At 40.5% G+C, this 72,089-nt stretch overlaps 2 protein-coding genes across 2 annotated transcripts in view; both read right to left on the reverse strand.

The window, feature by feature from the left end:
• Nucleotides 1–16,192: 16,192 nt before the first annotated feature.
• Nucleotides 16,193–41,116, reverse strand: LOC114655375 (plasma membrane ascorbate-dependent reductase CYBRD1). The gene is made up of 4 exons (XM_028806310.2): nt 40,823–41,116; nt 31,486–31,694; nt 25,728–25,882; nt 16,193–19,979 (listed from the first exon to the last, which is right to left on the reverse strand). The coding sequence occupies exons 1-4, from the start codon at nt 41,007–41,009 to the stop codon at nt 19,697–19,699; spliced, it is 834 nt and encodes a 277-aa protein (XP_028662143.1). The 5' UTR covers nt 41,010–41,116; the 3' UTR covers nt 16,193–19,696.
• A 17,421-nt stretch (nt 41,117–58,537) lies between these two features.
• dcaf17 (ddb1 and cul4 associated factor 17) overlaps nt 58,538–72,089 on the reverse strand; it is a 113,020-nt gene continuing 99,468 nt past the window's right edge. Inside the window, exons 13-15 of the mRNA XM_028806305.2 lie at nt 69,225–69,308; nt 65,835–65,990; nt 58,538–58,894 (exon numbers count right to left, since the gene is read on the reverse strand). Of these exons, the coding sequence (XP_028662138.1) occupies nt 58,775–58,894; nt 65,835–65,990; nt 69,225–69,308 (360 nt within the window). The 3' untranslated portion in view covers nt 58,538–58,774. The remainder of the gene's footprint in view (nt 58,895–65,834; nt 65,991–69,224; nt 69,309–72,089) is intronic.

The raw sequence follows: 72,089 nt of genomic DNA on the forward strand, positions 1-72,089 counted from the left end.
AAGAGTTTTTTGACCAAAACCGGCTCAGTTGTTTTGATCCAGAAATTACAATTGACATTTGAAGGGAAGAAAACTTCAAAAAGAAAAATGCAGGAGGCTCTAAAAATCGCACCAAGAGAGCGGTACAGGAAATCATAGCAGCAAATGGGAGAAGCAAATGGACGAGTGGATGAAAATTGTGACAGACGGTGACTAAAAGGGAATTGTTCTAAGTTTTTTATTAAAAAAATGTCTTTTTTAAACAATTCCGAGAATTGTTGGGTCCCTCCTCGCATAGGCCTACTTGCTCTTTCTTTAGACTATTGTGGACACTTTTTGTGACTGAAGACAGAGAAGAAAATTAAAATTAGTCAAAACCTTTTATTAATACATACCAGGCAAGGGTAAAATGTCAGAGAAACACAGTCCTAGGACACCGCACTTCATCTGCCTCGAGCGCAGATGTCCTTGTTCTTTTATACCTTTCTAATCTCCTGATCGTTGACCATGTAAGCAAAAAATAGCATCCTGACTCATTGTACTTTTCCAGTTTTTGTAAAGTCATTACCCTAAAGGTATATTTTCTTGTCACACACATCATCAAAAGAAACTTCCAGAAAGTATACATGCTTTTTGTCACGTACGCAAAACACAAACAAGTTTCATCACTCTGTCCTATTTTCTATACACACATACATTTTGTTCAATTACATCTTTTTATGTTTTCACACTCCTCCCTTTTTGAACAAAAATGATGTGGGCCTATATAATTCTATCTTGAAATGGTTGATGAAGGGGAAGGGGGAGAGAAAATGGAAGAAGCTACACGAGACATGCGCTCCTCATGTAGCATATATGCCCTTTCCATAGAGGCGGTAAAGTACTTAGATATTATATAGCGAACCAAAGGAATAATACAACAACCAACCAGGAGGAGGAGACAAAATGTCACAACCAAAGAAATGAAAACAGATCTTATCCATTGTCCCCAGGATCCGAAGGAGGATGCAAACCACTGATCCCAGGGATTTGTAATGTCAGAATTAGTGGAAAGTTCTTTAGAGAGAGCAGTGAGGCCTGCCAATGCACGAGTTATTGATCCATCTGGCGCGGTATTATTTGGAATATATGTACAACAAGCATCACCAAACATAGCACAGACACCTCCCTTTTCGGCAAGTAATATGTCCAAGGCTAGACGATTTTGCCAAGTCATCAGAGAAGTACGATCAAGCTGTTCATGTATACCTTCAATAGCGTCTTTGGTGAAGTTAAGGAAACGTTGTTGGTTATAATTAATCCAGTCTACATTCTTATTAATAGTAATTTGGGGTATGATAGATTCAAAACCGGCTGCGACTTGATTCCTAGCTTTAAATCTGTCTGGGACACCCCTAGGGACTCCAATAGCATCTATGTATACTCCAGGGCCATGTAAGGAGAGGGAGGTAAGGATAGAAGTCTAAAAGGCATAGAAGTCTAAAAGGCATAACTAATTGGATTGGAGCACAGGTACCAGACCAATTAGGGGGAAAGGTGGCAAATAATTTGGACCTACGACACATCCACCAAATATCTGATCTAGGAGTGGTTTGGGAGAGAAGAAAGGAAGACAGAACGGTGTTCAGAGAAAAGGTAACCTGAAAAGTTTAAGAACAGAAAGAAAATGGTAAATCTCCTACCCATGTCGCTCCATTAGATTTGAAACCTGTATAATTTCCTTCGTGAGTTAGAAACATAGGGGTATCCATGTGACGGGTGGGGGAAAAAAGAATAGATAGATTAGAACACTTTGAACTAGAGAGGGGTTTCTTGGAAGTAGTGAATAAATACAGAAGGCAGGGCAACCCCACGGGGTCAGAAATGTTAGATAATGGGAAAGGGACTGTAGCTAAATGGGGACGGGCTGCAGCGCACGCATAACAATGAGAACGATTAACTTGCTTAGCTGAATAGAGAACCCACTGCAACCATCTATTCTGATCCCCATAACCAGTTTCTACTGAAAAAAATGGATGAAAAGGTGGAAATATTCATAATCTTAACAGGAGAAAAATCTGAACCAAAAGTTGGGGAGATGGGTGTGTGTGCCAGAGAATGAGGGGTGTTAGTAACAGGATTGTCAATCTTAATTAGAAATCTCCCTAAAGGGTCTGTTCCAGATACATATACCCCTAATACATAAATACCTGAGTTACAATGGTTGTCAGCACATACAATGAGAGGCATGTCCTTTTATGATAGAAAACCGATTTTTCAAACCGTATTTTTGGGCCTCAAAAGGTTGATAACCCCAGTCCTCAGTTCCAGTGTTGGCAAAAACCCATTGCCAGTTGTCGCAGTCACTTCCCCTCATACACACGTATTTGTCAGATCCGGTCCACTGGGCTTGTCGACCAGTCCCACAGTTAATAATAGAGCAGAAATCAAACTGCACTGATGTGGTGATTCCTAACGGGAAAGTCAAGGTGACCAGGGCAGTAGACAAGGGAAAAGAAAAACATAGTAGCACAGCAATCAAGGGTGCCATCTCTTGCAATGTGAGGCGTGAATCCAGGCAGGCAGTTCTTCAACTTTCACGGCGTGTGGTGTGGATAGAAGAATTTGGAATGACCCTCTCCACCTAGGCTGATGCCAGTGTTTCCTCCGAGTATCTCGAACCAGGATCCAGGTGCCCAAAGGAATTGGTAAATCCTTGGAAAGGGGGCTGGTCCTCCAGGCTTGATCAACCTGCTGGTGGATTTCCTTCAACGAGGTTCGCAAACCTGCAAGACTAGAGAGAAAATCATTGGGAGAAAAGGTTTGTTAGTGTGTTTATGAGTCCAGACTCCATCAGAGAGGGACCCTTCTTTGGACCATTTTCTCCTTTCGATATCCGTGGCTGCATTCTGTAAAGAAATAATTTGATTATCAGGGTCCTGGTCATTTCTCTGTTGGAATAAAGAAATTGGTGTGTTATTATATGCAGCCTCTTTAGCAAAGTGGTCAGTTAAATCATTCCTTTTGCTAGCAGGATCCTGTTTTCCTGTGTGAGCTTGACATTTAACAATCGCTAGCTCCGATGGTTTGGTTATAACTTCTAAAAGGGATTCGATCAATTTCTGATGTTGGATGGGTTTGCCAGTACTGATCTTAAGTTGTGCTTAAAAGTTATCTATACAACATACTTAAACGCGTCTTTTCCTTCATGCTTATTATTAACAAGGAAAACATACGTGCTTGAACCTTTATTCGTATCAAGTGTGCTGACCACTGCGTCACCATGCTCTTCCTTTATAGTACCTAAAATACACAACTTCCATTCATATTACAATTAGACATACATTCATATCACAATTAGACACACATTCATATCACAATTAGACACACATTCCACTTATCGCCAAAAAACTTGTCTCCCTTCTCATGTAATATTATTAAAAGAGTATTTTTCCTTCAAACTTGATCAGGGTTTAAAAGGAAAAATATTTTTGTATATTTACAAACCTTAAACAAAAGTGGAGACATTCATTTGCGCTAAACCAATTACACAAATCGATAATTATCTTTTTCAGTTTTTAGTTAGAGCTCTCCAGTACTGGTCTTAAATTCCCTTAGTTTCCATAGTGTTCCATGATCATGGCAGACTCCAAAAGCATACCTGGAATCTGTATAAATTGTTACGATCTTCCCTTCGGACAGCTGACATGCTTGAGTGAGTGCTACGAGTTCAGCTGTTTTGTGCACTTAGCTTTATGAAATTTGATTTGCTTCCAGCAGGCGGTCCCCTTGGACCACTGCGTAACTGGTTGAGGGCGCTCCATTTTTCAATTGTAGCATTTGACAAAGTACAGAGTACATTCTGATACTCATAGGGATCCCTTTAATACACTCTATAACACACAAAATCACCCAAACCATTTTCAACACACTTCTATATTTACACTATATTTGGAAACAATGCAGCAAAGGAAACAGAAACAAATGGACTATTAACTCAATACACACGTCACAAGAAAAAAGAAAAAGACAGAAGAAATTTCATGAGAACTACATCCGTGCTTGCTAATACAGCTTCTGTTGTTGCAGCCACAGCACGAAGACACGGAGGAAGTGCTGCGGCCACTGGATCCAGTTTTTTTAGAAAAAATAAGTCACCGGTCTTTGTTTATCTCCATGTTGTTGCGTCAGTACTGCATTCATAAATCCCTGCTTTTCGTCCACGAACAAAGTGAATGGACGAGAATGATCAGGCAAACCTAGCGCGGGCGCAGATAGAAGAGTAGTTTTGAGGTTACAGAGCCTTCTCAGCCAGTTGTTGCAACGGCTGTGCTCTTTCAGTAAAATTTAGAACCCACTGTCTGTAGTAGCCCAGAATACCTAAAACAGACATAACCTGTTGTTTTGTTTAGCTGCAGCTTAACCTTAGAAACTTTATGGCCATTTTCCCCACAGAAACAGCAACAATTTCTGGGTGTCTATTGTACAATTTTCTTCCGTCGCGATTTCCATCTACATACTGTTTTTCCGGCCAAACGCCGTTTAAATTTACTACTTCCGGCCAGACGCCGTCCAAATTTTTGGGCAAGAGCTTAACCAGAAACACAAAGGGCTTCTCTGTATCCCTGAGGCATGACGGTCCATGTCCATCGGCGGTACCGCGTTTGACGAGATCGGGATGTACGGCGGAGATGCCAGCCTCTGCTTCGGGAGACAAAGGATATTGGGCACGGTGCGGGCGGAAGGAGGATTTCGGGTGGATCACCAGAGGCTCACAATGGGCTATCCTTTGAAACACTACTTTAGTTATTAAATGGTCAGGAGTATCAAAAATACCCGGAGTAACTTGTAACCAGTCTGTTCTTTCAAGGCATTTTTCCACCCATGGTCCTATTTTCTCCCATTTAACAGTGTGAGATTTAGCTAAGGAAAAAATATGAGGCACTATTTTGCCAAGATAATATATGTGCTGTGAGCATGTAAAATGAACAGAAGCAGCTGCCTTTGTGGATGAAATAAAAACACAGTAGATGTGAAGGGTTTCGGGGCAAATACCAGAAGTAAGGAAAGATTCTAGTCAGGTGGTGTCTACTTCTATAGGGAAGTATTGGGCAGTACAGTGTAAAATGTCAGGGGCCTGTAAATTGGGAAAAAGACAAGGGGAAAAAGAATGTAGGGCTTTGAGGAGAATGGTGTGTGGGGAAATATCTAAAGTCCATGCTGCAAAAGAGGGTTTGGGATAAGGGGTAATTTGACACAACAACTTTGGGGTTGAACAGAAAAAACAAAGCTGATTCAAACTTGAAAAAGGTGAGGTTGTCCAGAAGCAGTAAGCACAGTAACAGTTTTCGTTTGAAGCAGGGACCTTTGCCAGCAAGCGAGTGGCACCAGTGTCGATTAAGAAAACAGTCTCAGTGCCATCAACGAACAATGTCAGTAAAGGATCAGTCTCTGAATTATGAGTGAGCAAAGGTAGTTGAAAAGAGTGGCTGGAGGTCCCAGCGTTTTCCTATGGCCAGTATTGTTAGTCAGGGGTGTCAGAGGAAACTGGTGGAATAAGGGGAGGTGGGGGCTGTTGCTGTCTGTGAGGGCACTCCCGACGAAAATGTCCAGTTTCACCACAGGCGTAGCAAGAGAAGGAATTAGCATTGGAATTAAAGGGAGAGGGAATAAAAGGATTCTTAGTGTGGTCAACAGGAGGAGCTCTAAAACCACCTCGTCCTCTTCCTCGTCCTCGTCCCCTTCCTCTAAAGCCATATCCTCGACCTTGGTCAGGAGCATTCCTGGTATAATAGTTCATCTGTGCTGCCAATAATTTGGCATGAGAGTTCGATTCGGCCTGTTCAGCATGTTGTTTGACTTCAACAAACGTGGCACTTTCCCACTCAATACAGGAAGTGCGGACCTTGTTTTGTATATCAAGGCGCAAGCCGGAAACAAAAGGTGGAACTGCAGCTCGGGTGCGGTCATCAGCATTTCCCAAGCCCGAGTGTTTAGCCATCAGGTCTTGAATCCTATGTGCCCATTCATCAACTGTTTCGTCTCTCTTTTGTTTTTGCAGCAGAAATAAATTCGCCTTCTCCACCTATCCCCTGTCCTCGAGTTAAAGCTGGGTTCCATACCCATGGAATGTCATTGCGGACACCCCTGCTAACAGTGGCCCATGTGGTCCCAAACTTTCGACGAAGTACCTGGGTCCATTCAGCAGCATTAGGCTTATACATGCTATCTAACTGATCAAGTTGTTCAACAAATTTTAGTCCTCCTACTTCCTTTGGATCTGGAAGTGCATTCACGACATCTTTTAGTTCTTGGATGTCCCAATTCCGATGTATCATAACTGTTGTGGGATTTTGGGGTCCAGCTGGATGGGCAGGGTTATAATGGGGATTGGGAACTTCTATTAAAGGGCAAGTAAGTGAATGTGAAAGATCAGAAGAGAAAAAAGTTGGAGCTGGTTTGTGAGTGGAGGTTTGACTTCGAGTGCATTTGGAGACGGGGGTTTGTCTAGTACAGGGTGAGTCATAGTGATCTGTGCCTGGGGATTCATCAGGGGAAACTTCTGCTAGTTGTAGGGCAGGGGGGGGGCAATCGGAATGGGGAATAGAGGAGGGGAAAAAAATAATAGGATAAATCTAAACCTGTCTTCTTTTCTATAAATTTTCTAGGAGACCCATTTTTACGGGGCGTCTGTTGATCCTCCGAAAATAATCCCTCCAGCACTAATGATTTTGATCCCCCTGTGCGGCGATTAACAGGCTTACTTATTAGTGATCCCATTATGTTCCCTTGCCCTCCCGGGTTCTGTATTTAATTTTCCAACTATATACTGATTCGCCTAATCCCTTGTACGTATGAATCAGCAAGGCATTAAGTGTGCCACTCACTAAACCTAAACTGTTCCCTTCTTAGTTCCAAGGGGAGACACCTAACTATCAACTGATCCAGTTCCCAGGAGAACACGGTTTTGTTGCTTCTTCCGTATGTAGATTTATTTATTTTTCCATAGCGCTACGTATCTTCCATAGCTACATATCTTCCATAGCGCTACGTGTCATTCCGTTCCTAACAGCAATCCTGCAATCTGTGCTCTTTTCGGTTTATATTTCCATACCACCCCGTTACTCGTCCCGTTAGCCTGTCCGCTCACATCCCCGGGTTCCAGCTCAGGTGACTTCGTGTCCGATTCGGTTCAGCAGAATACTACATCAATACGTCCAGCCGAGTCTAGGATATGGGTGAGGCCAGTATCCTTTCGTCAGACCTTTCGTATGCGTCAAACTGCTTGGGTCAAGTCTCCATCACCTTAAGCAACCCGTTGAGATATGAGTATGACTAGACGGTCAACAGGAAACTCGCCCTCCCGTTATTTAGAAAATAAAAAATATTCGGAAATCCCCCGGTGCTTACCCCAGCCTGGAAGTGTGCAAGCTCTGTCTGGAAATCCGTTCAGTCACCGTGGATGTAGCAAAGAGGAGACCAGGGGCTCCTCACGCAAGAACTGTTTCAGGACAGGGCAGTCCTAACTTTTGCCGGAGCTGCATGCTCTGCTGCCGGATATCTCAAGTTAACGGCAGTCCGCTGTTAAGACGGATCACTGAAATGGTCTCGCCGGAGGAGTCGACCGGCCGTCTCTTGCCCCACGTCCGGGCGCCAAAAACTGTGGACACTTTTTGTGACTGAAGACAGAGAAGAAAATTAAAATTAGTCAAAACCTTTTATTAATACATACCAGGCAAGGGTAAAATGTCAGAGAAACACAGTCCTAGGACACCGCACTTCATCTGCCTCGAGCGCAGATGTCCTTGTTCTTTTATACCTTTCTAATCTCCTGATCGTTGACCATGTAAGCAAAAAATAGCATCCTGACTCATTGTACTTTTCCAGTTTTTGTAAAGTCATTACCCTAAAGGTATATTTTCTTGTCACACACATCATCAAAAGAAACTTCCAGAAAGTATACATGCTTTTTGTCACGTACGCAAAACACAAACAAGTTTCATCACTCTGTCCTATTTTCTATACACACATACATTTTGTTCAATTACATCTTTTTATGTTTTCACACTATCCAGTTCATTCGTACATGGCAATTCACACACAAGGATCAAAAATGTTAAATATGAACCTCCATTCCACAACCTTACAGAGGATTCTGCCTTACCTGAAAACTGACTGACCTGTCAGGGGGCCCGAAGTCCTCACCGGCGCACCTCCTGGGTTCACCTGACACGGACCAGGCGTCTTTGATTTTCTTTTTTTTTTTTTTTTTAGATCTTTGTATGGAATCTTATGTTTTTAATAATTCAATAAATCAAGTCAAACTCGACAAAACTGAAATCAAATCAACGCTCACCCAAGAGAAAGATGGGAAGACCAACAGCCTGAGCAAAACTATTGAGAGTAGCAAAGAGAGAAAAGGAAAGAGTCTTTTCCCCCAATTTAAATGCGTATTCTAAAATGTTAATGATTAGGTCCTGCCAGGTTTTTAAAAAGTTTTGCGCAGACCCTCTAAGAGAGAATTTTATTTTTTTTCCAATTTTAGACAACATATAACATCAGTTACCTACTGACTTAACAGAGGTGGGTTAGGATTCTTCCAAAACAAGCCGACGTGCCAATAGTGTAGTAAAGGCCATTACAGTTTGTTTGTCCTTCTCCACTTTAAGCCCCTCTGTGAGCCCACCAAACACAACTGTTAATAAGTTAGGAGGGATTGTGGCACCAAGGCCGTCTGAGAGGTATTTAAAGATTTTGGTCCAGAATGATGTTAATTTGGTGCAGGCCCAGAACATGTGACCCAGTGAGGCTGGAGCTCAATTGTAACGTTCGCAGGATTGGATTTCGCCCTGGAAACATTTTTGGATAATTTTAAATAAGATAAATATGCTCAATAAAAATTTTAAGTTGAACAATTTAATGTTTTGCACATGAACCAGTCGTCTTTGACCCAACAGGTCTGTTTGCTGATCCTTGTATGAATGAAGATGCCATTCCAAGTCGATTTCCCATGAACACAGCACTGTTACCGTACCTTTTTTTTTTTGCCTGTTTTAGGGCTGATTCGCACTTCCAGAATTTGTGTATCGTTTATCAAGAAATTTTCTAATGCATTTTAGGCTTTTTAGAGGTGTTTTTCAGGTGTTTTTCTAGCGTTTTCAGGGGAAATATGGTTGGCATGATCATTTTCATTTTGTAGGTTGTGAGGTGACTGTTGTGTCTTCTATGACTTTAGTCCTTTGTCTTAATCCCGGTGACCACAGCACTGAAGAGCAGGGGTCATTAACGTTGTGATCGTATGTATCGGCCTCACCCTGTTCTATGGCAAAGGGAGTCGAGAGGACAATTCTGAACTCTTTATGGAGCAGGCAGCAGCCTGAAAAATTCCTGGATTACATACAACTATCGATAATTACGTAAGAAGTGATATGTGAAAAAACAAAAAACAAATGGGTGGGTGCCAGCGCATGATCCGGTCATTTAGTAACAACCGGCGAATTAAGGGGTCATCAATCAACTCACGTGTTGTCTTCACATTTAATCCTGCATGGGCTGAGAGGATCAATATAATGGGCCCCGTTTAGAGTCACTGGGAGTCTGTGATTATTGCAGCAGCGGTGAAGCAAACGTGGTAGGATGGCGTGAGGCTCTTTTTCAGGGTTCAATCGCATGTCCAATCCAAAAAAAATAATGTGCTGTGTGCAATCCGGTAACAGAAATCTAGTCACGAAATATCTGTTTAGTTTTAACTCAGTTATTTACTGAAAGTTATTTTGAAACAATACGACCTGGTGGAGCAGCGGCTAACGCAGTGGTTCTCAATCTGTGGGGCAGGCCCCACTAGAGGGGCGCAAAGTAACTAAAAGGAGGGCACGAAGATGTGAAAAAAGAAAACAAGGATCAAAAATATGAAAAATACATCTATTGAAACCAAAACAAATTAACTTAAACTACATTCTGATACTAGAAAAATAAATATAGAGTTAGATAAATGTCGATAAAAGTTAAGTAGGTATAATAAAATATGCATCTATGATATATCATTAATTAAAAAAGAACAAATTGGTATTAGTGGGCTCCTTTCAAAAAACGTTAGGGGGGGCGCGATTAAAACTGTTATGAAAACTCGGGTCGCAAATACTTAAAGGTTGAGAAACGCTGGGCTAACGTTCAGCCGGGGGCTTGGATTGTGGAGGGATGTTCTGTTCTGTGCATTGTATTGTATGTCCCCCTTCTTTTTGACACCCACTGCACGCCCCACCTGCCTGGAAAGGGGTCTCTCTTTTTGAACTGCCTTTCCCTGAGGTTTCTTCCATTTTTTCCCTACTAGGTTTTTTTGGGAGTTTTTCCCTGTCTTCTTAGAGAGTCAAGGCTGCGGGGCTGTCAAGAGGCAGGGCCTGTTAAAGCCCATTGCGGCACTTCTTATGTGATTTTGGGCTACACAAAAATAAATTGTATTGTATTGTATCGTATTGTATGTTATCAACTTCACAAAGGACTAAACGTATTTGTTAACGGAGAATATCACTGACACATTTTTGAAGTGTTCAATGTTAAAGCAGGCACTGTAATAATACTCGGTTCAACAGGCTCAGTAATTACAGACAATCTTGAAACGCGCGGGCCCATGCACATCCAACATGGCACTGTGAGGGTGAGCTTGGCACCGCCACTCTGCTTATTTGTTAACACATCTCTAGTAAACTTCAACTTTATGAATATAAAATTTATAATCTGAAGTGGAAACCATCAACTGATTTTGCAATAATTCAGATTTCTCATCCCTGGCTGTCCCAATCCCTCCTAATCTGCTAACAGCTGTGTTTGGTGGGCTCACAGAGGGGCTTAAAGTGCAGATGAACAAACAAACTGCGATTGCCTTTACTTCACTATTGTCACGTAGACTTATTTTGCTCAACTGGAAGAATCCCAACTCTCCTATTCTAAGTCAGTGGGTAACTGATGTTATATACTATTTGAAACTGGACAAAATCAAATTCGCACTTAGAGGATCTGTGAAGAACATTTTAAAAACCTGGCAGGATCTAATTAATAGATAGATAGATAGATAGATAGAATAACATTTTAGAATAAGCATTGTAACAAAAGGCGCTATATTGGCGCCTGACCCAACACAGACTCACACCGAAGGCACATATAAAAGCAAATGAAATTTTTATTTTTCTTCACCTGTGGGGCACGTGTTTCCCGTGTCTCACAGGCACAACATAGTCCCAATTGATTGATTTGTTTCAAACCTTTTTCTTTTTTTTTCTTTTTGTAAAACTCGATTTATATGTATGGATTGTTATTTGATTTTTAAAAATTCAATAAAATTAAAATATATTGACTTCTCATCCCTCTTTTTAACATTTAAGATTTAAAGTTGACACCATCAGTTGATACTTTGATAATGCAAACTTCACATCCTTGTTTTTAACATTTAAAATCTGAAGTGGACACCGTCGATTGTTATTTCAAGAATTAGAATTTCTCATTCTTGTTATTAACATTTAAGATTTGAAGTGGACACCATCAATTGTTATTTTGATAATGCAAACTGCCGTCCCTGTTTTTAGTGTTAGAATTTGAAATGAATGCAATAAATCGATATCTCTGTTTCGTGTATCTAGAATTTGAAGTGGATTCCATTAATCAGTCTTTTGAAAATTCAAACTTCTCATCTCTGTTTTTACAATTTAAAATCTGAAGTGGACACCGTCAGTCAGTATTTCGAGAATTACAATTTCTTATCACTGCTATTAACATTTAAGATTTGAAGTGGACACCATCAATTGATACAGGGGGTCCTCGGGTTATGACACAGTTCCGTTCCTACAACAGTGATGTAACCCGAATTTTGGTGCAAGTCGAAACACACGCTAGCCTAAGTCACTTACCTATCCTAACACATTTGCAAAATCATAATCTAGAACATAAAAACACAACTAAGCCACAGAAAAAGGTAAATGACATAAATATACTGTACTGTAGTAACAGAAAAAATGAGTGTAAAAACAAATCCTTACCTTTATTCCTTCTCACGTCTCACATTTTTAGAAGTTTTTATGGGAGGGAGTGTCGTAAAATCGAAATGTCGTATGTCGAGACGTTGTAACCCAAGGACCCCCTGTACTTTGACAATGCAAACTGCCCATCCCTGTTTTTAGTGTTTGGAATTTGAAATGAACACAATTAATCCAAATTTTGATAATTCAAATTCTTCATGCCTGTCTTTAAAATTTATAATCTGAAGTGGAAACCATCAACTGATATTGCAATAATTCAGATTTCACATCCCTGTTTTTAACATTTAAAATCTGAAGTGGACACTGTCGGTCGTTATTTCGAGAATTAGAATTTCTCATTCTTGTCATTTAACATTTAAGATCTGAAGTGGACACCATCAAATGATATTTTGATAATGCAAAGTTCGCATTGGGCTCGGGCCCATGCACATCCAATGGGGCAGTGTGAGGGAGACACCACCACTCTGCTTATTTGTTAACGCATCTGTAGTAAACTTCAACCCGATTAAAACTAAATGGTATACCTTTAACTTTTGTCAAATTCTAGTCACTCGATTGCAAGCTACGTACCTGAATCTGTCCCTCAGTAGCTGCCACTAGATGACCGATGCACACACACACATGCAACGATGATGTCGGCCTTTTTTTTGTTTGTCTTTTAGTTTCAATAAGTTACTTCATACAGGAAGATGTGTTGACGTCCTGTTAAAACGCATCTAAAATGTCCTTCTGTTTTCTTTTACCAGCGTTTTGTGAGCGTTACCGTCGATTTCAACAGAACAAGCGTTTGGCTGAAAACGCTCAAACACCGCAGCATGTAGGAGTTTTTCTAAACCGCTCGCTGCTGAAACGTTTAGGTGTGAACGGCGTCATAGAAAAGAATGGCAAATGAGTTTCCAAGCGGTGCAGAAGCGCTTTGGCCTAGTGCTAAAAACCCCTCTAAACAGGCCCTTATTCATAACTTTTCATTTTGTGTCTTTTTTCTTCTTCAGATGCAACACCTTCAAAGCCGGCGACTCCCCACCCAGAAGACCCTTTCCGGAGGTGAAGACTCCACGACGGATTTGGTTTTCTTAAGTGTGCTGTAAATCCCAGCCCATACAGCAGTGTGACACCGTCTTATCCTTCATTGACTTCCTCCTGTCTGCCTGGAGCAGAGGTCGTCCTCATCTTCGGAATTCCATGACGATTTCCGTTTTCGTACAGGGGTCCCTCAGCCTTTTTTTTTGTTCTTTCAATTCAATGTCAAACCAACCCACAATTATGTTTTAAAATGATGTGAATGAGTGCAAAAAAATACATAAATAAAAATGTGTGACACACACGGTAAAATAAGTTTTATTCATGAATTACAAAACACTACAGCAGGATTAGGACAACCGCAGAGGCTGCGATCAGAGGAGCTCAGAAGTGCACCTTGGTGGTCTGTTATATAAGAGCAGAACTAAAGAAGCCCACCACGGAACAGCTGGACACGTGGAGTGACTTCGCTTTGGTTGAGTATGTGAATGCTTTAAATATCTTTATAATTCTTAAATTCTGCATAATTTCATCATAAGTGGTTCGACAAAGCACATCAGTGACTGGTATTTTAATTGCAGTGGCTGTGTGAGGGTTTAGGACTAAAAAGAGCCTTACGTCTCGAAACCTCAAATGTCCTGTTTGAAATTAAAAAAAATCATAAGATGTTTCAACCTCTGAAACCTTTTTTTTTGTTAAAAAACCAACATACTGTATTCTCATGTTTTTGGGGCATCCCTGCTGTGCCAGAGCTCTTAGCTTGTGTCTTGTTTGTGTTGGGACCCCGTTTTTTGAAGGCAGAAGCAACACTAATTAAGGAGCTAATGGTGCCGTGTTCATGGAGCCGGAGACTCGTTTTTACTTTACTGATTTGTTGACGCCGTTCACTGACAGTAAATTGATAAATCAAATGTTAGTTAAAGACTTGGAACTGGGAATGTGCCCCTGTCGAGAAATGCGGTGGTGAAAAGCATTCACCATGCGGTTTTAAAAGACATAGCATTTTAGGGGAGTTTGTTCAGACAAGGGAGCGCTGGGCGAGGTCGACATCGATTACCTGAAAGGCAATGCCTTCAGGGAATATCTCGATAGATCAAACTCTTCATCCTTGCTTTGAGTACATTGAATTAGAAGTGGACACAAGTCAATCGATATTTCAATAATTCAAATTTCTCACCCCTGTTTTTAACGCATCTAATCGAAATTTGATATCATCAGCTGAAATTTTAATAATGAAAACTTCTCATCCCTATCCTTAGTGTTTAGAATTTGGAAAAAAAAGACAATCGATATTTAAAAAAAACCAAACTCCTCATAACAATTTTGAGTATTTGTCATGGAAGCCATCAGTCTATCTATCTATCTATCTATCTATCTATCTATCTATCTATCTATCTATCTATCTATCTATCTATCTATCTATCTATCTATCGAAATTTTGATAATTCAGATTTCTCATCCCTGTTTTTAACATATCTAATCAGAACTTGATATCATCAATTGAAATTGTAATCATTCAAACTTCTCATCCCTGTCCTTAGTGTTTAGAATTTAAAAAAAAAAATCGGACTCCTCATACCAATTCTGAGTATTTAGAATTTGAAGTGGAAAATTTTGATAATTCAGATTATTCTTCTTGTTTTCAATATTTAAAATCTGAAGTGGACATCGTCAATCAGTATTTCGAGAATCTGAAGTTCTCATCCTTGTTTTTAACATTTAAGGTATGACGTGGATATTATCAATTGATATTTTAATAAAACAAACTTCACATCCCTGTTTTAGTGTTTAGAATTTGAAATGAACGCAATCAATCCAAATTTGGATAATTTAAACTCCTCATGCCTGTTTTTAAAATTTATAATCTGAAGTGGATGCCATGGACAGATATTTTGATCATTTAAACTTCTCATCCTTGTTTTCAGTATTTAGAATTTGAAGTGGAAACCATCAACTGATATTTCAGTAATTCAGATTTCTCATCCCTGATTTTAACATTTAATATCTGAAGTGGTGGGCGACACAGTGGCGCAGTGGGTAGCGCTGCTGCCTCGCAGTTAGGAGACCTGGGTTCGCTTCCTGGGTCCTCCCTGCGTGGAGCTTACATGTTCTCCCCGTGTCTGCGTGGGTTTCCTCCGGGCGCTCCGCTTTCCTCCCACAGTCCAAAGACATGCAGGTTAGGTGGATTGGCGATTCTAAATTGGCCCTAGTGTATGCTTGGTGTGTGGATGTGTTTGTGTGTGTCCCACGGTGGGTTGGCACCCTGCCCAGGATTGGTTCCCTGCCTTGTGCCCTGTGTTTGGATTCAGCGGGTTGGAAAATGGATGGATGGATATCTGAAGTGGACACTGTGGATCATTATTTCGAGAATTTGAATTTCTCATTCTTGTTATTAACATTTAAGACCTGAAGTAGACACCATCAAATGATATTTTGATAATGCAAAGTTTGTTTCCCTGTTTTTAGTGTTTACAATTTGAAATGAACACAATAAATTGATATTTCGATAATTCAAACTCCTTATCTCTGTTTTGTGTATCTAGAATTTGAAGTGGATGCCATTAATCAGTCTTTTGATAATTCAAACTTCTCTCTTTTTATAATTTAAAATCTGAAGTTGAAAACATCATTTGATATTTCAAGAATTCGAGCTTCTCATTCCCATTTTTAGTATTTATAATTTGAAGTGGATGCCATCAATCGATATTTCGATAATTCAAACTCCTTGTCCCAGTTTGGGATATTTAGAATTTGAAGTGGATACCATCTGATTTTCAAACTCTTCACCCCTGACTCTAGAATTTAGAATCTGAAGGAGACACCATCAATCAAACTCCTGATTTCTAGTGGACACTATCAAGCGGTTTTCCGATAAGTCCAATTCCCCATCCTCATTATTGGTGTTTAGAATTCAAAGCGGGTGAGATCCATCGATTTTTCAGTAACTTCAGCTCCCTGTACCCGTTTTTCTTATGGTCCTCACAGAGGAGGTGCCACTGTGGCTCTGTTGGCGCACTTGTTTTAAACTCGGGTGATCAGAGACATTCAGCTGCTGGTGAAACTCTCCTCACAGATGAACTACAGGTGAAGCTCGACTCTGACATCTTCCCTCCAGTTCTAAACTTAGTCCACAGTCTGGATTGTCCTTTTTAAAGCTTCTACAAAACACCTCAAGGAGTAAGGGATTAACTAAATACAAAACTGCTTATTGTCTGAAACCATCTTAACCTAATTTCTGCTTCTGTCACTATTGATATTACAAAAAGTGAATAGTGTGACGGGTCTTTGTGCAGCGGAGTTCAATAAAACAATGAACCTGATCTGCCTCATATTCTGATGTAACACCGTCCAGGTCTCTAACAAATCCTTGAAAGATATAAAGTTAATTAAAAAAAAACAAATATACAAAAGTCAGTCGAAAATAAAAGCAAACGATCCACGTCTGCCATATCCTCTAATATTTACAGGCACTACGAGAAGGTAGGAGCGTCGGCTGACCCGTGTCTAGAGTAGCTTATCTACATGAGATCAGGAAGAAAACTACAAATATTTTTACAATTTTTTTGGAAAAGATCTAATTTTCTACAAATATATAAAAAAAACAATAAAGGTTATAAATTTCATTCTTTCAACTCTCCACGCTTCATTACCACTTTAATAAATGAAACGCATCTTATATTATTCTGCATTCTTCTTTCCCGATTATGGTGCTCATTGTGAAAAGGCTACAAAAATATTTAAAAAACGAACAATTTAAGATTAAAAAGTAATAGAGAAGTCATTTAATAATAAGAATTGTAGGGCAAAATTATTAGAGGATAAGTTTGTTATACTTCAAGTCAAAGTTATTTCCTCATAATCATGGGATATGTTAATTTGCTATATATAATTGTGCTCTAAAGTGAAGCATTTTTGTTAGAAATTTTAAAATCTCTTGTCTCTTCATGCAGCTTATGATGGGGCTGAAGGGTACACGGGTTCATACATGAAAAAAGGCCTAAACTTACCACACGCAACCATTTTTTATGGCAAGAATATTATTGGATATCATTCCGCATCTTGAGATTGCACAAATATTGCAAATCAACGTATCCGCGTCGCTTTAGAACGGAATACAAAAAACAAACAAACACTTTGTGAGATTCAGCCATTTTAAAAGAAAACCGATTGTCTCTCCCTTGTCGGTAACTTTTCACCCCTCTGGGTCATGGTTTCCTCCAGTTCAGTGGTTCTGAAACTTTATTTCCTCACAAGCCAGTTGTGACTTTGGCCCACAGAAGGCCCATAACTTATTCCATAACCCCTTGGAGAATTGTCGATGCAGGTCAAAGCGGAGCAATTGCGTTCACGATGACCCATCACAACACCCTCCGCAAACCGAATGCGACCCTTTCACATCGAGTACTACTGTGAATCTCGACTATGCATAACACAAATTCAGACGACATTTTGAGTTGTGACCAATGGCTTGAGAACCTGTACTCTAGCTCGTTTGATGAATGCCATTTTCATTTTGAGAATCAACTCCTCACGGGTATGTTTTCTTTCAGGATTTAGACAAATAAGCTACTGTTTTAAATCTGCAATATGTCCGACTATGAAGAAAAGGACACATTTTGCATAATCGCCGAACCGTATTTGAACGAGTCAGAATATACCGAGGAGGATCTCCAGCAGCTCGAAGAAGGAAGAACAGAACAGAAAGCAGAACCGGAGAAGCCAAACGAGCAAAACTTACAAGCGGAAGGTACGGTGAGGTAACAAATAAGCAGCGATGGGTGGTGCATTTGTGGAAAATGAGAAGTGATGGCTACTGAGGACTAGTGCCTCTGCTGTAAGGAGTGGGATGTGCTGCTTCCACCTTTGGAAAATGTAGATGTGCTGAAGGATGAGCCCACTTTGTTATAGTAGTCGATGAGGATGAATCTTCAACTATCACCAATCATGGAGTTCTGGAGAAGCAATCGAAACCAGAAGGACCAAACGGTCAATTTTCAGCAGAGTCGGTCTGCATAGTGATCTTTTTTCCTGTTTGTGGTGTTCATTTCTTATTTAGCGTTGACACGTGAGAGATCCCAACAACTGCATGGAGGGTACATGTTTCTCCATTGTTGGTGTACCGCACGGTGCAGAATGTTATAGAAGGCAATTCACGGTCACAGGTGGTTGGTGCCTTAGACTTCTGTGAAAGGCAAGAATTGGGCCCCAGCCCATCACAGGTATACCTGATACAATTGCACCCACGCACAATCCCAGTCACGCTAACCTGGAATAGTCATTTCAGATTATCTTTATGACTTTGCATACAATTTAGAGAAAACACTACACAAAGTTCAAGAGACTCCACAACCACAACAACCAGGGCAAACAATCCAAACGCGTGATGTTAGACCCGTGAAGCAGCACCAGAAATTCATTATTCTACCTTGCCGCTACTCATCAACACAGGGTTCAGATTGCTAGTTAACGTCATTTCCATTGTTAATATTCAACGGCCCTACATTTTGGCCCACTTCACAGTGGCTTCAATAACGGGTGATCAGGAAGACGTCTTCATTTCTTCTTCAGCCTTCAGCGGTTATCCATGGAGTGTTCATATCTAACCTAAGCGCTAAAAGCCATAACCTTAGGGAATCGTGGGAAACTGTAAACGCTTTGTGTTTTAAATTTATGTTTACATCCTGGAAGTGCACATCTTCAAACCATTTTCTCAAAAGACACAATTCCTCTAAACAGCTTCACACATGCGTTTGTTTTTGTACTTTCTCATTTACATCTGAACTCCACCACAGTGGAGGATATGAGCTGAAAAGCGAAAAGGAAACGTATTCTTACCTCAAGTAAAAGAGTTCCAGGTATCGGCGATAAAATCGGTATTTCTAGTTTCCTTCCGTTATCGCCAGGCCGTGTCATAAGCACGGAAGGCACATTTTCTGCAGTCGAAACCTCTGCTGCCTCAAAGTGGACGATTAGCTTTAAGGCTTTTTCATTCAACTATGGACCCGTCAGCCCCATTGTAAGCTGCAGGAATAAAATATTTTTAAATCTATAAAAAACGCTTTGCTTTAGACTGCAGTTTTATGTGGCAAATTAATATCCTGTATATCATGATTGTGAGGAAATAACTTCTAATAACTTTAATTATATTGAAGATAATGAATGGCAGCAAATTGGGGGATCTGCCCAAGTGGACAGATTGTGCGATCGTCCGGCTTGGTGTGGGTAGAGGAGTGATGGGAGACCTGACTGTGGGCCAGATGCCTCAAATTATTTGAAAACACAAACCATCGATCCAACCTCACTCCATCTGGCACAATGGCCGCACGTAGGAGGCGTACCCAGGGCGAAGTGAAGGACACGCGCACACACACACACTCCGACTCACACATGCTGCCCTATATATTAATTTCAACTATGCATACAGAATATTAATATGAGTATAGGTGCGTGTGTCTGTCCTGTATGATAGTTCAGTAAAGGTATGCCAGCTGCACCAACTGTATAACATTCTATATATTAGCACATAAATACAAGATGACCCTAAATGTGGAATCAGCCATAAGCAAACCTATCACGTGACTAAAACGTCCAAGCAGTACTCGCCACCATTTATGAAACAAATCCAGTATGGAGATCTCCTCAGACTCAATAATGGAAGCCTCTTCTCATGTGCTGTCGTCTTCCCAATCTCACATAGTTGACCTTTGCCCCATCTCATCCACTTTAAGATTCCTTTTCCGTGTGTCCCCACCGTGCTCCACATTGGCGTTCCCGAAGGCACCGTTCTCAGCCATGGTGGAGTCCTCCTCATTAGCAGCAGATTCCCTGGTGGCAGACGTCTGCTCTCCTGGACGCTTCCACTGGGGTCGGGTGACCATCCACAGGATGAGGGCGCCATATACCACGATGAAGAGGCCCAACATGTTGACAAACACAGCTTCTGGTGGAGAGTTTTTGTACGGAGGGTCTTTTCTAGGCAGAAAGAATCAGAATGAAGACATTAAAAATAGAAGCAGAACGGAAAAGTCAAAGGAGGCAGTTAGCATTAGGATGCTGTTTCACGCGGGCTTTTATTGATACCCCACTAACCTGATATTTTTGCCATAACCATGAGGTAACAGCGCTCCTCAGTAGAGCAATACCTGGACGCTGCATTTCCAGACTGATGACTAGGGCTCAAATCACAAAGTGGGAAGAAAATGCTTTTGGAAATTAAGGGGAAGTAAATTTAGGACTGAAGTCAGGAAGCAGTTCATTATGCAGGGAATTGTGGGGTGATATACTGAGACATGGAGCTGAAGGAGTAACCTTGTAGAAGAATCAGGGTGAGATATTGGGACAGCTATGAGCTAAAGCATGTCATTTAAAGCGCACATTACAAAGTTGTCCAAATCATGTTTCTTCCATCTTAAAAATGTTGGTAAATTAAGGCATTTTCTAAATAAGCAAGATTCTGAGAAATTAATTCACGCATTTACAGTGGTGTGAAAAACTATTTGCCCCCTTCCTGATTTCTTATTCTTTTGCATGTTTGTCACACAAAATGTTTCTGATCATCAAACACATTTAACCATTAGTCAAATATAACACAAGTAAACACAAAATGCAGTTTTTAAATGATGGTTTTTATTATTTAGGGAGAAAAAAAATCCAAACCTACATGGCCCTGTGTGAAAAAGTAATTGCCCCCTTGTTAAAAAATAACCTAACTGTGGTGTATCACACCTGAGTTCAATTTCCGTAGCCACCCCCAGGCCTGATTACTGCCACACCTGTTTCAATCAAGAAATCACTTAAATAGGAGCTGCCTGACACAGAGAAGTAGACCAAAAGCACCTCAAAAGCTAGACATCATGCCAAGATCCAAAGAAATTCAGGAACAAATGAGAACAGAAATAATTGAGATCTATCAGTCTGGTAAAGGTTATAAAGCCATTTCTAAAGCTTTGGGACTCCAGCGAACCACAGTGAGAGCCATTATCCACAAATGGCAAAAACATGGAACAGTGGTGAACCTTCCCAGGAGTGGCCGGCCGACCAAAATTACCCCAAGAGCGCAGAGACGACTCATCCGAGAGGTCACAAAAGACCCCAGGACAACGTCTAAAGAACTGCAGGCCTCACTTGCCTCAATTAAGGTCGGTGTTCACGACTCCACCATAAGAAAGAGACTGGGCAAAAACGGCCTGCATGGCAGATTTCCAAGACGCAAACCACTGTTAAGCAAAAAGAACATTAGGGCTCGTCTCAATTTTGCTAAGAAACATCTCAATGATTGCCAAGACTTTTGGGAAAATACCTTGTGGACTGATGAGTCAAAAGTTGAACTTTTTGGAAGGCAAATGTCCCGTTACATCTGGCGTAAAAGGAACACAGCATTTCAGAAAAAGAACATCATACCAACAGTAAAATATGGTGGTGGTAGTGTGATGGTCTGGGGTTGTTTTGCTGATTCAGGACCTGGAAGGCTTGCTGTGATAGATGGAACCATGAATTCTACTGTCTACCAAAAAATCCTGAAGGAGAATGTCCGGCCATCTGTTCGTCAACTCAAGCTGAAGCGATCTTGGGTGCTGCAACAGGACAATGACCCAAAACACACCAGCAAATCCACCTCTGAATGGCTGAAGAAAAACAAAATGAAGACTTTGGAGTGGCCTAGTCAAAGTCCTGACCTGAATCCAATTGAGATGCTATGGCATGACCTTAAAAAGGCGGTTCATGTTAGAAAACCCTCAAATAAAGCTGAATTACAACAATTTTGCAAAGATGAGTGGGCCAAAATTCCTCCAGAGCGCTGTAAAAGACTCATTGCAAGTTATCGCAAACGCTTGATTGCAGTTATTGCTGCTAAGGGTGGCCCAACCAGTTATTAGGTTCAGGGGGCAATTACTTTTTCACACAGGGCCATGTAGGTTTGGATTTTTTTTTCTCCCTAAATAATAAAAATCACCATTTACGAACTGCATTTTGTGTTTACTTGTGTTATATTTGACTAATGGTTAAATGTGTTTGATGATCAGAAACATTTTGTGTGACAAACATGCAAAAGAATAAGAAATCAGGAAGGGGGCAAATAGTTTTTCACACCACTGTATCTCTAGTAGGATTGACTACTGCAATGCGGTGTTCACTGGATGTTCAAACTGTTCTTTATACAGCCTCCAGTTAATCCAAAACACTACTGCAAGAATTATTACAAGAACAAGAAAATACGAACACATAACTCCAGTTCTTAAATCTTTACATTGGCTCCCGGTTAAGTTTAGGGCAGATTTCAAAATCCTCCTTTTAACATATAAAGCCTTAAATGGCCGATGTCCGGCTTACTTATCTGAACTTATCATGACTTACAAGCCAGAGGGCACATTAAGATCTCAAGATGCCGGTCTGCTTGTGATTCCAAAGATTAATAACATAACAGTGGGAGGTCGAGCTTTTAGTTACAGGGCCCCTAAACTGTGGAGTGGTCTGCCTGCTACTATAAGAGATGCCCCTTTGGTCTCAGCTTTCAAATCCTGGCTGAAGACTCACTACTTCAGTTTAGCACACCCTGACTAGAGCTGCTGATTAACTGTACAGACTGCATCTCTGTTGTTAGTCATTAGCACTAAAACATAAGTAACATGATAGTTAGAATTTGTTACTAACCCTCACCTATTCTGTTTCTCTTCTCGGTACTCAAATGTGGCACTTGTTGCCACTCCTCACCTGCCAAGTTGTTCTGCCTGCCTAAGGTAAAGTCATCCCTGATGGAGGATCACAGTAATCATCAGAGGTCCTTTCATCGGATTGGCTGGCCCAGCTGTGGAATGGCCAATAGGGGGAGGCAGCTTGATGGTTGAGGTCTCCAGGACTCTGAACAAATCCAAATCCTATTATGTGACATCATCTACTGTTAAACTCTGCTCCATACTTGTAATTTTTTAATTTTTATACTGTATTGAAGATTACTTGTGTTCTGTTCTGTGTATTATATTATATTGTATTGACCACCTTTTTTTCGGCACCCACTGCACGCCCAACCTACCTGGACAGGGGTCTCTCTTTGAACTGCCTTTCCTGAGGTTTCTTCCATTTTTCCCTACAAGGTTTTCTTTGGGTGTTTTTCCTTGTCTTCTTAAGAGAGTCAAGGCTGGAGGGCTGTCAAAAGGCAGGGCCTGTAAAAGCCCATTGAGGCACTTCTTGTGTGATTTTGGGCTATACAAAAATAAATTGCATTGTATTGTATTGTAAAGAAATGAACGACAAATGGATGGAATGGTCTCCACACGTCTGTCAAACGTCTTCTGTTCTCATCATTATCTTGTAAGCCTACCACCTTTGTGTGGGCAACATTAGTGCTTGATGGCCTCAGACAAACATGAGCAGTGAATCCAAGCATGACAAGAAGGAAATAAAAACAGAGCAAATGAAAACATAATAATTTAATGTAATCTAAAACGATATACTTAGAAAAGTCTGAATTAGCGTTAATCATCCTAATTCGGGGTGCTCATTAAGAACGTAATAATTGATCTCATGAGGTAGAAGTACACAAAAGATAAGAAACGTGTGCTTCAATTTAAATGATCTAAATATTCTCAATTGTTACAGAAATTTCTTATTATTCACCCTTTGTAAAGGATCAAAACTGAAAAATAACCTCATATTCGGAATCAGTGACCTTGAAATAGTCTAAAACGATACCCCACATGCTTGGGTCTGAAATCGATCATTTATAACCTTCTAGAATTGAATATCGAAAAATGATAATTTTCGTGACCGGCAGCTTCGACATACCATAATAAAGTGAAACTCCACATGCTTGTAATACCGTTGTTTATTTTTTAGAACTTTTGTGAAATGGAGTAACTTTGACTCCTCGTAGATGAACATTAAGGACTTGCACTTAACGCCTGCACCGATGTAATTGTTGTGAAAAGAGGAGTGGCATGCGCCCGTATTGGCTGCTTGAACACCAATCATGCTGCTGCATTTTGAATCATCAGTAATGTCTTGGTGGTATGCCTGCAAGTAAAGAGTCACACCCAGATTTGTTTATGTGTATTAAAAACAGCAACAGCCCCTACACTGACCCCTGAAGTACACAACACCCAACATCACCTCATTCTGATGAGGGTCCTCATAACATCACCCTTCGCAGCTCTAAACAACATCATTAAGATTTTGACGACACAATGGTGGAGGGTCTCATCAGTAATGGAGATGATTCAGCTTACAGAATGGATGTACGACAATTGGTGGACACGTGCAAGTGCAATGCTCTGTCACTTAATTGTGAACAAGACGAAAGAGATGACTGTTGACTTCAGGAAGGCCCATTCTGTCCACACCCCGCTGTACAATGAGGTCTGTTCAGTTTGGTGAAGAGCACTTGACAGCTGAACTTACTTGGACAATTAACACCACCTCCATAGCCAAGAAAACGTGGTAGTGTCTTCACTTTCTTTGGCAGCTGAAGAAGACAAGCCTACCTCCACCCATTCTCCCCACATTCTACACGGGCACCATCGAGAGTGTTCTGACCTGCTGCACCACTGTCTGGTTTCTGGCTCTGATCGTGAGGTCCTACAATGCATAGTTAATACTGCAAAAAAAGATCAGTGGGACATCTCTTCCCTCCATTAAATACCATTATATCCTCAAAAACTCTGGCATTGTGAAGGACCACTCCCACCTCACTAACGGCCTCTTCAGATGCTTTCCCACTACAGGAACTTTGTTTCCAGGATCCAATTAGTTCCTGTACAATGTGGTTGTTTTAAGCCACTTGGGGTCCCCGGCCCCTTAATTTTGTGTGTTACAACAGGAAGTGTGTAACATTCGGGAGTTCATTGGGGAGGGCAGCCCATTGTTTCAAAACAGTGGATAACACGGCGCACCAGGTAGGTAGCTAAGAAGAGTTATGCGGCGCGAAGTGTGAAGACACTCCATCCTCACCGATTAGCCTCCAAAGTCCAAACTACAAGCAGATTTGTAAAATGGCGCCAGGGCTTGTGGTCAACCAATCAGCACAATTCATCACTCGAGCTCCACCCACAATAGTTTCTAGTTGAACGAAAAGTGTGGAGTAGGAAAAAAAAAAAAATAACTACCAGGATGTAAAAATGTCCCGAGTTCCTGTGATGGGAATGTTACAAAAGTTCCAGAGTTTCTAACAAGTCCCCACTTCCTAAAAAAAAGGTCCCTGCGGTGGGAAAATACCTCTTGTCCCACTTCCATCTGACAGAAGGTTCTGTGGCATCCAAACCATTTCTATAACAGCTTCTACCCTTTGGCGGTCCTGAGTCTGAACTCAGAGCTGCCCCCCTGCCCTCAGATCCCCCACTGGTCGTTTATTTATATGCAGTACATTTGTTACGTTTGTTATTATTTATTTATTTCTATCCAATTCAATGTATTGCTATCTATTCATTAGCTATTTATTATTTATTCATCTATCTTTTATGTATCATAGTGTAGTTTCTTACCTGTCTTACACGTGTCCTGTGTTTATGTGAATGTTGTACCGCAGTCCGAGGCTTTGATATTTCATGCCACTGTATGCTGGAATATGGTGTTATGGATGGTATGACTATAAAACCACTTGACTTAATCACACGCACTCGTCCACATTCACAAGGAGACAATTAAACATCACGTCCACGTCTCAGGGGAGCTCCGGAGGAAAACACACAGGGAGAACATGCAAACCTGCCTCAGCGAGAATTTACTTACAGAGAAAAAATCAGCTTTTCAGTAATTCCCATCAAAGCGGTGGCAACGGCGGCTCCAAAAATGAAAATGCCGCTGTACACGTGAAGAGGCATGGCAGCTGTCCGGATGAAGGCAGGGGCGCTGGGGAGAAGATAAATGCAGACCCCAAGAAGCAGCTGAGGAACGAAAGGAGAAAAGAAGCCATTGAATGAGATGAAATGTAGAAAATGTCACAGTCACGGGTCAGGGGGTCACCACCCGGGTCCCTCCCAGGCATGTAGTCCCACTGTGGGCTGAGAGTCATTTACGTAGCAGCAGGGTGCACAATGGGAAGAAGGAAAGCTGGTAAGGCAGTGTGATGCTCTGGACAATCTCCTGCTGGGAAAACCTTTCATGGGGATGTCACTTTGACACGTACCACCTATCTGAACATGCAGACCACATACACCCCTTCATGCCATTCCCTGATGGCAGTGGCTGTTGAAGCAGGCTGGCGCGGGCACCCTCAGTTCAAAAGAAGGCACTTAGAGTCTCAGGACAGGCAGCAAAGTTGAGATTTACTGTATGGCACACATAAAGACTTGATTAAGATGGAAAGAGAGGGTAGCCATGGGCAGCTTTTACATTTATTACAGTTCTTATCACATGTTGATGGACAGGTTGACAGACGAGATTAGACAGGAGTCCCTATGGACTGTGATGTTTGCTGATGACATTGTGATCTGTAGCAATTGTAGGGAGCAGGTTAAGGAGACTTTGGAGTGGTGGAGATCTGCTCTAGAGAGGAGAGGAATGATGGTCAGTAGGAACAAGACAGAATACATGTGTGTGAATGAGAGGGAGGTCAGTGGAATGGTGAGGATGCAGGGAGTGGAGTTGGCGAAGGTGGATGAGTTTAAATACTTGGGATCAACAGTACAGAGTAATGGGGATTGTGGAAGAGAAGTGAAGAAGAGAGTGCAGGCCGGGTGGAATGGGTGGAGAAGAGTGTCAGGAGTGACTGGTGACAGACGGGTATCAGCAAGAGTGAAAGGAAAGGTCTACAGGACAGTAGTGAGACCAGCTATGTTATATGGGCTGGAGATGGTGGCACTGACCACAAAGCAGGAGACAGAGCTGGAGGTGGCAGAGTTAAAGATGATAAGATTTGCATTGAGTGTGATGAGGATGGACAGGATTAGAAATGAGGACATTAGAGGGTCAGCTCAGGTTGGATGGTTGGGAGAAAAAGTCAGAGAGGCGAGACTGTGTTGGTTTGGACATGTGCAGTGGAGAGATGCTGGGTATATTGGGAAAAGGATGTGAAGGATAGAGCTGCCAGGTAAGAGGAGAAGGGGAAGGCCTAAGAGAAGGTTTATGGATGTGGTGAGACAGGACATGACGGTGATGGGTGTGATAGAACAAGATGATGAGGACAGAAAGAGATGGAAACTGACAATACGCTGTGGCAACCCCTAATGGGAGCAACCGAAAGAAGAAGATCACACAAGTCATTATTCATCCTCATCTGACTCCTAACATTCCCCTGGCTCTTGTTCTGCCCCTCATTAAGTCCACCATTATTTCTCAGCTGAGGGGGTGTCAAACCCCTCTCCATCCATCATGTCTGTCTGACAAGGCCTACCTTACTCCCTACTAGCTCAGCGCTTGCTACCTTTATTTACAGCCAAAGAGTTCACATTCTCTCTCAAAGCAAGGGGCACGTCTTTCTCCAACTCTCCTGCATGTCTAACCTTTGGCTTATGAACTATTAGTGGCTTCTAGCAGAATAATAAAAAAATATGTAGGCATAAGTCCTTTTAATCCTAACTCTTACATCTTAATACAGTGATCCCTCGCTATATCGCGCTTCGTCTTTCGCGGCTTCACTCCATCGCGGATTTTAAATGTAAGCATATATGAATATATATCGCGGATTTTTCACCGCTTCGCGGATGTCTGCGGTCTACAGTACGTGTGCTTCCTCAGTTGATTTGCCCATTTGAATTCAAACAAGGGACGCATTTGAATTGAAACAAGGGACTCTATTGGTGGATGGCTGAGAAGCTACTCAATCAGAGCATGCGGTTAAGTTCCTGTGTGCTGCTGATTGGCTTAGCGACGGAGTGCTGCATTAACCAGGAAGTACTAATCTCACTCATTCATCATTAACGCACATTACTGCTACTGCTTCAGGGGCCGTGTCCAAGTGTCAACAGAAGATGCAAATGATTGCAGAAAAGGTAAAAGTTTTGGATATGTTGAAGGAAGGAAACAGCTACACCGCTGCAGGACACCATTACAGCATTAATGAGTCCACGATTCTTTTTATTTAAAAAGGAGGAAAAGCATATAAGATCTACGGTCGCAGTGTCTTTTAACCAGGGCGCAAAATGAGTTGCAAGTGGACGTTGTAAGGCAGTAGTCTGGATGGAATCTGCTTTAGGGATTTGGATTGAAGAGTGCTGGAAGAAGAACAACGGCGGTGCTAAACAGTCGCCTGAAGAGGCTCCTTTAGAAGAGCTGTAACGCTATCCTTTGTTGTGCAGTAAAATTAAACTCATCGTTATCGGACAAGTCGTCGTGTCATTGTTGGTGAGTAACCATAATTAATTATTTACGTACAGTACTTATTACATGTACATAGTTTAGTATCACTGTACACACATTTTACTGTATACAATTTTTCTTGCATTGTACGTATTTATTGCTGGTGGCCTGTCTGTCGTAATGGCTGTAACATATGTGATATCGGAGACGCTCGATATCTTTAAAATAATATTTAGGTTTTACTGTATGTAAACTGTGTTTACATACATAATGTCAACGAATCTTACCTAATATCTAAGAGAATACAAAGGGTTTATACTGTATAATTGTGCGTGAAATGTTTATAATAGTGTGGGAGAGTTTATAAGGGCTTAAAATATATAAAAATAACCATATAAACATATGGTTTCTACTTCGCGGATTTTCTTATTTCGCGGGTGGCTCTGGAACGCAACCCCCGCGATGGAGGAGGGATTACTGTATTTAGTGAAATATAGTATTTACTTTCCTCATGTGCTTATAATACCAGGCTATTCAAAATGAAAGAGCAGATTTCAAAAATGTATATCAAACAAACCGTATAAGACAGAAACATATTCCACACAGGGCTTCACGGTGGCAGTTAGGAGACCTGGGTTTCCTTCCCGGATCATCCCTGTGTGGAAAATGACTGACTGACTGACATTCTGCACATCACTGAATAGAGGAAAGTTCAAAGTTTGGTCCTATGGTCCTTGAGGTTGCATGCACTCAACATGAGCACCATGTGTAGCGCGACAAATATCAAAATGGCAGACCAGTTTTTGCCACACAGGAGTCAACTGGTCCCAAGTTACTGAATTCACAGCTTCCTTAATTCGATGTCGCAAATCTTGAAGATTAGCGGCCATAGGTGGTACAAACACTCTTTCATTAATGTACCCCCATAGATAAAAAATGACAGAGGGTAAGGTCTAGAGACCAAGGAGGCCATAGACGATGAGCAAAATCTCGTTGTCCACCTCTTCCAATCCATCGTCCTGGAATGGTGTCGTTCAAGGTAACCGGACCTCCAAGTGGAAATGAGACGGGGCACCATCTTGCATGATGACCAGTGCTTTTACATTTGCATATTCAACCTTCTTCTGCAAATTTTTTATGCCATTTGTAAATTTGCCGATGACGAAGTGGCTGTTTGTTGAACCGTTGGTGGAATTCACGTTGCACTTGAACAATGGACTCACGCTTTGCAAACTGCAACACGCAAAATGATTTCTCTTGTGGCGTCGTCACCATTTTACTATAAACGAGAAAGCATTCACTGGTACTTTTAGGTGAGCGTTTAAACTTTGAACTTTCCTCTATCCAGAATGTGTTTTTGTCTTATACAGTTTATTTGAAATACATTTTTGAAATCTGCTCTTTCATTTTGAATACTTTTCTAATGCGCAGAGATTACCAAGTTCAAGAATACATTTTTTTATATGGTCTCTTTCAGCAGGATAATGTGTCCTGCCACACCGGAAAACTTGTTCAGGAATGGTTTAAGGAGCCTGGCCAAGAGTTTAAGGTGTTGACTTGACCTCCACATTCCTGAGATCTCAATCCGATCGAGCATCTGTGGGATGTGCTGGGAAATCAAGGCTGATCCTTGGAGACCCCAACACACAACTTACGGGACATAAAGGACATGCTGCTAAAGCCTTGGTGGCAGAAAGTATATTGCCAAAAGTATTGGGACCCCCCCTCCATATCATTGAATTCTGGTGTTCCAGTCACTTCCATGGCCAGGGCACCTCGGCATGCAGACGGCTTCTACAAACATTTGAGAAAGAAGGAGCTCAGTGAATTCAAGCGTGGTACAGTGATGTGCAGTAAGTCTATCTGTGAAATTTCCTCGCTACTAAATATTCCACGGTCAACTGTTAGTGGTATAATAAAAAAGTGGAAGCAATTGGGAACAACAGCAACTCAGCCATGAAGTGGTAGGCCACGTCAAATCACAGAGTGGAGACAGCACATGCTGAGGTGTGCAGGAGTCGCCAACTTTCTGCAGAGTCCATAGCTACAGACCTCCAAAAGCTCAAGAACAGTACGTAGGGAGAAAGAGAGCTTCATGGAATGGGTCTCCATGGCCGAACAGCTGCAGCCAAGCCTGACATCACCAAGTGCAATGCAAAGCATCAGATGCAATGATGTAAAGCCCACCGCCACTGGACTCGAGAGCAATGGAGACGTGTCCTCTGGAGTGACAAGTCTGGGTTTGGCGGCTGCCAGGAGAACAGTACTCGCCTGACTGCTTTGTGCCAAGTGTAAAGTTTAGTGGAGGGGGGATTATGGTGTGGGGTTGTTTTTCAAAGGTTGGGCTTGGCCTCTTAGTTCAAATAAAAGGAACTCTTAATGCTTCAGCGTACAAAGCCATCTTGGACAATTTCATGCTCCCAACATTGTGGGAACAATTTGTGGATGGCAACATGACTGCACACCAGTGCACAAAGCAAGGTCTATAAAGAAATGGATGAGCGAGTTTGGTGTGGGTGCACAGAGCCCTGGCCTCAACCCGATAGACCACCTTTGGCATGAACCTGCGAGCAAGCCAAGTCTTCTCGTCCAACATCAGGGCCTGACCTCACAAATACTCTCCTGGTCACAAATTCCCATAAACACACTCCTACACCTTGTGGAAAGCCTGCTAAGAAGAGCTGAAGCTGTTAGAGCTGCAAAGGGTGGGCCGACTCCATATTAAAGCCTGTGTATTAAGAATGGGATGGCATTAAAGTTCATGTGTGTGTGAAGGCAGGCGTCCCAATGCTTTTGGCAATATAGTGTACCACAGGACACCTTCAGGGGTCTTGAGAAGTCTGTACTTTGATGGGTCAGACCTACACCATATTAGGTGGGGGGGGGGTTTAATATAGTGGTTGGTCGCTGTGTGTGTGTGTGTGTGTTTATGACTACTTCTATGAATAAGAGATTTACGTTTTTGATTTTTTTTAATAAGCCTTCCCTTTGCCATTATGGGTTATCGAGAGTAGATCAATGGGCTACATTACCAGATTTCTCCATTTAAAACAAAATCCACAACATCATAAAGTGTGCAGAGAGAGTAACGGGGGACCCAGCTCGTTCTGAAGCCTCAGCATGTGTGGCCTGACCACAAGTAACTGGGATGTCACCATGAAACATGGCAGATGCCGGTGATGTGGTGTGGTGGAATCACACCGACACACTGGCTGACTAAGGATCATCTCGCGGCCCCCAAGGCACTGACCTGAATGGAGTGCAGGATGACCACCAACAGGCCGATCCAGCTGTGCAGGCTGTACATGTCTGGGATGTTCTTCGCATTGTGGAAGTCAAAGACGGCCACAGCCGAGATGACCATCAAGGTAAATGCCAGAGCATTCAGTCCTGCATGGATGCTCTTCATCATGGGTTTACTGCATCTCCATGTCCAGGGCAAGCGATACACCACAATGGCTAAAATGAGAGAAACGAGCAAAGTCAGTAAATTAAAAACGGTTTGGGAGGTCAATTAACATTTCTAGTTTGAAACAAACCCCAAACCTGCAGGACTAATGCCATCTGTCCTGTGCAGTGACACATCCACCTTCAAGTGACCGTCACACTCTGCCTTCTGCAGGCCAAACCATCTTCACGTGACCTGCACTGCATATGTGAGTAGCCATTAATGGCGACCACTTCATACTTACCTGCTTTATGACTCTTAAACACGTCGGATTTCTAATGAGCTTCCTCTCTAACATCTCACAAATATTCAACAGCCGCTTTGCTCTTCTTGACAAGTTCCAGTCAGTTTTCAGAACAAATCAAAGTACAGAAACTGTGCAAGTTAAAGTAGTCAATGATTTGTGGGTAAATGTGGACAGAGGCCGTGTATCTGTTCTCATCCTCTTAGATCCGAGTGCCGCATTTGATACCATTGATCACAATAGTCTTAGAAATCTCCTTAGTCAATGGGTGGGCCTCTCAGAACGGCAGGGCTCTGTTTTGGGGCCGCTTCTTTTTCTCATTCACATCTTCCCAATGGGTAATATCTTTTGGCACCGTGGCATTAAATTTCATTGTTTAGCTGTTGACACACAGCTATATCTTTGCACTGTATTCACTTCTGTTTACCCTCCAGTTACTCTTATGGCCCAGCGGTGCCCAACCTTTCATAATATGGGGGCCAAACTTGACTTTGCTGTGAATTTCGCGGGACACAACGTATGCGAAAATTAAATATGGATATTTAAAATTATTCTAGTTACCGAAACGTGAAAAAAGAAAAGAAATGAAAAATCAATAATTGGTGGACTCACCATCCGATGCTTATTTTATTAGTGCGATGTCTGCAGTTGTTTTTCAGAAACCAGTTTCGGAATGTTTGGGTCAAGATTTGTCACATTGATCCTTAGCACAGAATGAAGATGATCATCTGTAATGCAAGAACGTGACCCGGTTTTTGCTCTCTTCATCACGGAGAAAGTTTGTTCACAAACGTATGTGCTTGCAAACGCCGTGGTCATTTTCAGTCCTTCCTTTCGCAACTTTGGAAAGTTCACTGGTAACAGTTCAGCATAAAACTCTGGTAGAGATTTTTCTCTAAATTTATCCTTCAGAGACGTATTGCATTGTAACTCGATCAGTTCCAGTTATAAATCAGTTGACGCAATGGGAACGTCAACTGAAAATGGATTTTCAAATAAACGGATTTCACTCCCGAGGTCATGGAAATCTGCAAACCTCTCCTCAAAAGTTTCACTCAGCAGCTTCAGAAGTTGGACCATTCTTCTTTTTGTGAAGTGAACGTGCATCTGTGCCTCTCGTAGTGCAGTACACGTCGGAAAATGCACCAATTGCTCCCTTTCAGCGTGTTGCATGAAAAGTCTCGATTTAGCTTGAAATGCACTTCTATCCGCATACACATGGCAGATAAGCTTGTTTTTTCCTTGCAGTTTTATATTGAGTTCGTTCAAATATTGCGTTAAATCGCACAAAATTGCTAAATCCCATAGCCACGAGGGATCGCTAAGCTCAGGAAGTTGCTTTGATTTTTCAGTCATGAAGATATCTATCTCGTGCCGCAGGTCAAAAAACCGTTTTAACACTTTGCCTCGACTCAACTAACGAACTTCACTGTGATATACGACGTCATTATACTCATATTCAATGTCGTTGAGAAATTCTCTGAAAGTCCTGTGATTAAGCGTGTGCGATCTTATGAAGTTCACAGTTTTAACAACGGCCTTCATAACATGTTTTAAGTTCAATTGCTTTCCACAGAGATTCTGCTGGTGAATTATGCAGTGGAGCTGTAATGGTCGAGAACCATTTGATGCGAGCACTTTTTGACTTATTCTGGAAGCTAACCCATTGTGCTGTCCAACCATGCTTTTTGCACCATCCGTAGTCACTCCTACAAGTTTACTCCAGTCGAGCCCAAGGTCGTCGATCACTTGTGATACTTCTCTGAACAAGTCTTCCCCAGTAGTTGTTCCACTCATACTTTTCATTGCCGCCAACTCCTCAGTAATTTGAAAAGTAGTGTTTATACCACGAATAAACACCAACAATTGAGCAGTGTCTGTCACATCTGTAGATTCATCAGCAGCAATTGAAAACATTTCAAATTGACCAGCCTTCGTCTTCAGTTGCAGCAGAAGATCGCTTCCCAAATCTTCAACTCGTCTTGTGATTGTCATTCGAGACAAACTAACAGTCTCAATTGCACTCTTTTTCTCCGGCACAGTTCTTCTACCACTGCAAGAATGCACTTTTTCACGCATTCACCTTCGGAAAATGGTTTGGCTTCCTTACTCAATATGTGAGCAACCTGAAAACTCGCTCGAACTGCTGCTTCGTTTTCTTTTCTTCTATTATTTTGTTAATCCACCAACCTCTTCACGCAACTTGGCAATCTTCTCTTCACGCGGCAAACCAACACATTGATCATAGTTTGTTTTGTGTTTAGTTTCATAGTGTCTTTTAATATTGTGCTCCTTGAATACTGCAACCGTCTCCTTGCAGATGAGACACAGTGGTTTCTCATCTTGTTGTACAAAAAAATACAAATTTGTCCACTTCTCCTGAAAATTTCTGCACTCCGAGTCAACCTTTCGTGTCTTCCTTTCCGGCATTTTCCACGGCTACACTGATAGCACCATCCGCTCAGATCAAATGCCGAAGGCGAACTGTCTGACACAGGAAAATATCGCAATTACGATGACCCGTAGTATTTCTTGTAAGGCGCAAGGGGACGCCACACATGTTACGAAGTGAGTTTCTGCTCCATTCCTCAACGACATTGAGTCAACGTGGTTGGTCATTATTCGAAGGTAGGAGGGGCGTGGGGTGGGGGAAGACATACCAGACCCCATTAGCACCACAGATAAGAAAGAATTAACAAAATTTGTTCGTCTGGCTTCTGAAAACAGTTACGGTTAAGTAAAGTGCGACCCTCCAGTGCCATCAGGGATCGTCTCCGACTGAAAGTTATTCTAATATTAGCGTACAGTCGTACATCACTAAATAACTATGTGAATATAGGAATAAAAGAGCGGGCCATATGTAACACCTTCACGGGCCGGATATAGCTCGGGGGCCGTAGGTTGGGCGTCACTGTTATGGCCTGTCTACAAGACAAAGATATGGATGACTCTCAATTTTCTCCAATTAAATAGCAATAAATCTGAGGTGCTCCTCATTGGTTCTAAATCTACACTCACTAAGGTTGACTGTTCTTCCATTTTAATTAACAACACTATCACAAACATCTCTTCCCAGATTAAGAGCCTGAGTGTCATTCTAGACAGTACCCTCTCTTTTTCGTTCCATAAAAGTAATGTTTCTCGGACTTCCATCTTCCATCTCCGAAACATTTCTAGACTTCGTCCTGTTGTTACGCCATACAGTACTGAAGTATCGGTTAATGCCCTCGTCACCTCAGGTATAGATTACTGTAATGCTATTCTATCTGGCATCCTACAAAAATGTATCCATCGCTTACAACTTATTCTTGTACCACACATCAAACTCTGTTCTATGGGAGCTCGAGCATTCTGCCATTATGCTCCGCAACTCTGGAATTCTCTTCGCTCTCATATCCGTCAACTCGACTCAATAACACAGTTTAAAACTGCACTTAAAACGTGTCCATCGCTTACGACTTATTCAAAATTCTGCTGCTAGGATAATAACCTGTACTAAATCCACTGAACATATTGCACCGATTCTCTCTCAACTTCACTGGCTCCATGTTAACTACCGAATACAACACACAATACTGCTCTTAACGTATTTAAAGCTCTCCACAACCTCGCTCCTCCCTACCTCACTCCACCCTCCTCTCGCTCCTCCAGATCGTCATCTCTAGCTTTACTTTCTGTACCACTCATCAAACTCTGTTCTATGGGAGCTCGAGCATTCTGTCATTGTGCCCCGCAACTCTGCAATTCTCTTCCCTCTCATATCCGTCAACTCGACTTAATAACACATTTTAAAACTGCCCTCAAAACTTATCTTTTCAAACTGGCATACCAATTATGAATTTAACACAGTTACTGCCTGTTTTCTTTGTATGTTTGCTACTACCTCTCTACCTTATTGCTTTTTGATTTATCATTCTCTTTGTTTTTATTTTATTACTGTTGTTTAATTTCATTGTAAGGTGACCTTGAGTGCTAAGAAAGACGCCTATTAAATAAAATGTATTATTATTATTATTAGTAGAAATGTCTTAAATTGGTTTGAGTCTTACTTAACAGGTAGAAAATTCTTTGTTAGTTGTGGTAATTATACGTCAGAGACACCTGATATTCTATATGGTGGTCCACAACGCTCTCTCTGGGGTCCGCTGCTCTTCTCGATCTCCAAGCCTCCATTAGGTCAGATTATCTCAAGGCACAACGTGAGCTACCACAGCTATGCTGATGACACACTGCTGTATTTATCAATAGCGCCTGATGACCCCAACTCTCTTGATTCACTGACCCCCAATGTCTTACTTGTGTTTCTAAATGGATGAGTAATAATTGTCTCAAACTAAATAAGGAGAAATCAGAAATCTTACTTCAGGGATCTCAAAGTCCGGTCCTGGAGGGCCGCAGTGGCTGCAGGTTTTCATTCTAACCCTTTTCTAAATCAGTGACCTGTTTTTGCTGCTAATGAACTTGTTTTGAATTAATTTAATTTTTTTTTTTAACATTTGTTCCATGGAATTCTTCATCGTTCCTCTGAATTGCTTCTTTTTTTTTCCTTAAACAGAAATGAAACGTGAAGTGAGTGAGCCAACAGACGGCCAACTGAGTCAGGGCCTCAAACTCCAACCAATTTCAATCCAAGCAGTTCCTTAATTAGACGCTGATCCTTGTTGTTAATTAAACCCGTTCTTTAAATTCATTCATTTTATTTAACTTGCTCTTGCACACTCAGACCCCTTAATTGTTTCTTTTTCCTTAATTAGTAGCCAAACAATAATGAGATACAAAATGAGCCAAAACAACTGGTGTCCATCATACAATATCTGAAGAAAGATGAAGGTCTCAGGAATGCTGATCTGCTCAGCTCCACAAAACATTTTAGCTGTGTTCTTAGAAAAGAGAAAATCAACAATTTCAGAAATGTCTGCTATTGCACAATGAGAGCAGCAACAAGTCATGGAATTAAAGAACGAGTTTAATTAACAACAAGACTCTGTGCCTAATTAAGCAACTGGTTGGAGTGAAATTGGTTGGAGTTGGAGGCCCTGACTTAGGTGGTCTTCTGTTGGCTCACTCACTTCACATTTCATTTTTGTTTAAGGAAAGAAAAGAAGCAAATCAGTGAAACAATGAAGAAATTCTGGGGAAAAAATCTTAAAAACAAGTCAATTAAAATTAATTCAAAAGAAGTTAATTAGCAGCAAAAACAGATCACTAATTAAGAAAAGGGCTATAATGAAAACATGCAGCCACTGCGGCCCTCCAAGACTGGAGTTTGAGATCCCTGTCTTAGTTGTTGGCAAAAATTGATATAATGAGGGTATTAGAAATAAACTTGATGCATTAGGCTTAAAAGTCAAGACAGAGGTAAAGAATTTAGGGATAAGTATTGACTCTGACCTAAATTTTAAATCACATATTAATCAGATCACTAGGACAGCATTCTTTCACTTAAGAAATACAGCAAAAGTTAGACCTCTTATAACTTTGCAAGATGCTGAAAAATGAGTTCACGCTTTTGTTTTCAGTCGACTCGATTACTGTAATGTACTCCTCTCATGACGACCCAAAAAAGACGAGTGCAGAATGCAGCTGCCAGAATCTTAAATAGGAAAAGAAAATTCGAGCACATCACACCAGTCTTAGCGTCGTTACACTGGTTACCTGTGTCATTTAGAATTGACTTTAAAATACTGCTGATAGTTTACAAAGCCTTCAATAATCTGCTCCATCCGATATGTCAAAATTCCTCTCACCTTACACTCCAAATCGTAACCTTAGATCTTCAAATGAGTGTCTGCTTAGAATTCCAAGAGCTAAACTTAAAAGAAGTGGTGAGGTGGCCTTCTGCTGTTAGGCACCTAAAATCTGGAATAACTGACTGATAGAAATTCAACAGGCTAATATGGTGGAGTACTTTAAAAAAACTTCTAGAAACTCCTTATTTTAACATGGCTTTCTCATAGCTTCATTTTAGTGTAACCCTGATATTCTGTATATGCATTGAATTATCATTTTTATCATGGCTCCACAATCTGTACTGACCCCTACTTTTTCTGCTGTACTTTTTCCGGTTTTCTGTGCTGCTGATCTGTGCCACCAACACCTGATCAAAGCACCGTACAGTCCCTACATTGATGGATTGAAGGCCAGAGGTCCACATGACCTTCATCATCTAATTCTTGCATGTGAAGCCTGAAAACCATGAGGACTGATTGAGATCATAAATGTTGGGTAGAATGCCCACTTGTAATGGGCTGAAGGTGTACTAAAGTGACGACAGTGAAAGATATGCGAAAGGCGCTATATAAATGAATAGATAGGCATGTAAAAGGGGAGGTTCTGAGTGTGTACTGAGAGCACATTGCTGCACCTGCCACACAACCAACCACCCGGATTGGGACCCGAGTGGAGTGGGTGACACCTCAGCACCACACAACATTGGCTGGGGTGAATATCCTGCCAGTAACCCAAGAGTTGGAGGACCTGCTTACAGGGCTGGATGCAGATTAATGTCATACCCAGGATGGAGCAACTGCAGGTGAAGGGTCCTGATCAAGGGTCCAATGGAGTAGAGTCACTTATGGTGTTTATGGGACCATGTAAAAGGCACTATATAGATAGATAGATAGATAGATAGATAGATAGATAGATAGATAGATAGATAGATAGATAGATAGATAGATAGATAGATAGATAGATAGATAGATGAGGCACTATATAGATAGATAGATGGTAGATAGATCTGAAAGGCACTATATAATAGATAGATAGATAGATAGATAGATAGATAGATAGATAGATAGATAGATAGATAGATAGATAGATAGATAGATAGATAGATAGATAGATAGATAGATAGATGAGGCACTATATAGATAGATAGATGGTAGATAAAACTGAAAGGCACTATATAATAGATAGATAGATAGATAGATAGATAGATAGATAGATAGATAGATAGATAGATAGATAGATAGATAGATAGATAGATCTGAAAGGCACTATATAATAGATAGATAGATAGATAGATAGATAGATAGATAGATAGATAGATAGATAGATAGATAGATAGATGAGGCACTATATAGATAGATAGATGGTAGATAGATCTGAAAGGCACTATATAATAGATAGATAGATAGATAGATAGATAGATAGATAGATAGATAGATAGATAGATAGATAGATAGATAGATAGATAGATAGATGAGGCACTATATAGATAGATAGATGGTAGATAAAACTGAAAGGCACTATATAATAGATAGATAGATAGATAGATAGATAGATAGATAGATAGATAGATAGATAGATAGATAGATGAGGCAATATATAGATAGATAGATGATAGATAGATCTGAAAGGCACTATATAATAGATAGATAGATAGATAGATAGATAGATAGATAGATAGATAGATAGATAGATAGATAGATAGATTGATTGATTGATGAGGCACTATATAGATAGATGGTAGATAGATCTGAAAGGCACGATAGATAGATAGATAGATAGATAGATAGATAGATAGATAGATAGATAGATAGATAGATAGATAGATAGATGAGGCACTATATAGATAGATAGATGATAGATAGATCTGAAAGGCACTATATAATAGATAGATAGATAGATAGATAGATAGATAGATAGATAGATAGATAGATAGATAGATAGATAGATAGATAGATAGATAGATAGATGAGGCACTATATAGATAGATAGATGGTAGATAGAACTGAAAGGCACTATATAATAGATAGATAGATAGATAGATAGATAGATAGATAGATAGATAGATAGATAGATAGATAGATAGATAGATAGATGAGGCAATATATAGATAGATAGATGATAGATAGATCTGAAAGGCACTATATAATAGATAGATAGATAGATAGATAGATAGATTGATGAGGCACTATATAGATAGATGGTAGATAGATCTGAAAGGCATGATAGATAGACAGATAGATAGATAGATAGATAGATAGATAGATAGATAGATAGATAGATAGATAGATAGATAGATAAGGCACTATATAGATAGATAGATAGATGATAGATAGATCTGAAAGGCACTATATAATAGATAGATAGATTGATTGATTGATGAGGCACTATATAGATAGATGGTAGATAGATCTGAAAGGCACTATAGATAGATAGATAGATAGATAGATAGATAGATAGATAGATAGATAGATAGATAGATAGATAGATAGATAGATAGATTGATTGATTGATTGATGAGGCACTATATAGATAGATGGTAGATAGATCTGAAAGGCACTATAGATAGATAGATAGATAGATAGATAGATAGATAGATAGATAGATAGATAGATAGATAGATAGATAGATAGATGAGGCACTATATCACAGAAAGACCAAGAGATATGTGAAAGGCACTATATTATAGGTAACTATGTAAAATGCACTATTTAAGTAAATGAATTGATAGACAGACATGTGCAAGGCACTATATAAATGAATACATTTAGAATTCAGAATAGAATTAAGAACTTGTCCATCATTAATAACATAAAGTCATTGTTAGAAAACTTAACTGAATGAAGACAAATCAGGCGGGCCCTTCTCCGTGTTTAGCAACATCTTGGAGGTCTCGATAACAGCCCCACCCTGTGCCCTGGCCGCCTGTCCGCCCCTTGTTCCACTGCCAGACCACGCCAGCCGCCCGGTGTTTACGGTTTCGAAGTTTGCGCCGCCCCTCGACACTCTTCCGCGCCCCCACCACCCCTCCACCCCAAACCCCTATCCGCCGTTATGAGTTTTCCTCTTTAAATTTCGATCGTCAGCTGTGTTTTTCCGAGTCGCAAGTCCACAAACAAGCAAATGAAAGAAAAGAAAGAAAACCAAAGATGTCGAGCGGCCACGTACCGATCCCCTGGATGAATATGAACCCGGTCACGGCGAGAACGGGGTGCCAGTTGAATTCGGCTGCGCCCCCGTCCCATCCGAGCCCTTCCCTCCACTTGAACACCCACACGAGGACAAAGAGGACCGACACGAAGCCGATGAGCACGGACAAGGCCAGCAGGAGCAGAAACTTGCGGTAGTTTTCCATCGCCGCTGCCCGCACGGTGCTTGAGCTCCCGTGACTATCAGGAGGAAGGAGGGAGAGGGGGACGGACGGAGGCAGGCGATCAGCTTGGCAGGCGCGCCTGAGACATTCCTTTGGGCGGGGAGGGGCACAGCGGACGCGTACACACCGCCTCGCACAGAAAGGGGGCTTTGTAGTGGGGTCGTGAGCAGAGCACGCCACTACTGCCGCTCGTTAACACAGCTGCTTCGGAGTGAACTGAAGCGAATTCTGAGAGAATATTAAGACGAACGCGATCAGTCGGGTGTCACTCATACTTGTGAGCGGCTCGCGTGGACTTGTGAAGCGCCGGTCATCATTTCGTATTTACACCCTGTAACCAGAAATTCACAACCGTCATCTGTACAAGAAGAAGATGCTAAATCTGTGGCGTCAGCAGAAGAAGTACAAATAGACAAGAGACCACCAGCTTGAGGACACACACGTTAGGATGAAGTTTCAAAGTGATTGTCACTTCTAGTGACAAACTCAGGGTCTTCTCATGGCCAAGTTCTGTCCATCCCAGTTGTCTTTCCTTGAATTGAGGAGGTTTTTGTTTTTTGCTCAAGTCCATCTAGTGCAGGGGTTCCCAGTTTATTTTTGGCCTGTTTACCTCCACTCTGCTTGGTTCAGTAATTTCAGTTTGTACTTCTACCATAATAAAGCAATCGACAAAGGGGGGACATTTTATTTTAGGATTTAGGAGTCATAGTGAACTTGACACTAATGACTGTCGGACAGTGTTCAGAAGCCATTAAGAAGGCTAACAGAATGTCAGGTTATATAGCGCCTTGATGTGTGGAGTACAAGTCACAGGAGGTTCTGCTCAAGTTTTATAACACACTGGTGAGGCCTCATCTGGAGTCCTGTGGGCAGTTTGGGTCTCCAGGCTACAAAAAGGACATAGCAGCATAAGAAAAGGTCCAGAGAAGAGCGACTAGGCTGATTCAGGGCTACAGGGGATGAGTTATGAGGAAAGATTAAAAGAGCTGAGCCTTTACAGTTTAAACAAAAGAAGATGAAGAGGAGACCTGACTGAAGTGTTTAAAATTAGGAAGGGAATTAGTCCAGTGGATCGAGACGGTGACTTTAAAATGAGTTCATCAAGAACATGGGGACACTGAAACTTGTTAAGGGGAAATTTCACACAAACATTAGGAAGTTTTTCTTCACAAAAAGAGCCACAGACTCTTGGAATAAGTGACCAAATAGCATGGTAGACAGTAGGACTTCAGGGACTTTCAAAACTGTAATTTTAGAAGAATTAAGTGGACAGGACTGGTGGGCTTTGTTGAGCTGAATGGCCTGTTCTCATCCAGATTGTCCTAATGTTCTAATAAAGGGGATACATTTTGAGTATTAGATAAAAACATGAAAACCTTTCATCAGTGATGGACCCACTAGTCTGAAACTAATGGAGCTTAAGAAGGCTAACAGAATGTCAGGTTATATAGCGCCTTGATGTGTGGAGTACAAGTCACAGGAGGTTCTGCTCAAGCTTTATAACACACTGGTGAGGCCTCATCTGGAGTCCTATGTTCAGTTTGGGTCTCCATAAAGACATAGCAGCACTAGAGAAGGTCCAGAGAAGAGCAACTAGGCTGATTCAGGGCTATAGGGGATGAGTTATGAGGAAAGATTCAAAGAGCTGAGCCTTTAGAGTTTAAACAAAAGAAGATGAAGAGGAGACCTGACTGAAGTGTGCAAAATGATGAAGGGAATTAGTCCGGTGGATCGAGATGGTGCCTTTAAAATGAGTTCATCAAGAACATGGGGACACTCAGTGAGGTCACCCAAGGACAGCAGTGACACCCGGAGTTGGCCCCACCCCTTCTGTTTGGGACACCATAACACCAGAAGGTGACCAGGAGTCGAGACTAAACAAACTCCCAAGAAGGGAAAGAAGAAAGGCAGAAGTCTGGGAGAGCTGTTTTTGGTCAGCCATCTTTTCAGTTGTGCTGCTGTGCACCCTCTTTGCCACATCTACAGTATATTTTTATTTTATTTTTTTTTTGTTATTTATTAAACAGAGTTTCCTGGTTGGTACCCCACCGATTTCTATGACCTTGCTGTGGTCTGTCCTCCAGCCTCTATGTATATACAGAGATCTTTATCGATGCAGGGTCCACGCTCGCTGCTGCACCGACTTTAACAACAGCTTATCAAGTCAGAAGTAAAAGATTGCGAGCTTACGGCGCCCGTGGGAGCGACTGCAATGATACAAAGGCTCCTGCTCGACTTTGACGACGGCTGGCTAGAGGTCATGTGAGAGGGACGTGGTAGAACGATATTTTTCTATGCCTCCATTTTATTTTTAGAGAACTTGTCCTGCACCTAAAGCCATCAAAGAGCAGTCTACAGCACGTATCACATTCGCGTTTCCAGTTTTGGGAAGAGTGAATCCAAGCTGGGATGAAGGCAGCAACATAATACAATTAATTTTTTTAGAGCCCAGAAGCACACAAGAAGTGCCGCAATGGGCTTTAACAGGCCCTACCTTTCGACAGGCCCCCAGCCTTGACTCTCTAAGAAGACAAGGAAAAACTCGCAAAAAAAAAAGCCCTTGTAGGGAAAAAATGGAAGAAAGCTTTTAGTTTCTGGACGTAAGCCCATTTTAATCCAACTGACCGACTACACGGCTTCGGGAGTTATGGGAACAGACAGAGCAGTCACTTCTGAGGCCCTGCTAGCGATCGACCTGAAATGGTCCGACTCCCACTTTGCTGACCACCTTACTGTCCTGTCACAGTCTGAAGTGGTCAGCACCCCCAGTGACCATACTGTGTAAGCACGGGCCTTTCTACTGATCCCTCTTGTTGTCTATGCTTTACTAAACTCCTAGTGTCATCTCTCGGCCAGGGGCTCAGAACTACGTTTGAGGCCCCTTTAGTTCATTTTTTTAGGTTGTGTCACACATGTGTGCGCAGGGGGGACAGCTTACAGGCTCAAATAGCGTTATACGTCAGCCAGACCGGGGGTTGGCGCTCCCACCTGATCCTCTCTCCTCTTGTTCCTCTGCAGTTCAGCCAAAGGCCCTGCCTCTCGATGACATCATCACCGGACCACCCACTGTTGACGTCACTTCTGGCAAACCCCTGGTCAGGTTGGAGAGCATTCACTGGTACAGCACATTGACACACCCACCACACGACGAAACATCTTGGGATCCTGGTTAGCAACCCCCCCCCCCAGGCAGACACACGGTCCAATCCCACCCTCCGGAAATGACCTTCTATCTGCTGCAGCCTGGTGTTACGTGGGCATCCCCTTGGCCTGGTCCAGCCACTCGGGTTCTCAACAATGAGGATCCTGTTAGTCTGATCACCCTCAGGGAATCGCACCACATGGCCGTAGTGCTGTAAGTGACACTACATCACAATGCAGGTCATGTGCCTCATTTGGGACGCTGTGAACAACACAAAGTCAAACTAACGGTACCCAAGGATTTTCCGGAGAGACACAGCATTGAAGGCGTCCAGTCTTCATCTCAGGTCACTGGATAGCATCCATGTCTCGCAACCATATAGCAAGACAGGAAGCACCAGGACTCTTTGCAGATATCTGGAGCACCACGCACCCCTTTCCAGTTACCTCATGAGCCCCCATGCTCTCCCAATCCAAGTCTACTGACTTCAACAGGAAGAGTCACCAGACACATGAATATCACTGCCGAGGTAAGTAAACATCTCGACAAGGTCGACACTCTCTCCACAGACCCCGATGACATCATTTCCAGTACCCAGAATCCCCCTTCCTGCCACATCACTTCCTGTTCTGGCCGCCCTGACTCCACCGCTTCCTCCTACCCACCATATTTATAGAGCTGACCCAAGCTGTTAGTCAGTAAAGACGTGATCCTTTTTTTTTTTTTTGCTGATTTTTCAGTATACGGGTCGCCGTCCCCAAACCTTTTTCTGTCAGCTGCCTAATTATTTACCACAGTTGTTTCTGTGCACCTCCTGTCTTTGTATACAAGCTGCCTGTGTTACGTTTCACATGTTTTATGGGTAGTACTCCCCAAGAGGCAGGACCACCTGCTAGTCGCCACCAGGAATTGCCCTCAGCCCTGTAAATCCAGAGGGTCTCCCAGTTAAGTTTGAACGTGTTAGGAGATTGGTGTTTGTTTCATTGATTCATTGGATTTTGGGATTTTTGAACCTTGTTGCTCATTTTGACTCCATTTCTGAGAATAAAGTTACTCCATTTCTGTTAAAGTTACTCCATAAAGTTACTCCATTTAAATAGTTACTCCGTTTCTGAGAATAACGTTTAATTCTGTAAGATTTAGTCCTTGCTCTTATTATTAGCCAGGGTTTGAGGGTGATACTCTATAGTATGCAGTTTTGGAAGTGTTTTTGGAAGTTATACACACCGGCCACTTTATTAGGTACATCTCCCTAGTACTGAGTTGGACCCCCTATTTCCTTCAGATCTGCCGTAATTCTTGGTGGCATTGATTCAGCAAGGTGCTGGGAACATTCCTCAGGGATTTTGAGCCATATTAACCTGATAACATCACGCAGTTGCTGCAGATTTGTCGGCTGCACATCCATGATGCAAATCTCCCGTTCCACCAAAACCCAAAAAAGGTGCTCTACTGGATTGAGATCTGGTGACTGTGGAGGCCATTTGAGTCCAGTCAACTCCTTGTCATGTTCAGGAAACTACTTTGTGACATGGTGTGTTATCCTGCAGGAAGGAGACATCAGAAAATGGGCGCACTGTGGTCATAAAGGGATGGACGTGGTCAGCAGCAACACTCAGGCAGGCTGTGGCAATTAAACGATGCTCAGGTGGTACTAGGGAATCCATTCCCGGACATTTTTAATTTCCGCATTCCCGGGAAAACGGGAACGGCCAAGCTCGCATATATAGTGTGTAAAAGTGTAAAAATCGATCAAGAAATAACAGAGTTATAGTTGAATATAATTAAGGTGGCGCCATTGCTGCAGCTTGCACTTCATCAGACAACAGCTTTGAACAGCAACTTGAAATTGCAATATGTCAGTCTGTTACATCCACATTATCTGTGCCAAGCAACTTGCCATCACAGAATGATGACAAGAAACTGGATGCATCAGTAAAAGCTGATATGGCGGTGTTTCAGCGCAACGTCAAGCGCAGGCGTTGTTTAGAACAAGTGTATCAGTATCTGATGATTGTGTCACCTACTTCAGTGGAGGCAGAGCATGCTTTCTCAGTGGCTGGCGTACTTCTGCATGAAGGTGCGCTATCGCACGGACGATCACACGCTGGACATGTTAATAATAATAAATTAAATTTATATAGCGCTTTTCTCAGTACTCAAAGTGCTAGCCACACAAGGAGGAACTGGGAAGCGAACCCACAATCTTCCACAGTCTCCTTACTGCAAAGTAGCAGCATTACCACTGCGCCACCTGTGAGGACGTTGTTCTCTCTATGCTCTTATTACCACAACTAAAGATACATGTACTTCTATGACAGCATGAACTGCTTGTAGATAAGGTTAGTCTTTTATTTGTGTCAACATATTGCAGTAGATTTATTAAAAATAAGTTTCAGTCGTTCTAAAACCGTTCACATGTGAGATGCCTGTGCACTGTGTCATCCCCGTGAGCCCGGGATTCCTGGGAATGAAATGCAGGATTCACGAATTCCCGGGAATGGATAAACCCGTCCGGGAATGGATTCCCTAGGTGGTACTAAGAGGCCCAAAGCGTGCCAAGAAAATATCCCCTACGCCATTACACCACCAGCACCAGCCTGAACTGTTGATACAAGGCATGATGGATCCATGTTTTAATGTTGTTCACACCAAACATCCGAATGTCGCAGCAGAAGTCGAGACTCATCAGACCAGGCAACGTTTTTCAGTCTTCAATTGTCCAAATTTTGGTGAGCCAGTGTGAATTGTAGCCTCAGTTGGCTGTTCTTATCTGACAGGAGTGGCCCCTGCTGTGGTCTCCTGCTGCTGTAGCCCACCTGCTTCAAGGTTCGACATGTGGTGTGTTCAGAGATGCTCTTCTGCATACCTCAGTTGTAACAATTGCTTATTTGAGTTCCTGTTGCCTTTCTATCAACTCAAATTAGTCTGGCCATTCTCCTCTGACCTCTGCCATCAACAAGACATTTTCCTCCAGAGAACAGCTGCTCACTGGATATTCTCCCTTTTTCGGACCATCCCCTGTTAGCCCTAGAGATGGTTGTGTGTGAAAATCCCAGCAGATCAGCAGTTTCTGAATTACTCAGACCAGCATGTGTGGTTCCAACAACCATACCACATTTAAAGTCACTTGAATCCCCTTTCTTCCCCATTCCAATGCTCGGTTTAAACTTCAGCAGGTGGTCTTGTCAATGTCTACAGGCTGAAGTACATTGAGCTGCTGCGATGTGATTGGTTGATTACATATCTGCATTAACAAGCAGTTAAACAGATGTACCTAATAAAGTGGCCGGTCAGTGAATTTGCTTTGGGACTCCAAGTCCACCACACCCAGGTGCTTTTTTATATACATTTAGTCTTAAAGTTCAGCCTCTCAGTGAGCTGTGTCACAGTTTCCTTCTTCTGTCCCCTCCTATAACATCCCATTTTGGATCTTTCTGTTTTTTCTCTGTTTTCTCTCCAGCAGAGATTGTATTGTTTGGGCACAATTGCTGTAAAATTAGCCTCTGTAGAAAAGGACAAGACAAAGATAAAGAGAAGGGGTGACACCGTGACCCTGTATATTATAAGGCAAAATAGATGTAGTTTTTCAACAAAAAGAAACGTCACTAAGGAGGCAAGTCACAGCTCAGACAAGATGGTTAAATGCCAGCCAGACAGGAAGAAGTGGGCCCAGGGGGATGGACAATGGAGGTGAGATCAGAGGTGGAGAGGTTGTCAATCATATGATCTGTAGAGGGAGAAAGAGAAGAGTAGTTAGAATACAGTGCCACCATGTGGATTGGTAAGGAATTACTAACATCAGAGCCTTTAAGCTTGTCCACAAGGCACACATGCGTGACACCTTGTTTTAAGCTGGAAATCTCCTGACTCTTCGTAATTTCACTTCTGGAAATCCTTATGCTTCTTGTGCTATTGGTGCTACCGACTCAATCATAAACTTATTCAGATGTACCTGCATGGGAGCTTCACTTCATGACCTTCTCTCCTCCATGATTAACTGATGTGCTGTGGGGTGTTTTATTTTTTATCGATATTTTCATGGTTATGTTTCATTTACTGTAACTTTTCTATCTACTTAACAAAAATTTGATAACAAATTCACCGGTTGGTGCATGGACAGCAGGTGACGATACAACTGAAATCCACAGAACGTGTATTCAGTCTGGAGTTTACGGACTCCTGCAGCTACTCCATTCATAATGGTGGATGGGCTAATCTGGAGAACTGGACGACTACTTGGATAATGGAGTTTAATAGAGTAAACTACAAAGTGCTACATGAGGGCAAAAGGAATGTCAATTAAAAATACAAGATGGGAGACACTGAGCTACAGGAGGACATCTTCTGAAAAAGATTTAGGGATTTATGTTGGCACAATGTTCTCATCATGTAAGCAATGTGCGGTAGTGATTAAAATGGCAAATAAAATGTTAGGTTAGATTATAAAAACCATTGAATAAAAATCGAGGGACATTATGCTCAGATGATATAATGTACTAGTGAGACCACATCTGGAGTGTTGTGTGCAGTTCTGGTCACCACAGTACAAGAAAGACATAGCAGCACTTGAAGCTGAGCAGAAGAGAGCAACCAAATGCATCAGGGGACTTAAGGACACATCCTACTGTGACAGACTCGGACAATTACACCTGTTTAGTCTGAGCAGAGGAGATGGCGTGGGGACCTCATCCAGGTGTTCAAAATCCTCCAAGCCATTGAGAAAGTAGTTCCAGCAACATCCTTTCTTCTGAAGGGTGAATCACACACTCAAGGATATCATTGGAAATGAAGGGGAGGTACATTTAAGACTGACAACAGGAAGCACTTTTTGACCCATAGACTCTGAAACAAACTACCGAGACATGGAGATGAAGCAGAAACCTTAACAACCTTTAGGAAGAATGTGGATGAGATATTAGGGGCAGCTTAGCTATTAGCTAAACAAATGGGTTTGATGGACTGAATGGTCTCTTCTCGTTTGTCAGTTTTCTTATGTTCTTATAAATGTAAATAAATATATCAAAACTCAATGCTGACTACAGAAACGTGCTGTATTCCACAAAAGCCATGCATGCACTTAACTGAAACGTGTAAAGGCGAGTTAATTAAGCAAGATATTTATAAACTCAACAAACAAGTTTAGAAACTACAAAATAAAACACAAAATAACAAAGACGTTTAAGCAGAAGGATGAGTTAACTCGGATTAACAGTTAGCATGGGATAAAAACCTGACAGTCACTTCATAGTCTGTAATCTGACACCTCTGTGAAATAAACCAAGGCTGAAACCATTGATTACATAAAAAACATTTCTAGAAATCATTATGAGATATTAATAAGGATGGGCCTAACTATTGAACCAACTGCTGAGTAAGCCAATAAAATTTGCCTCATGCATTTACTCACTCATTTGGAGATATTAATGTTTGATATTTTAATAAATATGCACTGCATAATGTGTGATATCCTGCATTAAATTCCACATGTTCATGTGTTATACTTAGTAATTATGGTGCCGGTGATGTGTTGCATGTTGATTAGCACACGATGTGACAACATCTCTTAAAAGTTCCTACAGCTCTAAAGTAGCCCCAAAATATTTCACCATTGGGCAGCTTCACTATGGCTTGGGAATTAGGTGCTCTCTTTAAAAGGGAGCCAAAAAGATGGTGAGGGAATCACAAACAAACTTGTTTCTATGCACCAAACTTACTATTCGAATACAACTACAACCATCATGGATCACAGTCTTTATCTGGATGAATAAGCTTGTCCAGTGCCCGCTTGTCTGTGCGATTTTTGTCTCGGTTGGATACGTCTTTACCTGGGGAGAGCTCCCGACGGCAAATCTTCAAGCTAATGGGAACCTGGTAGGACAAAACTTTACATTTCATTCAGAGAGCTGTTCACAGGGGGTCTTCATTTCACACACCATCATGATCATTATCATCATCTGGCACCTGCTGTACTGGACTGTATCCAGAATTTATCATTACTGTTAATTGTTCACTGAGTAGTGTCTGCTGTTTCGTTCGATTTCATGTATGCATTGTAAATAATTATCACCAGTGGGGTATCAGGAAGTGCTTTTGCATATGTTTTTTGTTTAATAATTGTTTTTTTTATTTTTGCCTTCCTTATTTTTTGAATTTATACTTTACTAGCTCACCCTGCATAGTAGTGAAACAGGACAAACTTTAAAAATCAATAAAAAAATATATAATTTGCACTGAGAAGAATTTATATTGATAGCTTTCATACCCAAGGGCCTCTTGATGTACGAGGGGGGACCCAAAAATAACCGGAAATATTTTTAAAACGTGTTTAATTTAATTTTCTGTACAAACTACAATTAGTCTCCTTCAAAGTACTCTCCATTGGCGGAAATACACTTATCTAACCGTTTGTTCCATTGTTCGAAACATTTTTTAAATTCGTCTGAAGTAATGCCCATTAATGCTCTGGTCGTTTCTTGTTTTACCTTTTCGACGTCAGCAAAACACCTTCCTTTCAAGTCTTTTTTCATCCGAGGGAACAAAAAGAAATCACACGGAGCTAAATCCGGTGAGTAGGGTGGGTTGTTCAGGGTTGTCATACCGTTTCTTGCCAAAAATTGGCGAATGCTGAGAGCAGTGTGAGATGGAGTGTTGTCATGATGAAAGAACCACATGCAAAGTTGCTGTTCAGAATGTGGTAATTAGAGAATGACTGAAGACGGCATTAGTAACTGTTACCGTTTCTTGGTGGTAAACGTTTACTCAGGTCCATTTAAATGATGAGACAGTTTTACAAGGGAAAAATCAAAAAGTAATGGCAATTTGAAAATGACGTGGTAACAGCAACAGATAGTAGCTCATGCAATACAATGCACAACATATTGGTGATGGCTTGTGGGTAGTTCAAACTCGCGCAGTGCAACCCTCTAGTTCAAGCCAAGGTCAAATGAACATGGATATTCTGCTGAGGGATTGCACCATTGTTGAATGCTGCATTGTAGTGAGATTTCTTTGGGCAGAAGGCGTGAAACCTGCTGAAATTTACCGAAGGATGTTGGCTTGTGCACATCAGAAATGTGTGTGTACCAATCTCACGCCAACTCTACTGTACCCCAAGTCATCCTGCACTGTGGCACGTGCAGATCCATAGCTGAAATCCAAATGTGTAACAAAAACCAACAACGCAATCCGTCGATCTTCTTTGATGAAGGCATCCGCCATGTTGATGTGGGCTTGTGTGTGTGATGTTGATGGTCGATCAGATTGCGCTTCGGCTGTTACATTTGTTCTTCCATCTTATTAAGGTCAGCTGTTTTCACTTCAACATCCTTCAGTGAATTTTATAAGGTTTCATTGTCTCTGCTCGAAGAAATACATCACATTGGTCAACAATCAAGAAAATTCTGCAGTAGAGCACCCTTGTTCATTTGACCTTGGCTTTAACTAGAGTAACCTCACAGTGCTGCGTTGTGTGTGCTCTAACTACCCATAAGCCATTGCAGACACACTGCATTGGGTCAGCTTCTATCACAATTACCACATAATTTTCAAATTGACTTTGATTTTTTATTTACCCTGAAATAATTAGAGGCTTTGATAACAATACAACATTGTGATTTGTAGCACTTTTAAATGAAAGGTAAAAAAAATCAACATTCAATCATCTTCTATAACCTTTATAAATATCATCACTGGTGCTGTTTCCTGTAATAATACAAAGACCTGCGGGGTCTCTGAACCTCAAATCCAAAAATTGTCATTACCGTAGATGCTTTTCCGTGAACTGAATTACTCAACAAGCCATCCAGTTTATTATTGTGGGATTCAACATTTATTTATGAAACCACATTAAACCAGGAAATACAAAGAAGTAACATTTGGTTGCACCCAGCTAATAATTACCACAATTATGTAATACAATCATACACAAAAATACAAAAAAAACACCAAATTCTCGACTCATGGAAGCAGAGAAATTGATAAGGAGGTAGTGTAGAGTGTAGATCAGGGGTTCTCAAAGTGCTTTGTATCAAGAACAACTCTGTCAAAGTCAAAGATATGGAGGAGCAGCCATGACCAATAGCCACTTCTTACCATCAATTCTGTATTACAATATTACATTCTTTCTTCTGTAATTAATTATGTGAAAAATGGTGTAACGTCCCAAGGTGCAAAGAATAAGAGTTGGTGTAGACTCAAACAGTGAGTTAGTAGGCCTGAACATGGCTGTTTATTGGAGGCCCTTCCTCTCCTTTAAGTGCCTGTGCTACTCCCACGTTTGAAAGGCGCCCTAAGAATGAGAACAATAAAAAGCACAAACCGAACTCTGTCACACTCGCACTGCTCCCCGTCTCTTTCTGTGTTGCAAGCTAATTCTTGTACTGTAGTGAACTACCATCCTGACTCCATTTTGTTGGTTTTACCCACAGGTCTCCACCTCTCACCTGGCATCTTCTCTCAGGTCTACGTGGCATGCACTATCCCAATCTGAATATCTGGCCTACCAGGTATCTGACGAAGCCCACCTGGAATGAAAGTCAACGTTACAGGACTAACATTCAAACCTTGCTGGGTTTATGTCATGCAAAGTCCCAGATGATCCATAAGAAAATATGGAAGTTGGTGCTGTAGCACAAAGACCTTGAAAATGAATACATAAGAAATAGTGTGAGAAAACAGTTGCATGGAATTAAGGGATTGCAGTTGCCAGGGGTTGGCACTTGAGGTGGATGGCAAAATGGATTTAAAAAAAAACAGTTCTGCATAGTAAGTGTTAGGCTAGACAGGCAAGAGACAGCAAGTCTGAAAAACAAATCAATAGACTCTCACTACGGACCGCCATAGCTCACCTCCATTAATGAGGCTGTTGCTTTATATTATATGTCAGTGATAACAAATGGTTACACTATGGTTAAGATTAGGGTTGGGGGGGTGGGTAGGTATTATCTGACACAAGTCAAATAAACCAAGTGACAAAAACCTGCAATCCAATTGGCTGTCCAGCAGAGCTACTGAATCGTGGAGCTGTGGTGGTCTGCAGCTGAACCCATCTTAAACCATTCCATAAGAAATCAATACAACTACACAGGAAGGAGAAGTAAAAGATGTTTTCGCCTGCAAAAAAACCAGATGTGGTTTGTGTTCTTAGTACCATTTCGTGTCTCTTTGATCAGCAAGAAAGTTCTTCTAAGAAAGATGACTTGGGAAGCCCATGTAGCACCTGCACATGAACACAGACCACCAGATGCCCTTGGACCACACTTTGAGAACCACTGACGTAGATGTTGGATTGGACAGCCTTTAATGACAAAAGGGTCAACATTTTTTAATGTTTGCTTTCTTACCTTAACCAATTAAACAAATATGTCTAGGCAATGGTAGGTACTTCTGCTATAAACCTATAAACATTGATAGGAACACCTCAGTGGACAGCTCTAAATCCACTACAAATTATATCAGAAGATGACTATACATGCTTTTTTATCTGCCACATTTCATTTACAATGTAATAATTACCTACAACATTGATTTTCTATTGTCAAGATATCAGGAGATGAGAAACACTGTCTACCACACTTCTCATTTTGAGGTAACATCTTGGACAGCCATACCCAACCTCAATATCACCATTCTGCTAGCCTAGCCCAGCTGCACAAAGGTGATTGTGCACACAAAGAAAACAATATGGTGGGAGGGAATGCAACCTATCAGAACTGCTAAAGGTGAGTCAACACTCTTGATTAACATGAACTGTTGGGTGACCAAGATTCAGTAAATTTATTGTGTCATTAGGCAATGTGCTTACACTCACCAGCATGATCGCAAGAAAGAATGCTGTGCAGATTCTGTATAGATTTGACTTTACCAAGTGAATAATTGAAAAGTTCAATTCAAGTAAATTGCTGTTTTTATTGACAGCAACTGACAGAAATCCAGCGGCAAATATGGAAAATATAAAGACAAAATCCAAAAAGAGATAGGCACCTAAGCTTGATTATTGCAAAAATGCTGACGGAAACCCTCGTGTCCTTGTCAGGAGGTGACCCAAAGTGCGAGTTGGCAAAAATGGGAGGATTTTTATTATTTTGAACTAAAACTTTACAAAGCACATGTTCATACTTATTTTATATTTGAGTAACCTTTTTCACCTTGTAGCTACATATCAAAGTTTGCATTACCCGTTTACCCACTAAAAAAGTAATTAACAATCCTAATATGTACAGTGGCATGCAAATATTTGGGCACCCTTGCTTAAAATGTCTGTTACTTTGAATAATTAAGTGAGCAGAAAATGAACTGATCACCAAAAGGCATAAAGTTAAAGATGACACATTTCTTTTCAGCAAGATTAGTGTATAGTTTTTGTTTTGTACAATTGTACAGTGAGAAAAGGAAAGGAGCACCACGTAAAAGGTTGGGTGCCCCAAGATATTTCTGGTCTCAGACCTTCATTAGCTCATAAGGGCTACGGTTTGTTCACAAGTCATCGTTAGGATACCCTCAGGTGATGCAAATTGCAAAGCTACATAAATTCTCTGACTCCTCAAACTTTGTCCTAACAATCAGTGGCCATGGATTCCTCTAAGCAGCTGCCTAGCACTCACAAAGCAGGAGAAGGTTACAAGAAGACAGTAAAGGGTTTACAGTTATTAATAAATGGTGGTTAACAGGAGTGGTGGAGGCCGAATTGAGGTCTGGAGACCAAGAAAACTGTCTGAAAGAACTGCTCATTGGATGCTAGAAAGGCAAATCCCAACCCAACCCCCCCCCCCCTCCCTTTGGCTGCAAAAGACCTTCAGGAAGATTTAGCAGACTCTGGAGTGGTGGTGCTCTGCTCTACTCTGCAGCGACACCTGAACAAATATGACCTTCATGGCAGAGTCAGCAGAAGAAAACCTACCCTGTGTCCTAGCCACAAAATTCAGGGCCTGAAGTTTGCGAATGAACATCTAGACAAGTCTGATGCATTTTGGAAACAAATACTGTGGACTGCTGAAATCAAAATAGAACGTTTTGGCCACAATGTGCAAAAGTACGTTTGGTCATGCTTTGGGTTTGCTGTGCAACAGGGCACATGTCACTGGTAGAGTGAAGCACAGATTCAAATAAATACCAGCAAATTCTGGAAGCAAAAATCACACCATCTGTAAAAAAAATTGAAGTTAGAAAGAGAAGGGGTCCTACAACAAGATAATGATCTGAAACACACCTCAAAATCTACAATGGAATACCTCAAAAGGTGCAAGCTGGCAGTTTTGCCACGGCCATCATAGTCTCCTGAACTAAACATCGTTGAAAATTATAGATAGATCTCAAAAAGAGCAGTGCATGCAAGACGGCCTAAGAATCTTGCAAAATTAGAAGCGTTTTTTACAAGTGTGAATGGACGAAAATAATCCAAGTAAGAATTGAAAGACTCTTAGCTGGATACAAAAAATGTTCACAAGCTGTGATACTTGGCCAAAGGGGGCCTTACTAAGTACTGACCATGTCCGGTAAACAAACTTTTGCTTGGTGTTTTGTACCTGTGAATGATGGAAATAAAAATGTAATCTTGCTTAAAATATTAAAGAAATGTGTCATCTTTAACTTTATGCCTTTTGGTGCTCACTTAACTAACTATTCACAGCAACAGACATTTCAAGCAAGGGTGCCCAAACTTTTGCATGCCACTACATTATAGTTATCGCTCTATAGCCCACTTTGAACTCATCCTCTAATTTTCTCAACCCATCGTGACAGGTTGTCTATCTGGAAAGTGAGCCTACACCAGTAACTGGGAAGTTCCTTTAAGTGTTGGATAGTTTAAATGTTGCCCCAAAAGTAATTACTTTGTTGGAACCAAAATAGAAAATAACTCCTAGTTTGCCAGCACATCACCTTTGGCACATGTAATGTTTCCCTGTTGAACATTGTGCCACACTACTGAGAGCAGGCAGCTTGAGAGCAACTACAGATACCTGGCTCTTTAAAAAGATACTGGGGATTAGGCACACAGAGATGCCAGGGGCAAACAGACTGCTTTAACATGATTCTGGGGACTGCTCTAGAAGTAGTTGAAATTACAGGTGTTGTAGTAGTAGTAACCCCTAGGGATTACATGCTGCGTTCATGTGCTGTGAGACAGACTCAAGATGCATGTTCCCAAGTCAAAAATTTCACATGAGCGCTAAGAAGATGGAGCTCCAAATTGGACAATCTGGAGAAAACAAAGCTACGCAAATTCTCCAATTTGTGCAAGGTATAAAATAAGACATATAACCTAGTCAAACAGAAATGCCATTATTGGGGTGACACAATACACCTATACTGTGTTTAGTTCGGTCTTGTTTATTCGTGAACACATAAAATTTATCTTTAATCGCTTTTTATTTGCAAAGCATGTAGCAAATCAAAAGCCACCTCATGTTTCTCCCAAAAATCCCACCTCACGTCAATGCACTGAACTCAGAAGTTAAAACATCACAAGTTGGTACTCTAAATAGTTCGATAGCCTGTGAAAGCAGCAAAAGACTGCTCCCTGCTAGTAGCCCTTCTGTTTTGAGTTGGGATAGTAATCTCTGCAATGTCTGGATGAGAAGCAGTTTCCTGTCAGCGTGAGCTAATTGAAGAACTCCTAGTCCTGGCTGCAAAGAAATGGCTTCTGAACACTGAGCAGAGCGCCTTCTACTTACATCAACTGAGGTCTTCTTCAGCTCCAAACATTTTTTGCGCAACACCAGCACTACATACCACCCACCCACAGCACAAATTCCATCCTCATCACCAAGTGTGTTGCTCTAGATTCACCCCATGAAGAATTTCAGTTTGCAGATTTGCACCGTGGTTAACTGTTGGTCGTCAGGAATAAAACAGTTGACAGCTGGGCCAGAAGCAACCTCTTTACAGCATGAGCTAATAGTAATACTCCTTGTGTCGGGTGCACAGGGACTTGTTCTGAACACTGTGAGCGAACTGCTTCCTGGTGACATCAGCTGCATTCCCATTAATCCCTTAACTGTTTTGCACAACACCACCACTATGCTATTTCCAAGAAAGATGGTGTGAGTTTGTGGTTGTCAACTGATAGTTACCACAGTGCAAATCTGAAAACTGAGATGCTTTGTAGTGTGAGACAACAGCAATACACTTTCTAACAAGAGAGGAATTTGAATTGTGGGCGGGTGGAGTGTAGGACAGTTTGAATATGGACCTAAAATCATGCTATGTAGATTAATATGTACACTATAAACACAGCCATTTACTTTATATTGTAACTTAATTAGAATTACTGGACAGCATTCTGGGCTCTGAAGCAGTAGTGCACTTAATAAGAATAAATGGAATTAAATCAAATTGAATCTGTGAAAAAGCATGTCTGGCAGGGATGTATTGAGGCCAGAGGGATAACTTAGAACATAAATTTTTGAGAGATGCGTAGTAGAGTTTTTCTCTTTGTGACACTGTCATTTTGTTGTGGTCAAGTGAACAATTAACCTCACATTATAATTAGGGATAGGGTCTGGTAAAGCTAATAAGGTTTGCTTTTTGTTTATTATACTTTGTCTTCTCTACCTTGTGTGTTTTCAATAAATAAATAACCATCTTTCTGGTAAAGAATCTGAAATTTTGATATGGTCTATTCTATACAGTGACCCTGAAGTAAAGGTCACAAAATATGCAAAAGCAAATCAGAAAACACAAAAACAAATCGAATATGCAAAAAAATATCACAATTCACAAAAAAAAAATTGGAAACATAAAAACAAATTAGAAAACACAAAAACAAACTATGCAAAAACTATTTGATTTGTTTTTGCATTTCCAATTTGTTTTTGTGTTTTTCATTTTGTTTTTTTGCATTTCCAATTTGTTTTTGTGTTTTCTGATTTGCTTTTGTGTATTCAATTAGTTTTTGCGTTTTCTGATTTGTTTTTGTGTTTCCAATTTGCTTTTGTGTTTACTGAGTTGTTTATGCATGATTTAATTTGTTTCAGGTTAAGATAGCAAATAACAGAGCGCCATATAACCCCATAAACCATCCATGTATTGATTTGAACTTGGATTTTAAAATATACGGACATATAGAAGGTAGAGTTGCATTTGGTAGTATCAGATGCAAGGGAAATTCATGGATGGTTTTTCTAGCTATCTTAATTTTATTGGCTTCCGAGAACACATTCAAATGTAAAATGAACCTTCCCAGTGACTTGAGATATATTTGGATATACAGGTAAAATTGACTTCTAGGGCTGCCTCTTGTGTTATGCCCATGCTGCTGAAAAAGGATCTAGCTCCATTTCAAACATAAATTGAACTGAAGTTGGTTTGACAAAATTATGTTATTTATAGCTATGTACAGCATATACAATTCTTGATGAGTGAAAACACAAAAACAAATTGAGGGCTACTAGTTTAGACCTTACACAGTACGTATGGTACCCCACCTGACTACGTTTAAGTTCCCTTTGAGCAATTCTCATAATTGGTAAAGTATATCAAAATATTGCAAAACATCCTGATTTAATATTTCCTATTAAGTGTATACAGTACTAAAAAAATTGACATTACAAATAATCTAACAACAATTTCAAGCACCACAAGTCCAAAGTTGCCAGTCTCAATGCTAATCTTCATCCTGGAAGTGCCGGATCATTTTGTAAACATAGCACGTGAAATTTCTGTTAGGCAGGTTTTCCAGATGCACAATGGTATCTCTGTCAAAGAACAGTTCATTGCTGTGGGTCTACAAAAAAAAGAAAGAAAAACATTACACATTTTATTCAGGCAAACAAAACATATGATAGTCCCGTTTCTTTTTGGAAATTATAACTACTGTACTGCCATCCAGGGATGGTTTATGCCATGCAATCAGGAGAATCTCTGGCCTAAGGCTCACAAATTATTTTTAAAAGTGGATGGATGGGCGGTAGATAAAACACCACAGAAGTAAGGGCACTTCACAGTTTAAAGATTTAAATTTATGTAACGCTGCACGCTTCGCACGCCAACCCCCGTGCGAGCCATACGCGCTAGTCATTTCCCAAATCTGCTGCTTGCGATGAATCGTGCTGTGCTTTTGGATAAACACAAATATCAACTCTGTCTTTGATATCTCCATCTTTTGAAACTATTATCGCTGACAATTTGTCACATGTTTGTTTATTATATATGCGAGTGTGATCTTTCAGATTCATATAGAAATCCAAGAAAACAACTTCTTTGTCCATGTTTTTCAGATAAATTTTGTGTAAAGTGTGATACTTTTGGATGTATGGATTTGTATCCATTATTGGCTATAGAATTTCTAATATGTATAACTCTTTCGATTCTATGTTGCATTGCTTCTCTGTGATCATAAATATAAACCTGACAGAATTGTGGTTTCTTTGAAATTAAACTTGTAGTAGCTTTAATTGTTGTGTACCACAGATTCTCATGGTCCTGAATCATGTAAATCAAGGTTTTCAGCATTAATTGATACGAACGCGAACAGATTATTGTAGATTTGGATATTTTGCCTGTAGTGTTTGTGGATTTCACTTTCACCAAATAACAAATCTTTTATTTCTTGCAGATACACCTCTTCATTGGGAAGAAACACTACTTTTCCCTGATGGCATGAATTAGATGATCTACAAGTCTCCGGCTTGAACTTTAAAGCCGAACCATATCTTCATACTTCTGTCATACCTCCTACGTCCATATATTTGATCTGTTTTTGCTGTTCCGTTATTTCACAGAGTAATAATTGCCATTTGTTAGTGCTAATTAGATCTTTACTATCAGTTTTTTGAGACTTTCGAATTTTAGTACTTTCATAATCTCTAGCCTGCTCTATATGTGTATCGCACCGTTTTTGAACCTCTTTACAATGTTCTACTTTGTCTTTTCTTCTTCTACTGTTTGTCTTTAATTTCCACCCCTGCTTGGACCTGTTAGGTTTTCAATTCATTGCTTAGCACAAAGTCTTGTCTCGCAGGACTTGAAATTATCTCTCTGAAAATGTCTTGTCTCGTCTCTCTGAAAAAGTCCCAAGATTTTTTTTATATGATAGAGAGATTACAAAATATGATTGAATGGTATTAAAACAGTGAATTCATTCATCAATCAGTCCTATGCACAAAGTTTCTTATGCCACTATACTGACAGTTTCAGGTACTTTTTTTTTTTTTTTTTTAAATATTTATCTTTATCTGCCTCCATTTCAACAGATGTTAGTATATTGCAATATAGAATTAATGAGGTAATTTAGCTGTAACTTTGTAAAATAAACATATTTGATTGATGTTTACCTAACAACCATTTTTCTTGGTTTTGTTTGCTTTCAAATTTTCCCCTTGGGACAAATACAATTCTGAGGTTCTCAAGAATTTTTCCATGTTTGTTGTACATATGTAAGCTCCTGACGTGAAATGTGCAAACATACAGCATTAGATGTCGTTTCAAACTTATGGTTCATACTGTTAATTAAAAAAAAAATGTAATCACATTGTATTCAAGCTAAGTTGTGTTTACTGAACAGGAGAAGGTGCTATTGCATAGTCACGTTTCATTGAAAAGGACCTGTTGTGTTGTTTTCCATCAGCACAAACACTCACACATTGACTCCAAGACAAGTATTTTCCCATTCAAAAGCCGATTCCAGTGTCAGTTCGACACCAAAATTCCAGTTAAAAAGGCATGGCATTAAATTTAAAGCACCGCATAAGCTTAACGTACTCATCAGGTGTAGAGTGCCATCTACAACCATAATGCCTGCCATGCCATATAAAAAAAACTTGGTTAGCTCTCTCTTTTGATTGCTTGGATCCACGTTTTCACTGTGCTTCATCAATGAGAAAGCTGTTGAAACTCAGGTAAGGATGTTTTCCTTTAGAATTTGAAAACAGAGTCTATAGAAGCATTAATTTTGTGATTCTGCCATTCTTTGGGATACACAAAAAGAAAGCTAACCCATACATCTCCCAATGGAAAATATACAGAAAGTGTGAAAAGGGCTAATCTTAACCATCTTTGCTCAGAGAGTTGAATAGCGGAAATATACAAAGGTAGTACTTATAAGAAACCAGCACTGGACTGGATGCCAGTTCATCACATACTATATTACAGGTCAATTTTTAGGCACCAATTAAAGTAACATTTCAGTTTTTAGGATAAGCCTTTATAAAACACATGTAGAAAAAGTAAGAATTTTGTTACTACACTCTGTGAAGACACATATTAGGTTTAGAATCAAATCCTGATTTCTGAAAATGTTGGGCAGTAGTGCTAACCATTGTGCTGCCCAAAACCAAGGAACTCTAATTACACATTTTAAAGAATACAATGGGAAATGGAAATCATTTGAAAAATACAATGACTGTGTGTATATTCAAGGACCTTTATATACATAATAGTGGTCACAGGCTTAGAATCACCCAGAAATGTTCATCTTTTTGATAGAAATGGATACCATTTTTATCAAGATACATTTAAATTGATTTAAAATACAGTCAAAAATTACTGATGTTGCTAATGGCTATCACTGATTGAAATTACTGAGTTTTAATTTATTATTCACATACAGTATGACTGAAAAGCCCCATTGTCAGCAGCCATTTCTCCATTGTCCTAATGGCCAACTCCCTTAACTAGTCATGTGTTAATGCTAATTTGTTATTACAGAAGCATTTTTAATTGCATAAACACAACTGAAAACTAATTTTTTCTTTGATATAGCAAGTAAACTGTTTTTCCTTCTGCTGTATGGAACTGGCACTCCTAAAGTTCAGTTTTGGGTTAGAAATTGCCAAAACAAAACAGCATTCTCAAGAAACATGGTAGTCTGTTGTTTTTTGCAAAATGAATGCTTATTTCATGTAAACGACTGCCAAGAAACTAAAGATTTCACACAAAAGTGTCTGTTGCTATCTTGAGAGAACGGGGCAAATGGGATCTGACAAGAAGAGAAGAAAGGAAGGCTCAGATAGGCAACTGCATAAGGAGAAGGACATCAGAGTCTGTAGTTTGGAAAACAAATGCCTTACATATCCTCAGATGGTTTCTTCCTTTAATACTGCCAAATACCACTGTCATCTGCAACAGAGAAATAAGACTCTAGGATGCTGGCATGAGGGACAGAAAAAAAAAGCCTTATCTAAAAATAGAAAATAAAAAAAGTTTAAAATGGGCAAAAGAACACAGATATTGGACAGAAGATGAGTGAAAAAAAATGATTATGTTCAGTATTTTGACCTGGCGGCGGCACGGTGGCGCAGTGGGTAGCGCTGCTGCCTCGCAGTTGGAAGACCTGGGGACCCGGGTTCGCTTCCCGGGTCCTCCCTGCGTGGAGTTTGCATGTTCTCCCCGTGTCTGCGTGGGTTTCCTCCGGGCGCTCCGGTTTCCTCCCACAGTCCAAAGACATGCAGGTTAGGTGGATTGGCGATTCTAAATTGGCCCTAGTGTGTGCTTGGTGTGTGTCCTGCGGTGGGTTGGCACCCTGCCCAGGATTGGTTCCCTGCCTTGTGCCCTGTGTTGGCTGGGATTGGCTCCAGCAGACCCCCGTGACCCTGTGTTCGGATTCAGCGGGTTGGAAAATGGATGGATGGATGGATTTTGACCTGGCAGTGTATACAAGTATGTACATACATATACAGTATACCAATATTATTTATACTGTATATATACATACATATACATACCAATTAGCCAGGTCTGCATGTGTATGAAAGGTCGTGCAAAACTGAGTCACCTGGAGAAAACTTGTACAGAAACAAGGAGGATCTGCAGACTGCACTATAAGAATGCTGAACCCGGGATGTCAAAGTGGGTTTTTTTAAAGCCAGCGTTATGAATGCTAGCTTCACTCCTTGAGGGTGCACCAAATGACAGCAGATGGATGGATAGACAAACAGACAGACGGATGAAAGGAGAGACAGATGGACAGACAGACAGACAGACAGACAGATAGATAGATAGATAGATAGATAGATAGATAGATAGATAGATAGATAGATAGATAGATAGATACCACAATTTCTGGGTTACAAACTAAAATTAAGAACATATTTAAAATGAATATTTTAATATTACATTGGGTTGCAGATTATTTTGATTGTAAAAGAAAGTCAAATAAAAAGCACAAAAGTAAAAACCCAGCTATAAAAATTGTGTGTTCCCTTTACTCCTTGGGTACCGTATATACTCGCGGATAAGTTCTTCCACGGATAAGTCGGGACTTGATTTTATCGTATAATTTCTGGTATTTTATAAATTTGTTTGTATAAGTCGAATGTGGAAAACTCATGCTATTGGTCCAAGAGATTATGATATGCTAATGTCCACCTGAGAGAGTAATCATGGAGCACACGGCCTTTTTTTTCTACGTGGGTGCAGCAATGCGCTGTATCAGCGTGTGCACCTAACCTCTCTCTCTCTCTCTCTATTGTGCCTACGTGACCACACAGTAATACCCAAAGTATTCCGAAGCAACGTTTGCAGTGATTCGGGTTTTTTGTATCTCACACCCTCATGCACCTTTATCGTAAGAGCATCCCTTATCTATGATGGAGTGTTCGATCAGAAGAAAATATGAAGCTGGTTTTAAACTAAACGTTGTTGAAGTAGCAAATGAAATTGGTAACTGTACTGCTGCAACAAAATTCGATGTGTCTGAGAAACTGGTGGGAGACTGGAGGAGGAAAGAAGATGTTAAAAAAAAAAAAAAATGTAAGTGTTGCATTTTTGAACGGGCGTATAAGTCGAGGTCTGATTTTATGATCGATTTTTTGGGTTTCAAGACCTGACATATACATAAGTATATACGGTATTTAATATTTGATAGCTGTCCCTCTGGCAGCAATTACAGTCTTATGTATTTTGTAGTATGCTGCAGCCAGTTTTTTCTGTTTTATAGGTGTAATATTTGCCTGCCCTACCTTGAAAAGTGCATCTACTGTTACTTGAGAAGTTTTGAGCGTGGGAAAAGCATTATCTAAAAAACATTTAAATTTATTAATTCTTGAAACATATTTTGTTGGGGATTTAAGTCACAGGCAAGGAATTTCACATTCTTATTTCCAAGCCATTTATGAGCAACTTTAGGCTACAATATTTTGATCCATACACGTTATCCTCTATTTCGACATACCTTAATTCAATGCGAGGATGATGTATTTATTGCGAGTGATAAGCAGTACTCTTTTTTTACAACACACAATACTTGATATTAAGGCTACCAACTCCTTGTTTGTCTTATAAGATCACAAAATTCTCTTTTCCACAATTATTTAGTGGCTCATATACCTTTTTGAGAGCTTCTTCTAAATATAGTTGCCTCCTCACCATTCTACCAAACATCCTAATTTATTTAAGTACCTGAGCAATTGTTAACTGACTCACAGCTTCTCCCATCTCAGTTGTGACACGTATCTAATCTTTAGAAGTTGTTTATGACTCTATACTGATTATCTGGATGCTCTTCTTCATTCTCGGCTGCTTTGGTTTAGGAGGTGATCTGTTCTTTGAAAATTCCAGGTTGTTTCATGTGTCCTCCATTTTATGATAATTGATTTAACTGTGCTCCTTTAAGATAGTGCCATTTAATTCATACGGTGTTTCCCATTACCAGACTGTTGAAATTATAACCACAACAGCTTAAGACTGTGCTTTTTAGATATGCTAAATGCTTTGTATAGTAAACATCATCTTAAGGTCATTTACAGATGCAGTGTATAGTCTTCATATTTCTCACAATGAGCATTAGATAAGTTAAATGACACCATCAGAGTCATACATTGAATCAGTGACACAAAATAAACCCACAACCTTGTGATTTTACATAATATGCTCCATAATGAATATCTTATCAAGGTGTTTCACTAGTTCAATACAATGGTTTTCATATTTCTGGAGTCGGAATATGCTATAGCACACCATAACCTTGAAATGGAATATGAGAATGTTATATTTCATTAAAAATGCAGCATTGACATGTTAAATAACTTGCAAAGAATAACAAAAGGGGATCAGTGTGGTGGGAACTTTCAATTCTGTATGTGCCTATCTACAGAACCCACTCCCCTAGTGCTTTACACATGTAGTACATAACTGTCATTTCCGTACTTCTAGCACTGGAAGTTAAACTGACTTGCTCAGGAAAACAGAATGAGGAAATTTTGAGGTTAACAGTCCAACATCTCGGCCACTAGGGGGCCACATTGCCTAGAATAAAATAGCCATGGATTATGTGAATATAGTAGTTATAATTAAAAAAAGGTACAAAGACTGACTAGTCCTCTGTTTGTAGCAGATTGTTAGAAGGAGTTGGAGCAACAGGATCAGTGTCTACAGAGGTGCTGTGTGGAGAGGTCGTACTTCAATTTCGTTGTTCCTTTGTAAAAGTGACAATGACAATAAAGATCTATCTATCTATCTACTTGTTTCACATCATCTCTGCAAAAACTATTGGGCAAGAACAAAAAGATGCTGAATAAGAAGCATTTTTAAAAGCATTTTATAACTTAAAGAACAGTATGTGATGATATTTTAGTATCTTTTCAATAAGACTCACATATTTACTCCATTATATATATTCACAAAATGACTCAGATTTATGTTATAAAATATTAATTTACAGTTTGGCAAACATCCCTAAATTACTTGTTAAGAGGGAAAAAAAAAAGAAAAAAAAAGAAAACACTCGCCACATCCCAAGATTCCTCCAGATTGATCTCCTTGATAAGTACTCCTGTCTGGTTGTCATGGAGACGAACAAGGGCTTTCCCATCTGTTTCTGTCTGAGTCACAGCTACTGTTGCCAAAAGGTCCAGCTCATCTTCATACTCAACAATCTTAAATGTCTAAAATTAGGAAGAAAACCAAAATTGGATCGATGACGATGACACTATCTGAAATTAAACAATGCCTTCATGATTTAATGACGCAAGACTTTAAAGAGACCTTTAATTTCCCATTTTAGTTTTATCCATTGGTAAACAAAGAAAAAGAATCACAACTGTCAAGATGATAACAGTATATTTACATTTATACTTGCCAGGAGAGTAAGTTGTCTTTCTCTCTGAATGGATGAAGTGGCTCAGTCATATTAGTTTTCACTTTCATGTTTCCATTTCTAACAACAAAACTTTTCCCAAACTTGCATTTCAATTTCAGACTTGCTGGACTCATGGAGCAGTACACATTTGTGTTTAATATATGGGGAACTCATTGTCTGTGCTGTGGTGTTGGTGGGCTGATAACATCACTTCAAGAGATACCCACCAAATCAAGAAGCTAGTTAAAAGGGCAGGCTCAGTTATGGTATGCACTCTGGACCCACTGGAGGTAGTAGGGGAGGAGAGAATTAAAACAAAACTGACTGCCATTGTGAACAATGCTGCTCATCCTCTCTCTGACACACCAACACTGAGAACTTTCAGCCAATGGATTATTCAGCAAAGTGTGTTAAGAAACTACTGGGACTCCTTCTTCCATGTGAACCCTGAATAACATGAGGAGTGATTAAGGTCATTTATGTTAGGTAGAATGCCTAGAGGGGGCTGGGTGGTCTCGTGGTCTGGAACCCCTGCAGATTTTTTTTTTTTTTCTCCAGCCATCTGGAGTTTTTTTTTTTGTTTTTTCTGTCCTCCCTGGCCATCAGACCTTACTTTTATTCTATGTTAATTAGTATTGCCTAATTTTATTTTTTAAAATTTTGTCCTTTTTCACTTTCTTCATCCTGTAAAGCACTTTGAGCTACATCACTTGTATGAAAATGTGCTATATAAGTAAATGTTGTTGTTGTTATACCAAAGGCAATATGCATATATAGTGCTTCACTGTGAATGTGACCGCCATGTCAGAAGTTTTCTTCTTTTCTTTCCTTTCCTTTTCAATTTTTCTTTATTTTTAGCCATTATGGTGTGTGTTCAGACAGAGTTGTGTGTGTAAATCTATATTTACGAGGGTTGTTCAAAAAGTTTCTGCACTTTTATATTTTCGTTAGAAATTGTGAAGGTGGAAGGAGTAGTATTTGGTCGTGTCTGAGAGTGTCACGTGACTACAGTAATCCCTCACTATATCGCACTTTGACTTTCGCGGCTTCACTCTATCGCGGATTTTATATGTAAGCATATCTAAATATATAACGCGGATTTTTCGCTGGTATGCGGATTTCTGTGCATAACAGGTCTTTTTATTTCTGGTACATGCTTCCTCAGTTGGTTTGCCCAATTTATTTCATACAAGGGATGCTATTGGCGGATGGCTGAGAATCTACCCAATCAGAGCACGCAGTTAAGTTCCTGGGTGCTTATTGGCTTAGAGACAGAGCGGCGAATTCTTTGCGTTAACCAGGAAATCTTGTCTCGCTCATTCAGCATCAACGTGTTTCGCTGTGTAAAGAGTTAACTTTTGTGCTCTTTTGTGTTTATCTTTGTGCATAGTCAAGCCCTTTGTTATAGCTCCAAAATGATCTGCTCCTGCTACTGCTTCAGGGGCCGTGCCCAAGCGCCAACGGAAGATGCTAACGATTGCCAAAAAGGTAAAAGTTTTGGATATGTTGAAGGAAGGGAACAGCTACACCGCTGTAGAATGCCATTACGGAATCAATGAGTCCACGATTCTTTTTATTTAAAAAGGAGGAAAAGAATATAAGATCTACGGCCGCAGTGTCCTTTAACCAGGGCGCGAAACGAGTTGTAAGTGGATGTAATAAGGCGGTAGTCCAGATGGAATCTGCTTTAGGGATTTGGATTGAAGACTGCCGGAAGGAGAACAACGACGGTGTTACACAATTACCTGAAGAGGCTCCTTTAGAAGAGCTGTAATGCTCTCCTTTGTTGTGCAGTAAAATTAAACTCATCGTTATCGGACAAGTCATCGTGTCATTGTTGGTGAGTAACCATAATTAATTTTCTACGTACAGTACTTAGTACATATACGTATGTTTAGTGTCACTGTACACACATTTCACTGTATGCAATTTTTCTTGCATTGTACGTATTTATTGCTGGTGGCCTGTCTATTGTAATGGCTGTAACATATGTGATATCGGAGATGCTCGATATCTTTAAAATAACATTTAGGTTTTACTGTATATAAACAGTGTGTTTACATACATAATTTTAACGAATCTTACCTAATATCTAAGAGAATACAAAGGGTTTATACTGTAAAACTGTACAGGAAATGTTTATAAGAGTGTGGGAGAGTTTATAAGGGCTTAAAATATATAGTAATAACCATATAAACATATGGTTTTTACTTTGCAGATTTTCACCTTTCGCGGGGGGTTCTGGAACGCAACCCCTGCGATCGAGGAGGAATAATTGTAATTCTGTCTGGCAAGCCGACTGTCCTTGCAGTTTAGTATAAGAGTTGTCACCCTGTGGTGAACATGGCTGCAAAACTTATAAATTGCACCAAGGGGAACAACGTTCTGTCATATGTTTTTTGTGGGCAAAAGGTGTGCCGGGAGCACAAATTTATCTCCACATGTGTGCTCAGTATGGGGATAAACTTCTCTCTCGTACAGTTGTCTATGAGTGGACTTAAATTTTTGAAAATGGCCGTACTAGTGTGATGGATACAGAGCGCTCTGGATGTCCAGCTATTTGCTGATGGCATTAAAAAGTTGGTACAACGCTGGGAAAATTGCATCAAAAAGGTGTATGTAGAAAAGTGATGTAATTTGTTTTTGAAATTCATAATAAATAAAGTTAAAAACAGTGCAGACACTTTTTGAAAATCCCTCATATTTATTTAAAGAGCTTCTGTAAAAAGCCAGATTTCCTCTTGGGGACAAATAAAGTTGAATCTATCTCTCTAGTGCTGGCTTATCAGAACTGGCAATGATTTAAAGAATTAGGTAAATGAGTACATAAGCTAAGTAAGTGGGGATGCATGTAATCAGTGTTCCCTGCTATGAAATTCCACTGCTATTCAGGGGTGTTTTATGCTTTGTGCCTGATGTTGTAGGGGATAGACTGTGGCTGCCTGCAACCCTTACGTAGATTATATGGATATAAAACAAATGGTCAGAAAAAAAGTATGAACATATCTTCTTGTATTAAACCTATCATTTTATAAAATACCTCTTGCTCTGGGTCATCATCCAGTTGGTCATATCTCTTTTTCACAACACGGCCTGAAGAAGTGACCGTTATCTTTTGATTTGCCTGCAATCCAAAAAAAAGAATGAAAAAGGAAACAATGTAAACACAATTCATCAATGAATCCATTAATCTTTACACACACTGAATAAATCACATGACCTAAAAATGGAAGTCTCATTCAAGCTTTATTTTATATGGTGCCATTCACAGTATGCGCCATCACAAGGTCTTCACCAAACTAACAAAAACAGGCAAGTTTCTAAGAAGAAAAATAAAATGAGTCACTTTTTTTTTACAATAGATGTACATATATTTTAATCAAAAATAAATTATAGGTATTTACATTTACTTGCTTGGCAGACGCTTTTATCCAAAGGGACTTAAAAAAGAGGTAAACAATCAAGTAACATTAGGCTAGGGCCTGTTTGTTCAGCAAGTATAGTAGGACAGGTAACAAAAACTTGAATGCTATAAGATAAAAAAATGTAATAACTAACAAACACAGTCATATGAAAAAGTTTGGGAACCCCTCTCAGCCTGCATAATAATTGACTCTCCTTTCAACAAAAAGATAACAGTGCTATGTCTTTCATTTCCTAGGAACATCTGAATACTGCAGTGTTTTCCGAACAAAGATTTTTAGTGAAGCAGTATTTAGTTGTATGAAATTAAATCAAATGTGAAAAACTGGCTGTGCAAAAATTTGGGTCCCCTTGTAATTTTGCTGATTTGAATGCATGGAACTGCTCAGTACTGATTACTTGTAACACCAAATTGGTTGGATTAGCTTGTTAAGCCTTGAACTTCATAGTCAGGTGTGTCCAATCATGAGATATAAAGGTATTTAAGGTGGTCAATTGCAAGTTGTGCTTCCCTTTGACTCTCCTCTGAAGAGTGACAGCATGGGATCCTCAAAGCAACTCTCAAAAGATCTGAAAACAAAGATTGTTCAGTCTCCTGGTTTAGGGGAAGGCTACAAAAAGCCATCTCAGAGGTTTAAACTGTCAGTTTCAACTGTAAGGAATGGAATCAGGAAATGGAAGGCCATAGGCACAGTTGCTGTTAAACCAGCAGGTCTGGCAGGCCAAGAAAAATACAGGAGCGGCATATGCACAGGATTGTGAGAATGGTTACAGACAACCCACAGATCACCTCCTAAGACCTGCAAGAACATCTTGCTGCAGATGGTGTATCTGTACATCGTTCTACAATTCAGCGCAACTTACACAAAGAACATCTGTATGGCAGGGTGATGAGAAATAAGCCCTTTCTGCACTCACGCCACAAAACAGAGTCGCTTGTTGTATGCAAATGCTCATTTAAAGAAGCCAGATTCATTTTGGAACAAAGTGCTTTGGGCTGATGTGACAAAAATTGAGTTATTTGGTCATAACAAAAAGCGCTTTGCATGCCGGAAGAAGAACACCGCATTCCAAGAAAAACACCTGCTACCTACTGTCACATTTGGTGGAGGTTCCATCATGCTGTGGGGCTGTGTGGCTAGTTCAGGGACTGGGGCCCTTGTTAAAGTCGAGGATCGGATGAATTCAACCCAATATTAACAATTGTTCAGGATAATGTTCAAGCATCAGTCACAAAGTTGAAGTTACGCGGGGGTTGGATATTCCAGCAAGACAATGACCCAAAACAGAGTTCGAAATCTGCAAAGGTATTCATGCAGAGGGAGAAGTACAATGTTCTGGAATGGCCATCACATTCCCCTGACTTGAATATCATCAAAAATCTATGGGATGATTTGAAGCAGGCTGTCCATGTTCGGCAGCCATCAAATTGAACTGAACTGGAGAGAATTTGTATGGAAAAATGGTCAAAAAATACCTCCATCCAGAATCCAGACGCTCATCAAAGGCTATAGGAGGACAGTGTCTTGAGGCTGTTAGATTTACAAAAGAAGGCTCAACTAAGTATTGATGTCATATCTCTGTTGGGGTGCCCAAATGTATGCACCTGTCTAATTTTGTTATGATGCATATTGCATATTTTCTGTTAATCCAATAAACTTAATGTCACTGCTGAAATACTACTGTTTCCATAAGTCATGTCATATATTTAAAGGAAATTGTTACTTTGAAAGCTCAGCCAATGATAAACAAAAATCCAAAGAATTAAGAGGGGTTTCCAAACTTTTTCATAAAATATCACTGAGCAAAGTTTTTTTTCCCCTATCAATTAGACAGATATTCACAGGACAGATGGGTTTTCAATTGCTTGCTGAATACAATGAAGGAGTAGGCAGTTCGGATGGAGGTGGGTAGCTTGTTCCACCAACTAGGAATACACAGGGAAAGAGTCTGGATTGAGACTTGGTATCACAGAGAGGCGGCATCGCCAGACACTGTTCCCTGGCAGACCTGAGTGGGCGAGAAGGAGTACAGCACCTCACCAGTGTCTCCATATACTCAGGTGCTGACCCACTGACTATTTCGTAGGGGAGTATCAGGGATTTGAACCTAAAAAATAATGTGTGCTGCTACAGGGAGCCAATGTAGTGACCTGAAGAGGGGAGTGACATGTGCCCATCTCTCACATTTTAAAAGATATTTCTTTTTACAGTGTATATCTGCTTTTGGCAATCACGTTGATGAATGTTTGCTACATTTTGGGTTTCAAAGACTTATCCTGCTTATGAGACGTGGCAACACAGCATATGGGAAAAGAGATGTTTTTACAGTCTGATCTCAGATTTGCACCTGCTCAGCCATTTTAAACATCACCACCATCACAGTCTTACATACTCATTTAGACAGTTCAAGCTGTGTACTGTTAACTTTCCTGCTAACGGCTGGACAGCCAGTTGGCGAATGTCTGATTGATATTCTTTTT

The sequence above is a fragment of the Erpetoichthys calabaricus genome, chromosome 8, assembly GCF_900747795.2.
Source record: "Erpetoichthys calabaricus chromosome 8, fErpCal1.3, whole genome shotgun sequence".
Taxonomy (NCBI): Eukaryota; Metazoa; Chordata; class Cladistia; order Polypteriformes; family Polypteridae; genus Erpetoichthys; species Erpetoichthys calabaricus.

What these genes read in the sequence shown, in the direction of transcription:
- LOC114655375 (XM_028806310.2), bottom strand. Translation starts at nt 41,009, where the DNA reads ATGGAAAACTACCGCAAGTTTCTGCTCCTGCTGGCCTTGTCCGTGCTC. An exon ending in CATATTCATCCAGGGGATCG is followed by an intron (nt 31,695 to 40,822) that starts GTACGTGGCCGC and finishes CTCTCATTTTAG; the next exon opens with CCATTGTGGTGTATCGCTTG. An exon ending in GAAAAGCTGATTTTTTCTCT is followed by an intron (nt 19,980 to 25,727) that starts GTAAGTAAATTC and finishes CTTTCTGCCTAG; the next exon opens with AAAAGACCCTCCGTACAAAA.